This window comes from Ambystoma mexicanum, chromosome 5q (assembly GCF_040938575.1).
Source record: "Ambystoma mexicanum isolate Mex_15411 chromosome 5q, UKY_AmexF1_1, whole genome shotgun sequence".
Classification (NCBI taxonomy): domain Eukaryota; kingdom Metazoa; phylum Chordata; class Amphibia; order Caudata; family Ambystomatidae; genus Ambystoma; species Ambystoma mexicanum.
In genome coordinates, this window is record NC_090933.1 from 962,912,655 (window position 1) to 962,984,743 (window position 72,089).

A 72,089-nucleotide genomic window follows, 5' to 3' on the forward strand; every position below is an offset into this window, starting at 1 on the left:
CATGCATCCTGCTTAATCACCTGGATGATATTGTCATGTGCATAGTCTGTCGAATTTGCTTATATCCAAATTGCTTTGGTGAGACAAGATTCCTCCTGCAAATAGGTGAAGTATTTTGAGTCAATGAAAGGACTCTATGCTTGGAATAGTGCCACCTAATGATTCTACATGTAGCGAATTGTACTATGATGCATTGAGGCGACACTTTAAGATGTCAGCAGTTATATGTAATTAGTACTCCTATAGTGTGATAGCAGGTCTAAAAGAAGGCCCTGGTGCGTCATAGGTCCAGCCAATCGAATTTGAATAGATCAACATATCTCATATATATCCCAATTCCTATTACACTAGAGGATGTCATAATAGTGTCTAGATGTCATCATTATCTTCTGGACATATTTTTTGTATGTGGAAGAATAGTACCCCAAGTCATATGACCAATGTTAGCGAAGATGGATAGAGTAGTGTCTCACGGGGTAAGAAATGTTAAGGAAAGTAAGTCTCTTCAGATTGTCAAGATACCACCCACGTGTTTATCCTGTGGAGCATGCTCACACTCTAGTTGTTGTCTACAATACACGTTAATTGTTGTCATTTTGAATTTCATAAACAACCCTTCATTCATCCTCTTGGAGGTTCAAGTGTCCTAAGAAACATGCTCACACTTTAGATGTTACTTGCAATCCACATGTTGGTTATAGTTATTTTAATTTTCATTAAAAAGCACCCAGGTTGTACTCTTAATTCATCCCATCGGGGGCTAAACTGTTCAAAGTCTCCATCCAAAGGATTTCCCTTTGGTTCATACGTCTCGCACGGTTTCCCCCTCTCTGTGCTTTCTTGACTACCTCCAATATAAACACTTTCAGCTGTGCTATATTGTGTCTGTTTTGATTGAAGTGGCGAGCTACCGGTATTTGTATTTTGTATTTTATTTATTTATATAGCGCACCAGGCCCAGGGGCTACCGGGCGCATCACTTAGTTACAGCAAGATAAATACAAACAGACAGTACTTACAGAATGACAGGTATATTACAAAATATGCAAGCAAAAATAATAATAATAATAAGACGACAAGCAGGTATATACAAGGTAAGTCTGAGTACAAGTTAAGTAGTGAGTCCAGTGTTAGATGTCTTGGGAGGACAACCATGTTTTGGTAAGGTGTTTGAATCTCAGGAAGGAGGGTTCTGCTCTGAGCTCATTGGGGAGTGAGTTCCATAGTTTAGCTGCCATGACGGGGAAGCTGGTTCCACCTGATCTTTGGAGATTAAAATGAGGGATGACAAGGCAGTTGGCTCGGGCCATTCTGCGGGGTCTAGTGGAACTGTTGAGGGCAAATCTGTTGGCCAGGTAGCAAGGGGCTTGGTTGTGGATGCATTTATGGGTAAGAGTCAGGGATTTCAAAGAAATTCGGTGTGGGATTGAAAGCCAGTGGAGGTTGCGTCTAGTGTCAGCTATATGTTGGCGCCTGGGTATGTTAAGGGCCGCTCTGATCGCATTGTTTTGGACAATTTGTAGTTTGTTTAAGTTACAACGATTAGTGCCTAGGTACAGGGCGTTAAAGTAATCAACCTTAGATAGTACAAGGGTCCTAGCCAGGGTCACGCAGTTGGCTGTAGAGAGAAAAGGGCAGCAAGCTGTAATAAGCTTGCAGGTATAGGCCGCTGCAGACGAGACTGAATTGGTTTGTCTAGACAGGGATAAGGTCGAGTCAATGTAGATCCCAAGGGTTTTTGTGTCCTTAGCAGTAGGGATAGTATTCCCATCGATGGTAAAGGATTTGAACGCACGGTCAAGCTTGGTGAGTTTTTGAGGCAAGCCAAGGATGAGGAGCTCTGTCTTTTCGTCATTTAGACAGAGTCCGTGTTGAGCCATCCTCGCTTGGATGACCAGGTAGATGGCATTGATAGCGCGAAAGTCAGCAGTGTGGTCACCTGTTTTAGGGATTAGTATCTGGGTGTCGTCGGCGTAGTTGGTGTAAGTGACACCCAGATAGTCCAGAATATCGAATAAGGGTTTGGTGAACACGTTATATAACGTGGGTGAAACACACGATCCGTGTGGCACTCCACAGGAGACAGATGCTAGTAGGGCGGCTGCTAGTGGAGAGAACACGCGCATAGATCTGTTGTCTAGGAAGGACCTAATCCAGGTTGTAGCTTTGTCTGAGAAGTGAGCTGCAGATTTGAGGTGGTGGCAGAGAATTTCGTGGTTGACAAGATTAAAGGCTGCCGATAGGTCCAAAAGGAGTAATACTGCAAGTTTACCTTTGTCTTTTAGATCTTCGATATGTGTTTTTAAATAAATAAGGGCCGTTTCAGTACCGTGGCGTGGGCGAAACCCAGATTGCCTAAGTCCCAGAAGTTTGTTTGATTCAAGGTAATCTTGGATTTGTAGATAGGCAGCTCGGTCGAGGATTTTTAGAAGAAATGGGACAGTAGTGATTGGCCTGTAGTTTGTGGGTATGCTAGGGTCCAAGGTAGTTTTTTTCAGAAGAGGGATGGCCCACGCGTCCTTTAGGTTGTCAGGAACAATCCCAGAACTAAAGGAGGAGTTGATGAACGTGGTAATGAATGGTGCCAGGTCATGAGCTGCTTCCTTAATAATAGGCGCAGGACAAAGGTCGCCTCGACAGTTGGATGGTTTAAGGCTAGCGATGATCTTTTCCACATCAGAGATGGAAAGTGGGGAGAAGCTAAATGGAGTCAGAGAATCTGGGATGTGGTGATTTAGGGTGGGGATGAGGTTAGGTTGAGGGTTAGATTGTAGGCTGGTTTGTTTGTTGTTAATTTTGATTTGTAGAGTAGCAATCTTACCTAGGAGAGCCTCTTGGATTTTGGTGCACCAAGTGCTATCTTTGGTGCAGGTGTCTGGTGCATAGACCGGAGTTTCGAGTTCTTTTAGGATTTTGAACAATTCTTTAGTGTTAGAATTGGCTTGTTCGATTCGTTTGTTGTAAGTGTCCTTTTTGGCTTGGAGTATGGCTTCCTTGTAGTTGAGGGTAGCCAGGAATAGACACGATTTGTTGGCTGGAGACTGGTTACTTTTCCAATGTGATTCTGCAATTCGTTTTTTTTTGCGCAAGGTTCTAAGCTGGGGTGAGAACCAGGAGTTTAGGTGGGCTTGAGGTTTGGATTTTCTCAGTTTAGATGGGGCGATGATGTCTAAGGCTTTTTGCATAGCGCGGTTAAATGTGTCAATCAGCGCCGTAGGGTCAGAGCATGTGCGAACCTGGTCGTTAAGAACTGGGAGGAGGAGTGGGAGAAGTCTGTCGCATGTAATGTCACGTTTGTTGCGGGTGTCCGTAGCAGGTGAAATGCTAGGAGAGAGGCTGCTAGGTTTGGACTGGATATTGAACGTAATTAGGTTGTGGTCAGTCCAAGAACACTGATGGTTGGAGGTGATATTGATAGGACAGTTATGGGCGGCTAGCCAGTCAAGGGTTCTGCCCTTGGCTTGGGTAGGTTGGTTTATGAACTGTGTGAATCCTGCATTCGTGAGCATATTGACAATAGCCATGGCCGCAGTGTCGTTGGGGTCAGAGAGGCCTAAGTTGAAATCGCCCATTATCAAGGCTTGGGATTTGGATTTGGTGTTGTAGGTGATGATGTTAGAGAGGTGCTCAGCGAAGGTGGATAACGGCCCAGGAGGCCAGTAGAGTAGATGGAAGGTGATAGAGTGGTTAGGGGTAACGGCTAGTTTGGCTGTCAGTGCTTCCATCGCGGAAAAGTGATGCGCGGAGGAGATGTGGAAGTTTAAAGTATTTTTATGGATAATGGCAATGCCACCACCTTTGGACTGATTAGAATTACGGTCGTGTCTGATAATGTTATAACCTGGGGGGATGGCCAGGCAGAGTAGTGGGCCTGAGGCTACGTGAAGCCAAGTTTTGGTGATTGCTATGAAGTCAAGGTCAAGGTCGAGGATGAGGTCTGCCACTTCTAGAGCGTGTGCCGTGAGTGATCTGACGTTAATTAATGCACCCTTGATATTACTCGTGTTGGGGAGGTTAGAGCGGGGTGATGATGGGTTTGGAGAGGGTGAGGACGAGGAGGAGGTCAGTGGCTGTTTGTTAAGATGCACCGAGTGGTGGGAAGCGTGAGTGAGTCGCGACCCAAGTCTGGCATTTCTCAGGGCGATAGAGCAAGGTATGTTTGGTTGAGGTCTAGATGCAAAGTATTGGCATAGGTCTGGGTTGTTGAGATAAAGGTTGGTATGGTCCGCAAGGGATGGCGTGGTGATGGAGTGGTATGGAAGTGTGTAGTAGGGGGGGCAGTGTTGTGGTTGGGTGTGATCCCACCAGAGTGCCGTGTAAGCGAGAGGAGGCTGGGCAGTAATCTAACAAGTAGGATACTGAGAGTGTATTTGGGCGAATCTGTGGCTATTTGGCTTTTGGAGAGGGGCATGTTGGCCTGATACAGACTAGGAGTAGATGTCTATTGGAGCTATAGGGAGGACGTTGGGGTAGATATGCTGTTCTGGGCGATTACACACAGTAGCATGCACATAGTATTGATAAGCCCAAATGGACAGTGGCACGGTGGTCTCTAGGCGAACATGAGCACAGGACAATGGCACAGTAGTCTCTAGGCGACCATAAGGCACAACACAATGTCACAGTGGTCTTCTAGGCGACCATAATACAACACAATGGCACTGTGGTCTCTAGGCAACCATAAGGCACAACACAATGTCACAGTGGTCTCTAGGTGACCATGAGGCACAGCACAATGTCACAGAGGTCTCTAGGCGACCATGAGGCACAACATAATGTCACAGTGGTCTCAAGGCGACCATATGGCACAACACAATGTCACAGTGGTCTCTAGGCGACAATGAGGCACAACACAATGTCACAGAGATCTCTAGGTGACCATGAAGCACAACACAATGTCACAGTGGTCATTAGGCGACCATGAGGCACAATACAATGTTGCAGTGGTCTCTAGGCGACCCTAAGGCACAACGCAGTTGCATGGTAGACTCTGGCGACCTAGATTATAATATTGCAATTAGTCAGAGAGGCAGCTATATAAGCTGAATGGTGTGTGTCTATCGATATTGCGGTCAGTAAACCCGTGAATGAGCACAATAGCAGGAAGTGCGACAAAGTGTGGCGTTTTTGACTGTGTTGCTGTTGTCAGATGGAGGATGATTTATTTCAGGTATTGGCGGTCACGGATATACGTATAGGCAGTGCTGTTAAGTCAAAGAACGCTGCCAATTAAGTTTCATTTGCCAGGGACTTCATACAGTATGTGTGGGCTGATGGGCCACCTGGCCGACAGTGCAGGTGGTATTGGGCGTTTTAGTGCAAAGCGGGAGCAAGGTTTAGAACGGATGCAGTACGCATCAGCACGCTACAGGTGCAGGAGTGCAACATATATATCAACAGGCTTTTCAAATTGGGGGAGTCACAAAGTACTTACGAGGGGTGCAGCTCAATGCGGCCCGATGAGGGCAGGCCCTTTTCCACGGCCCTTCACCTTAGGTTGGCTTCAGCCTTCCGGTCTGTGGGCAGGCGGATGAGTAGGCGTGCCGCCAATCAGGTACTGCGTGGCGCCAAATTTAAGAAATTTTCGATGTCGGAGCTGAAATGCTCGTTGCGGCCAATGCCGTTAGGTGCAGGCAAATGCAGAGCTCGGGTGCCTGGATTGCTGCGGACTTCTAAGCTGTTAGCACTCGTCGGATGAAGCGGGTACATGGGCTCGAAGGTGATGGTGTGCAGCGGCACAACAGGGTGACGGAGAGGGGGCACAAGGTAGATTCGAGCCGGTGGTGGAGGAATGAAATTCTGCTAAGCACTAAAGTCCTGTGCAGAGGCATGTAATGATCGCCATGCGTCGCCCATCGGCGAACAGGGCCTTAGATGGCCTTCGGAAACAGGCGAATAAAAACACTGGTTGCTTAGCAACCACGAGGACGCTCTGCCTCGTTGTGGCGCCGCATCGTGCCTGACATTTTGTTTCTTTGATCTGATGTCGGCGCTGATGCAGGTATGCAACCCGGGCTGCCCAGAGTGAAATGAAGTCGCTGAAGGTGGCGATTCTGTAGAGGGGCCTGAATTAGGTGGATCAGGCAAACGGTTCTCCTCGATGGGGCGGATTGCACCGGACTGCAGGTGCAGGATCGGCGCGGCTCCTCTGGTGGGCCAGAAGAGCTTTGGTGGTGTTGAGGGTAGGTGGGGGCTCCGGTGATCTGATATTATTGGTTCTGATACTACTCTTATGCTCGTTCCACCTCTCCTTTGCTTTTCTTGTCATCTGCCACACGTAGTAAATACCACATGAGCAACGTAGTGCATAAATAATGGATTTGGTGTCACAGGTTGCATAATCAGTTAGTTTGATTTTGTTGCCATTTTTAGGATGTCTAATTTGACTGCATTACATTATTGCAGTTATTGCAATTCAGGCAAGGAAATGTGCCTGTCTTCTTTTTTTTAATGGTCTATTGTTTGTCCCTTGGTGGTCTTTCAGCCATCACTAGTTGGTCTTTAAAATTCTGTCCTCTTTTGTACGCAATAATTGGTAGTTTTGGGAACAATTGATGAATCTGTGGATCCAATTCTATAAGTCTCCATTTCCTCTTACTCAATCGCACAATATGATGACTTTGCCCTGAGTACCAGAGGGCATATAAGAATGGAATGTCTTTCAATTTAATTTTAGGGACTAGAATAAGATCTCTGTTTTCACTCTTCACGTCTTCACATTGTGTGAGCCCTTGTAGATATGCACTGCTATAAAAAATAAACAAGTAGCCTTTCATCATGTAATGAACCTATAAGAGAAACGTTGTGCTCCTTTACAGGTTCTAACGGGACGCTAAGATTATGCTGCCTGTTTTTGAAAAAAGAAAAAAAGAAAAAAATAAATATTTTTGGTCCGTCTTTGCTTGGCTGGATTCCGAAGGAGGGTAAGGAGGGGATCTAATCATATCATCAAGGCACACAACGTACACTAAATTAACAAGCAGATAGACAGGATAAGAGTTAGTGAACAATCACTGTGTTTTTCTGCCTCCCTTTCCATTCATTCCCTACCCTTTCCCGATGCCGCTTTCTTTCATGTAGAGGTGCAGTGAACAGTCAACACTGTCAAAATTGTCATTTTGGGACAGCACTACATCTGTGCTGTTAACCCTGAAGATATTGGTATACTTAACACACCACTGAAACTGGTAGGCCAGTTTCAGACCTCTTAAAAACAAAGGACAATTGGTGCTTTCCAGAGGTTGTCATCACTGAATAGTACAACTGTGTGAGAGAGATATAGGTTTGGGTAATTTTTCAACAATCATACTTGGACATTACATAACAGCATAAAAAAATTAATGGTATGTTTCAATTTTTTAAATCTGATTTTAGTAGCCTAAATAGGGAAAAAAAATTCATGTGTTTACTTCACCTGATAGGTTCACTGTACATACTTGGGCAATATGCCACAGGTTGTGCTTTCTAGTTGTGATAAAAAATAACAGTGATTATGCCCAGATAGGTATAGGGCAAGTCTTTTTTTCTATCCCCTAACCCTAGATAAGCAGCTCACCAGCATTATCTAGGGCGAGTCATCACACTAGGGAATAGATAGAATGTTGGAGTACAAGCAGTTATACGAAGGCTAACTTAAAACAGGTAAAGAAAAGAATCAGTGACTTGGCACTTTTTGTTTGAAAAGAAAATTAAAAAAACGCCTCATTGACCACATCTTTTCGCGCCATGGTTTGCCCGATACTATTGTCTCCAACAGGGGTACTCAGTACACCTCTCGCTACTGGCAACAGATTTGTACTATCCTCGACAACAAATGAGCCTTGAGTTCAGGATTTCACCCCCAGACTAATGGGCAAACGGAGCGTTTGAACCAGACTTTGGAAGGATATTTACACTGGTTTATATCTGCAGCTCAGGACAATTCATCTGAACTGTTTGAAGGGGCCCCCGAGGGACCCTTGGATGTGGAAACAAGGCACAGTCACCACACTCAAATAGATACGCCAGACACAAGGTTCCGTTCCCAGAATCTAGGGTTCATTGCAATACAAAGAAGTCCCAGTTGTCCAAATGGTCCCACGCCCCACGACGTGTGTCTTACAGACCTCGGGCGACACAAGAGAGAGTGAAACGTACATCAGTTACATATATACAAACCGAGCACCTTACAATCAGCAATGACACAGTATGACACATTTGATGCTGCCCCAATTAATTTCCCTTTGCCTATTTACCAGTATTTACCAGTATGACAAATATGACACCTTAGACCACCATATTTAGTAACGGTTTGCATTCTTCAATTTTACAGACACCATTCTTTATTTGCGAGAACACAGCGTTTCTGTTTTTCATGGGCAAGCTGCGCGTAGGAGACTGGCACATACGAGACCTCCTTATCTCTTAGTTTTGATTCTCGCTCTAGAGGTCAGCCCGCTCTGCAGGGCCTCACTGGGCTCAGAAAGGGGGGGGCGTAAAGAAGAGCATAATTCAACTGTTTAAATGCTAGTTTCGTACATTGCTATTCTTTCAGGAGACTCGCTGGCATTCGTGTACTGATTAAATGCCTTGCTCCCTGTCTTCAAGGATATGTGGGGGAGGGAATCGGGCATTTCTGTCTGGCTCTCCAGTGTAATGTTTCAACTTGTTTCTTAGCCCTGGACCATTGAAGCAAAATAATATCTACAGCAAAGCAGTTTTACATGAGGAAAAGTAGCAACGTTAGAGAGAGCAGAGAGAGAAAACAAAATGGCGATTCTAGTCACCTTAAAATGGCCTCACTCTAGTTGAACTAGTTGAACTAATAGCTACGTAATAACTAATGAATATATATTCTTAACACTGTAAATGAGGCGGTTGGTCTTCAGCCAACCAATTATCATTCATTTCTGGACCCTCAAGGGGTGTTTGGTTTTTCTGGACTGACAACCCTCCTCTTAGCCGTAAGCCAAACGTCTCATCCATACATTGCATCCTCCTCCGACCAAGTATTTGGATTAGATTTGGATTCTGATTCAAATTCTGACTCATGTACACTTGTTGTCTCCTCTTTCTTATTATCAATATCAATTTCCATGAATTCTTTAATGGTTTCAGATTCGTTACTATGGCAAGTGCTTGATTTAGTAATGTTTTTTTGTTTCATCATTTGTACACACTTCGCTTATTTCAGTACATACTATGGGGAGACAATGTATGCAACAACAACATGTCACAAATATTCCTAGGATTGCTACTAGGATTGCAAATAGCTTCCATCCCCAGGACCGCAACACTTCCCAGAATCAGGAGCTTATGTTCAATTCCCAGCCACCTTCACGGGGGTGGAGATCAGAGCTTAAAACATGCAATATTCTCATTGCCTCAAAAATCGTAGGGGAGGAGTCACTTACAAATACGCAACATGCTGATCCCACGATTTTGCAAACTCCCCCACGATCAACTAAGATTATATCAAGCGCCATTCTATTTTGCAGTGACATTAATCTAATTCCTTTTTCCTCGAGAGTCATATTATAAAATATGTCAGTTGTTCCATTTATTGTTTCTTCTAATATCCTAGACAGTCGTCTTATATTATAAGAGTTTATCGCCTGGCCCCAAAATGGTACAAATGATTTAGCTATGTCTTCTGCAATCAACCCGTCCCCACTATTCTGGCGAGGTTGTGACCTGGTCAGCTTGGCTATATCCGCTGTTTTTGAAAGGAACACCCCAGGAAACAGGAAACCTAAATAACACGTGCCTCCCCAGTTCCTAGGTAACCAAGGATATGCTTTTTCTCCACATATGAAATACACATTATCTCCCACATACATTGGTTCCACTTCTTTATCAAGGAATGCTATGTTCTTGCACCTTGTGAATGTCCCTACATGAAAGGAGCCCATCTTTTTTAAACAAAAAGGGACAGAACGTGGATTATAATTTGCTGTATAGGAAGGGAGCTCCTCATCCTTATTCCCCTGTGGGTTCATATGGAATGTGATCACAGATGATTTATAGGGTACGGACAATCTGTCCTGTGGCATTATTGCTGGTGTAATTAACCATCTTTTATGGAACATGGAGCAACCCACCGGTTTCATAATCACTTCCTCGAATTCATTCATATTTGTTTTATCTAGTTGACCAGTTTCACTTTCGTTCCATTCACCATAATATAGGGCACTCAGAGAGGCATAACATGCGGAAGTCAATGGCAGGGGCTGTACATACCATCCTATTCCTTTGCCACCATGTTGAGGCAAATGGGCACAAACCCAGAAATAGTTTTTTCTTAGGATTGAGTGTGTCATATTCATTATTAATAGCAATGTGTTGTTCCCATATCCTTCCTATGTCTTTCTTCCATTGGGGACAAGGTATAGGAAATCACATGAACTGGGCTTTCTGTTGTGGACATGTTCATAATGGGCAAAAGTACTTCAAAAGGGTGCATTTCCTCTAGGTACCATAATACTGATATGGTCAACATTGGGGCTATTATACTCATTATGCACATTACTATGGTTAGACCCAGCATACAATTATTTTTACCATGTCCTTTTTCCTTTCTATATGCTATGTTTAATTCTCTATCAGCATTGGTGCAGGAGGGGGCATTTGCTGGTTCCGACATTTCTTCTCTTCCTTCTTTTTCTGATGTGCTCGTTGTGAATATCTCTTGTTCATGTGCTTCCCAGGATGTTGACAGAGTTCAATCAATGTCTACAATCTTTTTATGCCAGTTTGCTATCTGCCTGGATTGCTTTTTCATTTGGCAAGGCCTTTGTGCATTTTCACATTGCCCTATAGTTTCAGAGCAGCTGCCTTTGTACCACGTGCGCCCCGCTTGTTCACTCGGGTTCCTGACACATGGATTTAGCACCGAGGAGGTGCGTTTTGTGAGATGTCTAATTTGCACAACTCTTACGCCACCCTCCTTTAGGCCTCGGTTCCCACTTCATCCGAAAATAAGAAATAGAGGCAATAAATTCACCAAGAGATGAAAATGTGATCACTCCTTCTTTCTGCTCCGCAGGTTGTACCGATTTGCTCCTGGTACCGTGTGATCAACAAATAGTGTGGGTGCACTTCCGGTCTCGAGCTTGGATTCAGCCTTTGGCACAATGGCAGTTGATGATGGGTGCCCAGGCGACAATGCAGGCTGTGGCGCAACAGAAGATGGTGGGCGCCACAGAGGTATGCGCTTGATGTCGGCCAGCAGAGATGCAGAATCTGCTGGACAACGTTGAGGCACTCTTTGCTCTTCCGTTTTTATGGCTGTGCTCGTAATGAATATCTCTTGTTCATGTGCTTCCCAGGATGTTGACAGAGTTCAATCAATGTCTACAATCTTTTTATACCAGGATGATATCTGCCTGGATTGCTTTTTCATTTGGCAATGCCTTCGTGCATTTTCACATTGCCCTACAGTTTCAGAGCAGCTGCCTTTGTACCACGTGCGCCCCGCTTGTTCACTCGGGTTCCTGGCACATGGATTTACCACCGAGGAGTTGCGTTTCATGAGCTGTCTAATTTGCACAACTCTTACGCCACCCTCCTCTAGGCCTCCGGTTCCCACTTCATCCGAAAATAGGAAACAGAGGCAATAAATTGACCAAGAGATGAAAATGTGATCACTCCTTCTTTCTGCTCCGCAGGTTGTACCGATTTGCTCCTGGTACAGTGTGATCAACAAATAGTGCGGGTGCACTTCCGGTCTCGAGCTTGGAGTCAGCCTGGGGCACAATGGCAGAAGATGATGGGTGCCCAGGCGACAATGCAGGCTGTGGCGCAACAGAATATGGTGGGCACCACAGAGGTATGCGCTTGATGTCGGCCAGCAGAGATGCAGAATCTGCTGGACAACGTTGAGGCATTCTGTGCTCTTCCGTTTTTATGGGAATCTCATCAGGCTCTGTTTCACAATCAGTCTACTTCTGTAGCAAAGGACTGGCAAAGACCTTTTTTGTTTCTGGAACCGCTGCTGTCTCCTTCTGGTCTTTGTCCCGATCAGTTGACGTGTCGAATGGCGATGGGACTTTCTTGGCATGCGTGGCATGAACCCACGCCTTGCGTCCATCCACGCGTATCGCTGTCTGCGTGGTCAGGAGTATTTGATACTGCCCACGCCACCTGGGTGCCAGTGATGTTTTCTGTTCGTAGTTTGTGACTAATACCCATGTTCCTGGCTCCAATGCATGTCCTGGGCCAGTAAACCGCACCGTTAATGCCTCCTGCACCTGCTGATGAATCAAACGCAGTTTTTTTACTAACAGATTACAATAAATGCTGAATACAGGGTATTCTACCTCTCTCATTCTCCTAGGCTAGGGTGTGCACCACACATTCGCCGGTCTCCCCATTATGATTTCATACGGGGAGAGCCCAGTTCTGGCCTGCACTGATGTTCGCATACACAGTAACGCTATTGGTAATGAATCTACTCAACTTAGTTTGCTGCCTGCACAGATCTTACTGATTTTGGACTTCAAGATTCCGTAATGCCGTTCAATAAAACCGGCCGAACTCGGATGTCTCGAACAATGGAATTGTTTATCGATCTGTAATCCTGCACAAATCTGCAGTATCACTGCCCCTACAAAGTGCGGACCATTGTCCGACCAAATGACACGGGGCAGACCAAAGCGAGAGAAATACTCTTTTAGCATTACTTTTGCCGTGCTCATGGCTGTGCAGTCTTTCAATGGATATGCTTCCACCCATTTGCTGAATACACATATGATCACCAAAACATACTTCAGATTTTGGCATTTCTCCAGTTCTATGAAGTCAAAGTAAATCACTTCGAATGGCATAGAGGGAGGTCCAAAACTTCCTGTTGGAGTCATCGTTCCCTTTCCCACATTATGCTGTAGGCATGTAATGCAGTTTTGTACCAGCCATTCGGCATTCTTTTTTATGAGTGGATTTTCCCAAACTGTGGCTAAATGTTGGACTATTTTCTTCCCACAGATGTGTGTCGGACTGTGAGCCATTGTAACCATTGCGTTTACATAAGCATTTGGAAACATCCAATTCCCGTTTTTCTTGTCCACCCAGCAACCCTCCAAATCCAATTCTGCAGAGCCCTTGGCCCATCCCTGTATTTCGTCGGCGGTAGCTTCCACCTGCATTTCTTTAACAGTCACAATTCCATTTTCTATCATGCAGGGCACTTCCTCCGATTGTACTGTCAACATTTTTGTATTCAAATCAGTGGCAGTCTGTTTCGCAATCTTGTCTGCAAATGCGTTTCCTTCTCCCACTTTACATGTCACCTTTTCATGTGCCTCGCATTTCACTATTGCCAGGTGCTTTGGACACGTAAGTGCAGACAGTAATCACACAATCAGAGGACCATGTTGAATTCTAGCCCCATGGGATGTTAAGAAACCTCTTTTGGCCCATAATCGGCCAAAGTTATGGACTACGCCAAAGGCGTACTGGTTATCAGTATAGATATTTACGCTCAAGTTCTCTGAAATTTCACAATTGTTAAGGCAATTATCTTTGCTGCCTGGGCAGAGTTATAAGGAATTCTTTTACTCTCCACAACGCTTTGTAATGTCATAATAGCACATGCAGCAGTTGATGTGCTGTCAGGTAGTTTAAAACAGGAGCTATCACAAAACAGTCCCCTTCTGGTTCTTTTAGTGGTGTGTCACTCAGATCAATTCTCCCTTTTGTTTCTTCCTCAGTAACCATTAGGCAATCATGGGGATTCAGTCCCACCACTGTTTTCCCTGGGCATTGGCATTAATTCTGCTGGATTCAAAGTGCTACACCTCATAATTTGGATGTGGGGTGCGAACAATACAATTTCATATCTAGTCAATCTAGCAGAGGTCAGGTGTTGCGTCTGCGTTCTATTGAGAAGAACGTCTATGGCATGTGGCACTATCAAAATTAAGGTGTGCCCCAAAACCATCCCTTCTGTTTGTTTCACTGACGCAGCAGCCGCTGCAACAGCTCGCAAACATTGTGGTAGTGCGCAGGCTACAGGGTCCAGCGCAGAAGAAAAATAGCCGCACAGCCTATTTCATACACCTTGTTCCTGTGTTAAGACAGACAACGCGCATCCTTCGTTCTCATGCACAAATAGACCCTTTCCATAATTCGGTGTGCCCAAACCTGGAGCAGAACTCAAAATGGTTTTTAGCAAATCAAATGCTTTCTGACATTCTTCATTCCACTGCAAAGGCATCACAGCATCCTTTTTTGTCAATTCCACCATTGGTTTCACAATTAAAGCGAAGTTTATAATCCATTTATGGCAATAAGAGGCCATCCCTATTATCGCTCTCACACCTTTCTGTGTTGTTGGAATAGGCATACCAAAAATACTCTTTATCCTCTCTGGCGTTAATCTTCTCCCTTTCTTTGAAAGTAGGTAACCCAAATAAGCTGCTTCTTTCTGACAGTACTGGAATTTCTTTAAGCTCGCTTTATGGCCATGCGTAGCTAGATGAGTCAATAATAGAACAGTACCCTCTTTACATATCTCCTGCGTGTCAACAGCAATTAGTAAATCGTCAATGTATTGTAGCAGCACACAGTCTGCAGATAATTCTAACATGTCTGGCTGTTCTTTCAATGCTCTACTGTATATACTCGGACTTTCAGTATAGCCTTGTGGAATGCGTGTAAATGTGAATGATCGTCCTCCTACAGTGAAAGCGAATAAATACCTGCTTTCTTTGTGTACTGGAATGCTGAAGAAAGCATTTTTTAAATCGATAACACGAAAGTATTCTGCTGACGCACGGATCATTGTCAAAATCGTAGTGACATCTGGCACTAACCGGAATTGGTGGTCTACTACTATGTTCAGTGCACGGAGATCAATTATGAAACGGTACAGTACCTCATTACCCCCTTTCTTGTACACGGGAAGAATGGGACTGTTACATACACTACCTGTAATTTCTTCAATCAATCCCAATTTCAACAAATCAGAAACAATGCTTTTCAATCCCTTTTCTCCTTCTACTGAAATTTTATACTGCAGAATACGGGGTAGCGTCATTCCTTCTTTTAATGTAATTTTTACTGGCTCTATTTTCAAGCATAAAAAACAAAGAAGTTCCCTGACCGGGAACTTACGTCCCCTGCACACTATCCTTTGACTGGAAAACCAGACCAACAATTAGAGGTGTTCAAACATATCAATCAATATATATATATTTCAAGTAATAGCATATACTTGAAAGAAAATTTCTCAAACAGAACATTTTAGGTCACAAGAAACTATCTTCTTTTTATTCATGATGTCAAAGTCAGGAGGGGCCCAACGCGTTTCGAGTGCTTCACACACTTCATCAGGGGCAATAAATGGTTTCTAAAGAAAAATTATAATTTGAGCTTACATTAATGATTTGACATAATTTTTGTGAACAATTTTGACAATATATGTTCAAAACATTAGTACCATATAACTGCCTTTGTATCATCTTGGTAATCGTGGTAATCATTGTTCACATATTTAGGTATTTAGCATAACCATTTAGTATTTCTAGTAATGGAAATCTCAAAATTCATACTGATTTTAAGAAGGTAAATCCAAAAAATAACAATTGCAAAAAGTAGGTGCATAGTCATTCCTAACTATGATGGTAACAGTGACTAACGCCAAGAAGTTATGGTGTACAGCGAACTAGGCTGAAAGGATGATGATTTAAGAGAGAGCTTCTAACCTTGTGTTTTCAATCTCTACGGAGTGGTGCCAGCAAATTGACGCTGGGAAAGTCCCGAGTTAGTCTGCTAAGTGCGGCAGAGGGCTTTATGGGCTTCTGCTTTCCGTTAATATCTGTTAAACAAGGCCAGTGAGGGATTGGTTAACAATTTTGAGACTAAAGACTCAATGGAGATAACTACTCCTTAGTAATTTAAAAGGACTTACATATAAGTTAGAACATCCACTTCCTGTGTAACAGTGGCAGGTAACACCTGCGGGTCAGACTCTCAGGTCTCCATGGGTTCCGTCCGGGTCTAAAAAAATAATGAGGGCTTTAGTTAAACTATTGTGGGCATCCAGGAGATGGAGTCCACAAGAGGGAGGTTAAATCTCAATGGAAGGGCTGGGTTCATCCTTCTCCTCTGCACCTTTAAACACATCTTCAGATATACTTATTTCTAGTACATTTCAATCATACAAAATGTATCTTTACATAGGGTGTGCTTGTGGTGTCAGTAGTTCTTCTCACGTTTTTCTACCCCGGAAGGGGTTGACACCTTCCAAGGACACTAGCACCCTGGGATTTTGAAATGTAATTTTCTAAAATAAATACCCTAACAGACAAATCTGCTACAACCTTAGAATTCACAGATGAAGAAGCCGAGAGCATCCTAGGACAAATCAAGGATACTAGTGCAGAAGCGACTAACAGAGAAAGCCCGGACATCCTGATACAAAAACTGGAACGGCTCATACGGAGAGAAATTTCGCAGAAATTGCACGCAACCACTCTCATTCAATATTACAAATACAAAAGAATCCCCAGAGGACTCAGAGTATATTTACGGCCAACGCTGTGCAAAGACAATAAAGAATTTGTCAAGAGGTGGGTGCACATACTAAATAAATGTTTGTTGGACTTGATATTATTGACCACAGAGGAATTAGCAAAATCACTACACTCTATCAATCAGGAAATTGAAGAAGTCTCTACCCAACTTACAAAACTTAAATCAGCTGCAGAATTGCATCAAATACTAGAGCATACTAATTCCAAACTAGACAACTACAAACGAGAGATTGAACAAAGAAAAATGCGGAAATTTTGAAGGGACACACTCGATTACGCGAAAGAAATTGTATACACGTGGCATGAATATTACGGTAACTATAGACCAAAACCCTACGCACCTACAGGACCCAGAAAACCATCCTCAAATAACAACACTGATAGTAGTGAAGTTACCAGTGGAGAACAGGAGGAGCGACCAAGTACAAGTGCCACAAACACTGTACTTACAGGCCCGGTACTGATACCACCAAGAGCATCAGAAGTAACAGTTCCACCAACCGTCCCACCACCTTTTTTAGGCGAAGGCAGACCCAAAGAGGGAAAAAGAAAACCTCAGCAAAAGAACAAGTGAATTCAACACTGATCACCAATATCTCCTCGAAACATCTATCTAAAGCACAGATGGATACACTGAGCCTGGGTACTTCCTTTATACCAACTAACTCCACAACCCTGTTTGAAGAAGAAATCAACCTATTCAAATTAATCCGCAAGATGGAGTTGAAGATTTTCTTTGACAATCTCGGACAAACCTCGACACCTAAAGACCATGAATACCTAGAAATGAAAAATAAGAGTTCTTTTCATCCGCAGATTAACAACCCTTTGGTGAATCTATTTGAGACAAAGTCAAGAGAGGGGAGAAATAGTCAGCAATACCCCATCTGGTGTACAATGAATAACTGTGCTTAGATTTTTCAATAGATTCAATCCTAAAAGATTTTCCCCACAATGCTCTGTTAAAAGAAATGGACAATGTTCAGTAAAAGGCCCTATTGTCACTGCTACTGATTTGGACTCGGGGTTTATCACTGGGGTACCTGCGAACCCTACTGAAATATACTGTTGCCCTGACAGAGATATGTCTGGAACCAAGTGATGATCTATCGAGCACTTTTGTGCCCCCGTGTCTACGAGGAATCTATGCTCTTCATTCCCGATTTTCATCGCTACGTAGGGTCCTTTCTGATTCACAGGAATTGACACTGGTTCCGACCCCTGTCCTGGGCTGTCCTTTTGGGGTAACAACATATCATCCGATGTGTAGTCTCCACTGTTGTTATAGTATGCACCTGTCTGGTTATCAAAAATGTTCCCCCCTCTCCCTCTACTTCCCATTTGTACACCCTGCTGATTTTGACTTTGAGTAGTTTGATTGGGAGCCTGGCCTTGATTCTGTGCACCATTCCCATAATTATTTTGGTGCTGCTGCAAAGGATTTCTGCTGTGACCATTTGTTCCAATGTGCCCTCTGTGAGGGCTTCTCTGACTATATCCACCTCTATTTTGCAACTGCGGACATTGTGCCCGCCAGTGTCCTTCCTCTCTGCAGTATGCACATTGGTTTAATCCCAAAGGCTCTCCATGAATATTCGAATTTCCCCTACTCTGTGCATTTCCCCTTCCCCTGTTGTGACCTGCTACCTGCTGGAGTAACACTCCTACTATCATCTGCAGAGCGTCTATTCTTATTTGCAAAGGGTACTCATTACATATCTCATTTATCTCCCCTACCGAAGTCCTAGGGCTTGACATCCATCTCATCGTTTCCGGCACACACACCTGCAATCTTTGTCTATAACCTATCTGTCCCAGTGGCGGCAAAGATTTCTGCATATACAGTCCTGACGTTTTCTTCCTGCCTCTCTCAATATTCTTTCTCCTTTTTCCCAGTGTGGCGAGTACTTCAGAATACTCTTCATCCAATTCATTCTTTATTTCAAACAATCACTTCACATGCTCTCCTATTTCTTCATCTCTCCCTCTACAACGTGCTAATGCATTCAAATCCAACAATCGTTTTGGTGGTAACTTCCCAATTAACTTTTTCCATTGTCCCGACAAATATTCCCTCATGCATTCCAACAATACCTGTCTTTCGGTGTTCCTTCTGAAGTCTATATACATTTCCGCCTTTTCTTGCAGCTCACGCTTTCTCTCCTTACTGATCACGCTGCGAGTTACTCTCGTACATTCACTCAGCTCAATTCCACTCATGGAGGGGCGGTCGGATCAGTGGTACCCTCTTGATCGGGAGGTGCGGAAAGGGCATTGAGAGTGGGATACGTCTGCTGGGGCTGTGGTAATTGCGAAACACTCGGGGCTGGCTGGTTAGTGGGCAGTGCAGTGTCTGATGCAACCTGTGGCTGTGCTGGGATTGGGAGTGGCTTAGCAACGCGAGGAGGTTGAGCGGCAGCTACTGACGTAGTATGTTTAGTTTCACTCCTCGGGCCCTGTTTTGTTTCAGTTAAAATTTTGTTTATTAATTCGTCCGATGAGTGTAGCTCTCTTTGTGGATATAATTTTTCTATGTTTAATTCATTGCACCGGCTTGTCTTTCTCAAGCTATTACTATACTCCTCCTCCTTCTCCTTAGCTTTCTCCGCCTTTGACTTATGCCTTTGCGCATGTTTCTCTCTACTTCTAAATCGGAGCATTGCTTCCCTCCTCCAGTCCCTAAGGATATCAAGATCCCCAGGGCGTGCTCTCTTACTTATCAACACCTTTTCGAGGTTATCTATACGTTCCATCTTAAAACTCCCATCCCTCGGCCACTGAAGATTTTCCTGTTTTCTGGTTTGCTTATGCCAAGTTTCACAAAATATTATCGCTCCCATACCATACTTTATGTACATATCATAAGCCGCCGTTCCTCCGGGTGGTGCTTCCTGGCCAGTTTCCAAGATTGTTTGCCACAGCGGAAAAATCCTGCTATGGTGGACAATACCCCATGCATGTTTTAACCTTTCCCTTGGCTAATCAAACTTACTCTGGGTGTTTGATTTTGTAAAATCAACTCACAACCAATATCAGGATCACTTAGAATCGAGGCACGACTCACCTGATTAGTCAATTTGTCTTTTCAAGACACAATTCGTCAGTATACTGACGCAACCAATGATGCCGTGTCTGCGTATCTCGGCTCTGCCTCGTTTCGGGACTCTCGCCTCCTTGTTTGCTGGCCAGGGACGTTGATCAGGGATCAGCCGTGTGCAGATCTGCAAAGGAGTCTCTCATCGCTTTTCGCAGGGGTGCCCGTACACATCTTGATCACAGCTCGATCGCTCCCGTCCTCGCCGTTCTTACTGCCTTCCTTATTTTACAACGTACACGATGGAACAAGTGGAGGATGGTCCCTATTTGGGCGCCATCTTGAAGGGGCCCCTGAGGGACCCTCGGATGTGGAAACAAGGCACAGTCACCACACTGAAATAGATACGCCAGACGTGAGGTTCCGTTCCCAAAATCTAGGGTTTATTGCAATACAAAGAAGTCCCAGTTAGCCAAATGGCCGCACGCCCCGCGACATGTGTCTAACAGACCTCGCGGGACGCAAGAGAGAGTGAAACGTACATCAGTTACATATATACAAACCGAGCACCTTACCATCAGCAATGACACAGTATGACACATTTGATGCCGCCCCCAATTAATTTCCCTTTGAATTAGAGGTTATGATTGACCAGTATGACAAATATGACACCTTAGACCACCATATTTAGTAACGGTTTGCAATCTTCAATTTTACAGACACCATTATTTATTTGTGAGAACACAGCGTTTCTGTTTTTCATGGGCAAGCTGTGCGTAGGAGACTGGCACATACCAGACCTCCCTATCTCTTAGTTTCGATTCTCGCTCTAGAGGTCAGCCCGCTCTCCGGGGCCTCACTGGGCTCAGAAAGGGGGGCCGTAAAGAAGAGCTTAATTCAACTCCAGTTGTCTGGCAATGTTTCATACATTGCTATTCTTTCAGGAGACTCGCTGGCATTCGTGTACTGATTAAATGCCTTGCTCCCTGTCTTCAAGGATATGTGGGGGAGGGAATCGGGCATTTCTGTCTGGCTCTCCAGTATAATGTTTCAACATGTTTCTTAGCCGTGGACCATTGAAGCGAAATAATATCTACAGCAAAGCAGTTTTACATGAGGCAAAGTGGCAACGTTAGAGAGAGCAGAGAGAGAAAACAAAATGGCGATTCTGGTCATCTTAAAATGGCCTCACTCTAGTTGAACTAGTTGAACTAATAGCTACGTAATAACTAATGAATATATATTCTTAACACTGTAAATGAGGCGGTTGGTCTTCGGCCAACCAATTATCATACATTTCCAGACCCTCAATGGATGTTTGGTTTTTCTGGACTGACATGTTGTCATTAGCGGAATTTGCATACAACATTGCTACTCATGCTGCCTTGAAGAACAGCCCCTTCTTTTGCACTTATGCTTATCACCCTGCTGTTTATCCAACTGCTGCTCCTGCGGCCACCTGATTTCCTGACATTGACAATTTGATACATGATATCCAGGAAGGTCACAAGAAGGCCCACTTAGCTTTACAAGTAACTCAGGACCGTGGAAAGCATTTCATGGATCGTCACTGCACCCGTCCCCTGTGTTTAACCCGTGGGATAAAGTGTAGCTGGCATCACGGTTCCTCCCCGGTGACTGGTGTCCTTCAAGCTGTCTCCAAGGTACTTTGGTCTCTTCACGATTCTCCAGACTATGGGCGCCACAGTGGTCCGCTTCCAGCAACCCGCATCTGGTCCTGTATACATTCTGCGTTCCATCGGTCCCAGCTTAAGCCAGATATTCCTGACCGCCTTGGTCGAGTGGCTTCTGCTAAGCCTCCACCAGTACTCATGGACCTGGGCCAAGAGTTTGAAGTCCCCATCATCTGTGTCTCTCGATACTGTAGGGGACGGCTCCAATATTTAGTAGACTGGAACAGCTACTCTGCGGCTGATCACTCCTGGGAGCCTGCCTCGGCCGTGCATGTTGATCAGCCGGTTTGCTGTTTTCACAGTCTCCATCCAGTGAAGTCAGGGGGATTACCCCTTCGGAGAGGGCATACTGTCATGTTTCCAAGGACTCACTGGTCGCTATGGCATCAGTGGAAGTGCATTGGTCTACTTGCTACTGGTTCTCCCCAATGGTGCCCCGGAACATAGGTGGCCATTCAGTCTCTCTGTGTCCTTTAGCTCTGGCCCCATCCGCAACTGGAAAGGAGAATCGTTATCAGGATCTGCAGCCCGGGGTGCTGTGCGTCGCTTCTCCTGAAAGAAAGCGCTTCGTAGGTTTGTTTCTCTCAAATAGAGTACCTGAAAAGCTGCAGGACACTTGTGTGACACTGTCTTCTGTCTCTCACAGTTACAGCCCTCTCCAGTGTAATCTTTCCCCCCAAGAATCACCACGAGCCCTTCCACATTCTCTACAGACGCCGGTTGGTTACTTAGCAATGGTCAGTGCCATTGAGATGAGCAGCTTTCTTCTCCGCTGCTATCATTCCCTTTCTAACCAGATCTTCATTGTTAATAGCCAGTGGAAATGGATGGCAAAAGGAGGCACAGTGGCCTGGCAGGGATTGCTGGTGTGGGTAGTCCAGGAGGAGTGGGGAGATGCAGGTGCACTGGGGCTACCAGAGTGGCAAATGATGATGGCAGAGTGATGACTCGGTGCAAGCAAAGGAGGTTGGGGGCATCAGTTACAATATGGTGGTCCCAAGAGGTTGGGCTTGTGAATTGGTGGGATGCACATAAATGAGAGGTTGGGGCAGCAGATGTATTAAGGGACAGCATGGCAGGACAGGAACGGGTCAGCAGGACAGAAAATCAGTAAAGGGGACAAGAAAGAGCAAGTGGCAGATATTTAATAAGTGGGAACAAGACACAGGGCCTCATTACACAGATGGCGGTAAGGGTTTACCGGTACCGGTAAGGGTACCAGTGCCGGTAAACCCTTACCGCCTTACTACGAGGTCCCTTTGTGGGACCCTACCTTAACGGCTGGTTTTACCAGCGTTAAGGACGGGACCCGCAAAGGGACCTCGGAGGTAATTACGGTACCGCAATTTGCGGTACCATAATTACCACATCCCTATTCCCATTGAGCCCTATGGGGCAAATATGGGAATGGGGAAGGGCCATGGTGAATGGGGAATTGCCGCCCCCACACACCTTGGAATAGGGCGGTAATTACGCCATTCACCATGGCGGACTCGGTAAAATACTGACGGCAACCATGGCACTAATAGCGCCATGGTTACCACCATCTGTGTGTAATGAGGCCCACAGTCACAGGGCAGAACAGTTGTAATGGGGTCAGGAAACAGAGGACAGTAAGGCAGTAAGGGTAGCCAATAAACATTTATGCGGGAATTAAGACAGTTGATGCGGTCAAGAAAGAGTCAGTGGGCAGTATGGCAGTGCTGAGGGCCAAGAAAGAGTCATGGTTACAATCCAGCAGATACAGGGGACAAGAAACAGTCAGTGGGCATTAAGTGAGGCAGGAAGCAGTCATGTTAGTTTTAAGGCATCTGGGGGTCAAGAATCATGGGGAAGTAAGGCAGTAAGGCAGTTTTGTGGCCAGGAAACAGTCAGGGGCAATAAGAGTGGTCAGGAAAAAGGTAGCAGCAAGGTGGTAAGGGATCAAGAAACAAAGAAACAGTCTGGGGCAGTAAGGCACTAAGGGGAATAAAGAAACAGTCAGGGGAAAATAAGGGGTGGAGAAGGGCTATGCAGAGTAATGGGGGCAGGGGTGGGTTGTAGGTGGCTGTGGGCACCAGGCAGATAAAGGGCCTGTAATTCAATGTCTGCTTTTTTAACTACAACATACTGAAATGAGGCTTTTTTGCTAATGTCCAACCTGCTTTAATATGCTTAGTGGAAACATCCATAATTTTCTCATCCTTGCAGTTTATTTGTTCTACTTCTTCAGGAATCTCATTCAGATGGCCATCCAATTTCTTTGCATGCAGATAAGGTTTTCTCAATGGGTACCTTGGCCGTACTGTTTCATTTGGACTGCTCAGCACTATGGAACACATCACATTCTGAAGAACGCTGGTTGTGCTTGGCAAGTGGATTGCACAGACTAGAGACTTCCGCTTAGTGTGCATTGTCGTTAGGTGCCCTTGTTCCGGCCGGATAGCTGGCTACCAGGAACTAGAGACTTAGCCTGAACACGGATTAGGTGTCTGCATGCCGTCGGGGTTAGCCTTTCTGCCTACTTGCTGCACACTGGCTTGGAACTGAAATCATCATTCAAGTTTCCTTGGCATCATTAGTGGTAAGAACTCATATATAGTGCCTTAGTGTTCTAGTAATATGCCTTTTCTAATTACTCCCACGTAACTTGTTCTGTATATTTTGGTGTTTACGTTTGGGTTTCCAAATTAAGAAGGTTGACTGAAGAAAGTTTATTCATCTTGCAACAAACACTATTCCTAGACAGGTTAGCACACTACTTTGTTTTCTCTTTTGAAACCAATCTCTGTTTATCATACAATCTGTTGACAGCGCTCTTGTTTCCTTGCAGTTTTCCGGAAGTTTTGTGTTGTGTTTTATCTTCCAGTTTATAGATTCCTCTGCATGTTTAACCCATTCAGCGGATACATTGATAGGAAGAACTCTTCCGCCACTCTACGAGTTCAACATTCTAAGGGCCTCATTACAAGTATGGAGGTAGCCATGGTGCTATTAGCGCCATGGCTACCTCCATACCGCATACCGGGTCTGGGTTCCTTCAATGAGGAATTACCAGGTCATTCCAACCTTGGAGGACCCGGTAATTCCTCATTGCAGGAACCCATCCCCATTCGAGCCCCCATCGGGCTCAATGGGAATGGGGAGGGAGCAAATAACGGGCCAGTTAATAGCTCCCTAGTCCCCGCAAAGGACGCCTGGTCTGACCAGATGAACTGAGCGGGTCCAGCTAGGGAACCTCGTAATAGGGCAGGAAGGGGTTAACTGCACCAGCACCCTTACCAGTGCCGTTAACCCCTTACCGCCGACCTCGGAATGAGGTCCTAAGACTCTGATATTGAGCCATTGAAAGGGTGCAGGGGACGGGCATTCCCTAACTGGGAACTTTGTCTTGTTCCAGACCTGCCAATGACATGTTACAGACCTGCCAATGATAAGAACTATAAATGAGAATGCAGGGCAAACCCAAAAACCGATGGATAAAAAATCACAAAAGGGTCAGTAATGAGTGCATATTTTGCAACGAAAAACAAATTTCTATTCATTGCAAATACGGCTGGCAGTGTCAGTCAGTCCCATAGAACTGAAAAATGAAATCATGCTCGACATTCACATTCTAAGGTACATCTTCTACAGCTGAAAAACTGCAATTTATCGCACGCAAAACATATCAGATACAATGTAATCCCATGTTCCCTATTGGCTAACACCTATATAAGAATCTAAACATCCCCTATAGTTCATTTCCCCATTGCTTATCCATATCCAAATACAACCCCGTACAAGAATACCTAATTATGCCATCAGCAGTAAATACTGTCATGATTGTTTCATTATACGCAGGTTAATTGTTGCAATAATGTACTCTTAGGATGGAATCAGAGAGCTAGCGTAAACAATGAGGTCAAACCTGCACAGTGATATGATGGCTTCTTCATGGGACCAGACAATGTGGCACTCCTGAATGGCTCATTTGAGCTTGCAGCTGTGCTCCTTGATATCACCCACCTCTTGTGACTTCCGTCTGAAAACATGCTGCACCCCCAATACAGTCCCTACTCTATCTCCCTTGGGAACCAGGTGCGTATAAAAAAAAAACACAGTGGAGGCACTGCTCTTGGGAATGAATTGCGTGTATTTGTTTGCTCTAGTTAAAAAAGTTAATAAAGCAGTTCAAATGGTCCAGTCGCTTTTCACTAGGGGCACTATTACTCCAAACCTAGCTTTACCATTTGGCAGTGCCCTCAACCAGGCCCTGTTCTCACGAAACTCATCCTTCACAGATGCATCATTAATCTAATCAGCTAAAAGCAACATTCCATTCCCTGATCCTCCACACTGCTCAGCTTGACACAATTAATTTGATATGCATGCTGCTTGTCTCCCTTCATCCCTCTTCCTTGGCTGTTTGATCGCTCACTGGGAGAAGGATGCATACATTCTAATTAAAATGAACAGAAGCAAAAGCTCTGACGACCATCCTAATTCTCTAGCTACTGGAAATACATATTCTAGTGAGGTCTAATCCAAAATGGCAGGACTCTTGCTACTGAGGCACACAGCCCCTGTGTTACTAAAGCAACACCTTTTACCCTATCTTGCTTTAAAACACTTCAACTGTCTCCTACCAGAGGCCAAAAAGTTGCCCTATATCCCTAATCCAACCAAAACACAATATGATCATTACTGCTAGCTACAAGCTTTTAAACACTGCTCGGGCTCAAAACCCTAAAAGTAATGAGCATCATTATTATGCTGTTACTCCTTTGTCTTCGTGTAAGGCTTTATGATACTTTCTAATGTGTGTCAAAGTTAATCTACAAATAACATGTGTTCAGGACTGACAATCCAAAGGGTCACTAAATGATCAACTCTCGTTGTTAATACAATTTGCGTAGCCTAAACCTCTTTCCATGGTTGGGGTACTACACCTGTATCCCAACAAGAACAAACATTCAATAGAAAGAACATTGAGCATAAGGACGCAACGAGGAGTTAAAGGAGGAAATCAGAAACATATAAAGGTCTTAAACAAACAAAGGTTAAGACAGATTTCTGAACTCTGACCTGGTGGGCAGAGGTTCAGAAGACCAGCCTAGTTTCTTGGAACAGGGTAAACTTCTGGACAAGCCAGACCAATCAAGGTAACGTGGCGGCAGTCAAGACTAGGTCTCAAGAGGGGTGAGGGCGACTGAAAGACCTCAATTAGCACAGCGAGTAGAGGACACTTACAAATCACTCCCAGTCAGGTGTATATATATCAAAAATGCAAATACATTTATTCCAAGGCCTTTGCAATTCAATACACAGTAAGAAAATCACAGCAATACTATTAAACCAATACAATCCTATCTATACACATATGTACAAGACCAATGGGGTTAATGGTTTAATGGGTTAATGGGTTAATGCACGAAATGGGTACACAACCTAAAACAGGGAAGGAAGAAGGCAGTGCAAATAGTCAATAGTCCCTTCTGCGTCAAACACAATCCTAACTGAAAGGCAGTCCAATCCCTAAGTAGAGTGGAGCCTATTGCTCAAGTGTACTTGCAATGCTGGCGCATGCGGCAATGCAGATGGGCAAAATGGAGTTTCTTCAAGGGTCTGTAGCAGCTCAGGAAGGTGGGTGAGGTGATGACGAATGAGTTCCCACTCTTTGTGGAGGGTCTCCGCAACAGCGCATAGCAGGTTCCATAGTTCGGGAATAGTTCGCTAGTTCACACTAGCACTGGAAAGGAGAGGGGCCCTCAGGAGCCACTCATGCGTAAAAAGGGATGGATGGGCTAGGGGCCACTGGTAAGGGTTGCAATTACTCACTGACCCCGGCGCACTCCGGACCAAACTTCGGCAGTCGTGTCCACTTCGGTTGCAGGTTCAAATGCTGCAAACTCGGGGCTCTGTGGCTTTCAGCGACGAAGATACTTCTTTGATTCCCAAAGGGGACAGTGGTGATTTCTCCGCTCCTGGTGGATGGATCAGGCCAGTCCCACTGTAGCAGGCTTCAGGGCACAGAGGACCAGAGCTGCAATGAACTTACAAAGTTTGTCACCACGGCTGGACGACACAGTGACCGTGTATACTCCGGTTCGGGTGCACTCACTTTACTCCAGACCTGGGAACACCAAGTATACGAAATTCAGTGTGAGAGTGCCGCGATCAAAGAGCATGCGATGTACCAAGTTTCAAGGGCCTCCTCAAAACAGCAGCGGTATCAGGGCAAAACTTGTGCGCAAGCTGGTCAGCCCACTGGTTGGTCCAGGGATGCTTCTGAAAAAGACTTACTTGCAGGTTTTGATGAAGGTGCCGAGAATAGGTGGTCCCACTATTCCAATTATTCAAAGCATCTTTGCAGACCTTCTAGGATGACCAGATGCAGAGGGGACCCATGGGACGACAGCGGGCTCAGGGTGCCAAACCTTCCAGCAGGTCACCAGCCGTTCCTCGACTCAGCTTCTTAGTTTCAGAATAGTTGGATCCTATCCTTCGTTCAGTGAGAACTCCAGAGATCGACATGGTATGGGTGTCTGGACCCTTCTCTTATCCAAAATCTACTTTGCGACAATACAAAGAGGACCCAATGGGAGATCTGCTCACATACAGGCATACCATACATGGACCAATCATGGACCACGGTGGTCCCAGGTATTCACAGCACACCAGACTCTCTGGCACCCAGTATGTGTATTGGAACTAGACAGTCCAGACCACATCCTGGGGGCATGCACACAAGGCATGCAGATGCCCGCGAAAGCTTTTCGCTTTGCAGGAAAATGCATGCCCAAATAAGGACTGACCAGGGTCGGCTCGACCTGGGGAAGGTGAAGGGGCAAGATTGCCAAAGGACAGGACAAAGAACCTCGTGGCATGGCCATTTTGGAGCCAGGCCACCTAACCGTGCCCGACGCGGTAATTGGGTTTTATCTGGCAAGAAAGGGTTAAAAATATACCAAATGATAAGCTGCCACTAGCCCTGTCCAAGGCACATCGGCACTTCTAAAAAATCCTTCAAGAGTAACTAGGGCCTTTAGAAATGACAGGAAGACCCAGGTCCACTGTACTGTAAGGAACTTTGTGCACTTGCAACATGTTGCAGAAAAGTTGCAACATTGACAAGGACTAAGGGTAACACAATCTCCCAGTACTGACTGTCTTTAAGGGCATGTCAGTTTCCCCAAAAGCCCAGATGTGCAGCAGAAGGCTGTGCTCCCCTGGTAAAGTCAGATTATTGTGTTTAAACAAAGCAAAAAGTTGGGGGGTAAACACCTGGAGGGAAAATTAAACATTAAATGGAAATCCTTCCTAACAATGAAAAAGAACATGAGGATGAGAGAGCAAGACACTTTATTGGAATGGAGACATCACTATTCCTATAGCATGGTATTACCCAATTTGATCATTTATAATCGACAGAAAGGTACATTTGACGAAATTCGTCCAGTACCCTCTTATCTATTATAAGAAAATACTGAACATGTGGAGCGGGGGGTCGCAGGGGTGTCCCCCGTTCCACATGTTTGGTATTTTAGGACTTGGGGTGTTGCAGGGGTATCCCCTGCTTCCTCAACATTGGAGGCGGTGGACCGAAAAAAAAATGAAAAAAATGAAAATGGGACCAAGCTGCGTTAGTTCCAACCTGTGTTAGAGGGACAGATCTGATGCCGGAGGGGTGCAGGGGAAGTGGAGGCGAGCAAGCAGGTAAGTAGGGGGGATGTGGGGGTGGTGGGACTTTTGGGTTTATTTGGCAGAAGTGAAAAGCAATTTGCAGTGAAATTGACCACTGTCAATTCCGCCATGAATATCTACACTTCGGTCAAACAACCCAAATCCTATAGCATCACTTCTATAAGTAGTTAACATTCAAACATTTAAGAACATGAGTATTTTATAAATACCCTGAGATGCAAATCACGAAGAACTCTGAATGCTATGAAGATGATGTATGATGGAATACTGCCCACACAAAAGGACATTCAGTCTATTGAGACAACCTATAACAAAATAACCAATAGGTTGAAGGCATCAAAGGCGATAGGCAGGGAAGAAGAAGATGTAAACAAAGACATGGTTCATGTAACTGAACAAATGAACAAGCTACCGACAACCCTGGAACTGCAAATAATGTCTGGCTGTTGGACTGTAGGAAGGGGGAGGTGAAGACTGATAGACTTTTTTGAAAATTCATATTGAAATCATGAAAATAGAATTCAACCTACCCCTTAAAATACAAAGAGGTTTGAACTATTGTACCCCTATGCTACCTTTCTCCCACTCAGTGTAATACTGACAGGCAAAAAAGCTCCTCCATGAAAAAAAAACAAATGAAATCGCAAACTGAAGACAACACTGTCTATGCATCACCTGAGTGCTTGGTACAAACAGCCAAAGGGAGAAACACATACCTAGTCCTCTGAACTGCTGTAAGTAAATGGGACTAACTAAAATATCTGCTAGAACCAGCACATCCTGGTCACGGAAGACAAAAAGTCAGGGAATTCCTGTTACCATAATATCAGCCTTCCCAGAAGAAACAACAGATAGATAGATCCCTGCCTGGCCTAGACCCTAAGAAGACAAGGTAAAGAAGAAGACTACATTTTCAGAGATTCAGGGTACAATCCTACATCAATTCATTAAAGGAAAGACTTCAAGGGGCTCATTACGAGTTTGGTGGTATCTCGCCAGTAAATCTGCCGAGATACCACCAAACTGTAATATCGTTATTACCACTTGGTCTGGCTGTATTAACACTGTATTTCAAGTGGTGGTGGAGGCATTAGTCCCCACTTAATTGGAGTCCATAGGACTCCATAGGGGATTTCAGCAAATTACTGTGGTGGTAATTCCGCTGGCAGTAACTCTGAGCTGGATGTGAAGCCTCCAACTTTCTGCCGAACTCATAGTTGGGCGGTGCGGTAATGCAGCGGTAACAGTATTACTGCTGCAGTTTTTCCGCACCTTCCAACTCGTAGTGAGGTCCCAGACTGCAGGACCTAACACAACCTGATCTTGATATTTTTAGGATTGGTCATGAGCAAAAAGAATGCCTTTTCATTGATATAATTTGTCATGTATCAGTTAAATAGAGAAACATAATTTTCTTTCTTTTTTTTCTGCCTGCTGCATTTTTCATATAATATCCCTTGAGCATATTGTCTGGCTGCTCTTTTTTGGAAAGGTAGCGCAATCATCCGTCAGTTGTGTTTTATGCCCCTTGTATCATATTGTGATCATTTACATTTTAAAAATATAATGCATTTTTAACCACAAAGTTTTTTTTTATGCTTATACTAATTGTCATGCTCAACCTGTTCAAAGGCGAACAAATACTTTTTGGAAGGTTTAGTCATTTCAAAGGTATCTGCTACGCTGCAATTCAATGGAACTAACATATTTAATGACCATAAAGAAAGAAAACACCCTATCCAGGGTCGAAAACAAAAACGATTCAGTCAGAACATTGTTTTGTTCCATCAAATATAAGCTATTTTTCTCCTGTATTTGCATTGCTAGAAGTATGCTCCTGCCGCTAATAAATGTCATGATAAGTGCTTTAGTTCATGACCAACACGTGGCAATAGCATGAAATCACTATTAAAGAGCAAAACGAAGGCGCGGCCACAATGCAATGACCCTTACTTGTGGATGACTATCTAAAGCAAAGATTTCAGGAAAAAAAATAGAAGCTTATCTTCTTTAAAAAAAAAAAAGACTTTTGTGACTTTGCCATAGATGCTTTGCAGTATTACAGAAGTTGCCCGAATGCATGGGTTAATATGCCTCGCGCCCTCATTTGGCAAGCACCAGTGGCGCCTGCAGGTCCTGGCCTTTCAGCGGGTTTATAAGTACCTAAGAAGAACATGCCAACATTCATTTGTCACCTCAAGGTAAGCTGTCAGCATTCATTTCTTACCGAAAAAAACAAAAACGTTTGTCTTTTAAAAGGTTTACATTAGGCTCCGTATTAACGCTAAATACATGCTGATGAAAATCAGCGTGGAGATGTGATGCATTTCTACAGCCCATTAGCACCTCAATGAGTATTTTATGTTGCGTCCCTTAACCACCTGGTAAACTAGCCAGCCTCTTCCTCTAAGTGCTGGATTCGGTATCCCAGCAGCCAGCATCCGCATCGCCCCATGGGGCCGGAAAGAAGACGGAGAGATGCATAGTCGATACCGGTGACCGGTATAGCTAATATTCCGTCACCTATTCTATACACAGATAATCTTTCTGCCAACAAAAGGAGAGATTACATTTTGTTTAAAAAGCAACATGTTCTACTTCTGCATTTGACAGTGCTCGTAGATTTCTGGACATAGTCTGTCATCGATTTCTCAACACAAATATTACATCTATTTTGCTTAGAAAATGTTCAGCAGGGGTGATGATAACAATGTCATATGTTTCGAATGTGAACAAACTGACTGCATTGGCTTACTCAATGAGGCAAGCAGGAAAACCATGGAAACCAAATCAGGTCTGTTTCACTAGCAGGCAATATCTAATGTAGGAGGCAAAGGTGTAGTCAAGCTACCACCAGTGACAAGGAATCTGTGGTGCTGGGCCCGACACCTGTGTTCAGCAGGCAGGTCCGGACAGCTCATACTGCCATGCCTTCGTGCCCATGTGACTGTGTATGTGGCTAAGAGACCCCAGGAGGTTAGGTCAATGTACCACAACCCAAGGCCTAGGGTTTTCATACTGCACCTGACTCACAAGTGATCACATGGGTTGCAATAACTGGGAATGGTGTTAGACCCCTTTCCTTCCATCGACAACAAAAATAACAAACTATGGGGTGAACGAAAAAAAGAAAACTGCTTCCCAAGACCTGCAACAGACAAGACACTCATTCAAATGATCTAACACTGCAAACTGTCAAAAGAAACCTGGACCTCACACATTGCTAAAGCTTCAGACTCTATTTTTATTTTATTTTATTTTATTGTGTTTTGGCTATGAATTTAGCCTTTCACAAATGTTATCACATCTCAGATTGTCATGGCCATTTAAAACATTATTTGTAAACGTCAGACTCCTCGTGACTTGTGAAAAAGGTTCCTAATAGCAGGAGGTTTGACTTGAGATGCAAGAAACACTGGAGGAATTCTAAAATTGACAGACAACCAAATATAAAGTGGATGATAATTACCAATGTACTTAATCTCAAAAGACCTATAATAACAGGGGTAAATAGTTACTGGAAAATAATGAATTGGAAGAAACCACGAAAATAACTAAAATGTTGTCTTTCACTATATATTTTATTGATAGATGTCTATTAGCACCAGCACTCCCATTTTGAAGCTCCCTTTGAAAATGTTTTAAGCAACCAACATATGGGCCCGCAATACTTTGTGGATGATAGAATGAGTAACAGGTACCATCTGACAAAACACTGAAATTGTGTTAGTAGAGGCAAGGAAAGAAGGGCTTTGAGGTTAGTGTCAAGATCCAATAATTCATAAAAAGACCATGGGCACAAGTCACCCAGAGCAGATCCACAGGGGCAACAACCCTGTGAAATAAACCCCTGTGGCATGAACCACTGCCATTCACACCATAGCCAAATAGTTCTGCCTCCATACACCCAGAGCACAGGTGGGATGTTACAGCTGAACTGATCAGGTGCTGCATTCAAATGATGTAAATGCTGCTTTATGTTCTAGCATTGGACAGGACTACATTTCCCTGTAAGCTTCGGTTTATTGGGCATCTTGGGTGGAGCCGATTTACAAGAATCTGTCCCACCTGCTCTAGAATGCTAGGATCAGGTCTCGAGCAGACGTTTGTTAAATTGTATTCCCAGAATCCAGCAACAAGTTTTAGTGAAGCTATTTGTATTTCTGTAGGACTTCCTGAACATACTCTCCAGCTCCTGATATATCACAGGGTGTCTTGTTTATGTTTCCAGCACCCTTGAGACCAAAGTTAAGTGCCAAAGTTCTCCAAATAACTTTACAGTCTAACATTTTGAAGAAGGGCTTCACTCCTCAAGCTAACTAGTAGGGATAGTTGCTAACGCGAATCCTACTATAGAAATACGCATTAGATGAATATTTTGTTATGAAATCTAATGTATGGTATACTTTGATATGGTATGGTAAAGTTTGGTATGGTATGCCAAAGACATTTGAAAACGTCACGTTCACCTGAAAGTCACTGAATAACATGACACTATAAATCAGAATGAATGTAACATCATCTAGTCAGTTCTAAAGAAAGACCAAGATTGGGCTTTTTTCCTAAAAGGCAGGAGGTCCAGGCAGGCACCTATAATCAAGGTGCAAGTACTTATGAAGATGGCCTCCAATCTTAAATCTTTTGAGGGGCAATACCGGCAGGCCAGGGAAATGCTGGAAGAAATTTATAGATAGTTTCTGAAAATAATGGAAACCCGCTCTGCTTAGCCTTATGCACCATACAGACGTAGTAGTATAGGAGGTACCTTTTCTATCAATGTAAATTTGGACAGGTGGTTCTGCCCCCAATTTCTGGTCTTAGACATGGCCCTTTTCCCATGCCCCGCCCCTTTGATAGCAAGTGGATATAAATGTTATATCAAATTGATAAGAGCCCAAACATTTTTGATTGCCCCAACATTTTTCAAACATTGTAATATAACAATCTTACATAAACTGTAATATACATGTTTATATTAAATGTATATACAAATGAATTTAACATGTTTATATATGTTTAATATAACATTCACATAAAAATTCTTATACATTTTTAATCACATTTTTATATAAATGTCATGACATTTTTCTGCTGCAAGTACTGCAAGATCACAACGTTGTCACCTTTTTCTACCTCATCTCTACCTTCTCCACTAACTTTCATTGTTATGCAGATAGCACAGAGCTTTCACTCAAGCTCCTCTCAGCCTCCTCTGCTCTCCTGCTCATTCCTGACTGTCTATCCGCAATTCAGGATTGGTGCACCTCCAGCGATCTCTGCCTTAATGCCAGTAAGATGGAGATCCTTCTCATTGGGACCCCTGCCCCTGCTTTCCCTCTCTCAATCTGGCTGCCCCACCTAAGACCCTCATCCTTTGCCGTCCATTGAGGCAAAAAACCTTGGTGTCATCTTTGACTCCACTCTCTCTTTCCCGCCTCACATCTCAGACATCATTAAGAAGTCCCACTACCAGCTGCACCTCCTCAAAGGGAGTCTTCCCTTTCTCACTTCTCCCCAGAAGCTCACTGTCTCCAGGGCCCTGATTCTCTTTAAACTGGACTACTGCAACAGCCTCTTTCACAATCTGCCTTCCTCTACTCTCTGCTCTCTGCAACTGATCCAGAATGGGACTGCAAGACTTATCCTTCGCCTCAAGCCCAGGGACTGCATCTCTCCAGCCCTGAAATCTCTCCACTGGCTCCTGGTGGCTGTAAGGATCAAGTTCAAGTCCCTTTGCATTGTCCCCAATGCTTTCTGGGGCCGGGGCCCACACTACATCCAACGCTCTCTTCCAAAACTCCTTCCATCTCAATCCCTTCTTTCAGCTACCTCCAACTCTCTAAGGGTTAGACACTTCTCCAGGCAGAGAGTGGGGGTAGATCTATCTCCTCTGCAGGTGCCTCCATCTGGAATGGCCTCCCTGCCCATCATAAACTTGAGTCGGACCACCTGAAGTTCTGGAAGCAGTTCAAAACGTTCCTCTTCTCTGCTTAATCCCTCTCCCTCCCCTGCTGACCTACCTGACCTACCTGTCTGTTGTACTGACTGGTTGCTTGGCTACCCTCGGAGTCTCGCTGGGTACCAATCTCTTTCTTGATCAGTCACCCTTGCACTGCTTCCGGGCCTACCAAGCACTTAGGGGCTGTAAATGTAACGCTACAGTCCCTTGTTCTCCTTGCACTACCCAGAGACGTGCTGCCCTGGCTGCACTTACTCAGAGCATTGCTGCCCTGTTTTCCCCTCCCCTCTCCCTTGCACCCCCCTCCCTTTCCCCCTTGCACTTCTCATTCTCACATTTGCACAATTTGAATGACATAAGGCCTAGTACGATCATTTGTCTTGTCCTCCCTCTGTCGTCCCTCCCTTGTCTTGTCACACATGGAAACACTTATGTACAGGTGCGTTATAAATGACTTATCATATAATATTTCAATTTCACAATGTATATTATTCCGGTTAAGCATGATGCAGTTCACTGCTCACATTCTTTTATTATCCATGAATTGGATGGAGCTAAAGGCATGCTACAGATGTCAATGTTGCTTCAATGTCTGCAGTTGTAGGCCACACAAAAATATGCAAAGAACATTGTTTTGTAACAGAGTGAGAATTTAATTCAGAAGACTGCAGATCGTGGGTCATGGGAACACTTAGCAAACCATGCCACACCTATAAGCCTGCATGTACAGGCATCTAGTACAGCAGATTCTCATTGACATGCATTTGGAGTATCACCAGATTCCAGTGGCCTTTAGCGAATCGCAAAACTCTCAGCTCCGACGCATGCCCTCTGCCTCTGATGCTTGCCAGGTCACCCAACCCACATACAGAGTATCTGCTGGTTGCATGTGTCCATTGTTAGAGTTCATGGTGTGTTTAAAATACAAAGATAATATAGAATAAGAATAGGGCATTTTTTTACACAGCACCAATCACCACATTGTGATATATAGCTACATTTTTAAAATACGTTTTATTTTCAAACATTAGCAAATACTGTGTTATGGTTCACCTTGCCCAATGGTAAACACTATAAAAAAATAAACATTTAAAGCAGTTTGAGTGAAAAAATCCTAACTACACTGCATACCCAAAAGTGTGATCGCTGTATATCTGCTTCAACCATATTGCTTTAAAGGCTGTATAAAACTCCCCATCCAGTGTGTATCACAGACGACATACCCATAAATGCTGCAATTAATCATTTACATATGGCAGCACTATCCATGGCCCCTGCAAGACACTGCTTCACACTTAAAAACTGTTGTGTCTACCATCACACCCTGTAGCGCCAGTTTGGGGGTGTCAATGTCACTATAGCATTCCATGATTGTCACCTTGATAGCAGTGGTTCCCCAGATGCATGGCCCCTTGTAATTACAAAACAGTGGGTTTCATCGCAGTTCCTTGGGCTCGTGGATAGTTAGCTGCTGCCCTGTGGACCCCTTCTTTCCGCCCTCACTTGTTGTGACCCTTTCCCTCTCCAGTGACATTTGTGAGGGACCTGGGAGTGAAGCTGTCTTCCTCTCTCTCGATAGAAGCCCAAATTGGCATAATTTGTCAGTAAGGACACCTACAGCAAAAAATACTTTGGAAAGTCCTTCCCTTCCTCCCGAGACACCTTCATGTACTGGTGGTAGCCTTCTTGGTAATGAGTCGCCTGGATTACTGTAACTTTCTGTATCTGGCGCAGTCTCTGTATCTGATCAAGCGCCTTTCCGCGACTTCAGAACCTAGTGGCTCGGGTGGCTGCTGGCTCACCTTACAGTACACATACTACACCTATCCTATGTAACCTTTATTGGCTCCCGATGGCAAAAGGCATCATCATATTATAAATCTCTCTTTGTCGTTCTTGTTGCCACATATGGACTGGGAGCTGAATACCTTCAGTTAACTTCCAGATTTATGTTCTGACCCACGCTCTCAGTTATCTGGATGGTTATTTTATGGTGATTCCACACTACAACATGGTTAGAACTGGCAAACGTGCATTTTCAGTAGGGGCGGCCAAGCTGTGGAATGCACTGCCACAAGACGTCCAAGCTATAGAGAATCATGTGAAGTTTAGGCGCACCTTAGAAACTCTTTTATTTAAGAAATACATCTACATCACCTTCTTGGATTGAACTTTTTGCACCAGGCTGCCTTTGGCAAATGCGTGCACATAACAACATGTAAAAACAAAAGGGGGGGTTTCCTCCCTCCCCCTGCTAAGGGTATGATCTGTGTGATGGAGGGGTCTTTCACTAGTCACCGAATTGTTTAAATGGGTTCACTACATTGACCATAATTCCTAGAGACTGCAACTGCATTTATGTTGGTTTAACCTGAATTGAATAGCAACTCAGCCTCCCTGATGATTTTTACAGATACGAAAGCGCTTGGAGGAGTACAACAGTGCGAGAACAGAATCAACCCAGTGAACTGTTGGGCAGAAAATTTGAGATTTAACCCTCTGAATTATTTGGACACTTGGAGGAGCACAACAGTGCAAAAAGGGAATCAACCGTGTGATTGGGATTTAACCCTGTGATTGTTTTTGGACACGTGTTCAGGTAATATATTGGCCAGGAATTGGAGTGCGCGCCTCGCCCTTGCTTTTTTGAACATTTAACATGTGGAGATCCGGACTCCAGAGGCTGCAGCACCAGGGTTATTTTGCCCTACACTGGAGAGCCATAATCATGGTTTTCCCCCCCTCCCCCTGCTAAGGGTATGATGTGTGTGTTGGAGGGGAGTCTTTCACTGGTCACCTGAATTGTTTAAATGGGTACACTACATTGACCATAATTCCTAGAGACTGCAACTGCATTTATATTGGTTTCACCTGAACTGAATGGCAACTCAGCCTCCCTGATGAGTATTGCAGATACGAAAGCGCTTAGAGGAATACAACAGTGCAAGAAGGCAATCAACCCTGTGAACTATTGGGCAGCAAATTGGGATTTAACCCTGTGAATTCTTTGGACACTTGGAGGAGCACAACAGTGCAAAAAGGCAATCAACCCTGTGATTGGGATTTAACCCTGTGATTTTTTTTGGACACTTGTACAGGTAATATATTGGCCAGGAATTGGAGTGCACGCCTCACCCCTGCTTTTTTGAACATATAACATAACAACACATAACATAGTTGCGGCATCCATGAGCCCCGCCTATTCCCAAGGTACCTGTCGCTGTGGGCCATTAAAGAATAAAAAAGAAATCTTCATTACCAAGGTGCCTATCAAAGCACCCTTGTTGGCACACCACAACACAGTTGCGCTTGTTGGCACACCAAAACAGTCAACGATTGTTGGCACCGCAAAAATAGTTGGCACTTGTTGGCCCCCAAAAAACAGCCAGGGCATGTTGAATCAGATTTACAAATCTCCACAATCCATCGGCTGGCAGGTTCCACCGTCTATATTCAGAGTATATGCAGATTGTGCGATCCCACAGTTGGAATACGTGTCTCTAAATAAATACAAAACAAATATAGCATCAGAATATGCCATCTTTTACACATCGCCAATCCCCTCTTTTCAAACATTCAGATACAATTTTCCATTTGCAGCAATACATAACGTACTGCGGGGTAAGCACCCATACAATAAGTCCAATGTAGCAACATAGCACTTGACCCATTAAAACATTTCAACAATACAATCAGTTTGCGTGAAAGAATCTTGGCTACATCGCTTCATCAACATGTGTGATCTTTGACACATACATAAATCCCACTGTGCATGGCCTGTCAAAATTGGTAGCTGGCAAAGCCCCATAGCTTGGGGCTTGTCAGTATTGTGCGAGACATGGCTGAAGTTAAAACTGTAATTTAAAAGATCTAGCAAGAGATATCTCACTTCTATCTCACAATTAACAAATAAAGCGCTGTGTGCGTTAGCAACCCAGTTGAAGCTCACACATGTGAAGGATGAACCCTAAACATCTCTGATTGCCTTGCACACATAAAATAGACACCAAAAGCTTTTAAGAGGTTTGCACGTCCCGAACAAAAAATGTAAATTGTCCTGCTTTGCGAACACAAAAAATGAACTTGTAACGCTTACATGAAAATACAAAATGAATCCAATAGACCCATTAGACATGAGCTAAAACATTAATTAGTACATTCATTGGAACTTGAACGAATCTGGCTTTTACACACTGTCAATCACCTCTTGGAAATATTCAAAAACAATATTCCAGCCGCCGCAATACACAACATAGCCCACCACAGTTTAGGTCCAATGTAACACCTGAGCACTTGACGCATTAAAACATTTCAATAATAATTCAGTCATTTTGTGTGAAAGAATCTCAGGTATACTGCTTCATCAAACTGTTTAATCTTTGTCAAAAATGGATTATTTTAGATTAATTAAATGTTTTACAATCAGTAGCACCACACAAGCCAGAAGCAGCATATATTCAACTACATATTGTGTGTGTACATGTGTGTGTTCCTGCTTGTGTGTGGACCCCTGTAAATATTACATTTTGCTCTAAAATGTAATCTCTACCAGGGTGCAGAGTTATAGGTTTGTTAGGCCTAAATTTGCAAAGAATTCTCATTATTTGACATAAGACCACCCCATTTTTTACAGTTAAATCCGTCTAGGCTTAAATGATTGCACAAGATCACACACCTTGGTTGAACCATGATGCCCAGATTGTAACCCGCTGTAGAATGTTGACCCCATACTTTCCTTCTTCTTACCACCCTTTTCGTTCTTGAAACTGCAGTTCAATTTCTTAGAGTGCCTCTTTCCGTGTACATACCCCCATGGGTTTGTCTAAAATCCCCCTTTGCCAACACCATATCAGTTAATTTGGCGATGGCAGCCACAATCAAGAAGATGATTCAAGCAATTGTATTGTTTAATTGACAAAATTCATCAGTGTAAAACAGACTTCAGTCCTCAATAACCAATACTTGGCTTCTCAATCCATAACAATATCACACTCCATGCACAGGGTTGCAATGCCATCGCAGGCTTTATCACGGCATCAGCGAGTGCAACGCTGAAATACTGCGCACACTGCAACCGCTTTAAAGAAAACACCCCACATATTTGTTCTTAAGTGTGCTCTATTCCATCACAAATAAATCGGTGAGACACTCGTCAATGTTTTCGCCCCCAGCGTGGCTTAGCATTGGTATTAGTAACAACATTTGTCTGTAGATAAAACACCTGCATTGATGATTATAATGACCAAATTGAATCGAGGAGCCTGTGCCAGGTAGGCCGGGAAGAATATCACTGGCACTGTCTCTGAAAGGTGCTCGTTGGTTGTCACTTTAGTTTCAAATTACATGGAACAATGGATAAACATAAGTGACCACACCTATGTTTATCCAATGTTCCATATTGTACCATCTAATTTGAAACTAAGGTGACAACCAACGAGCACCTTTCAGAGACAGTGCTGGGTATCTCAAGGAAAAGAGAAATAGGGAATTTCAGAAAGGATATACCCAACCATTATGCATGTGGGATATGTGAATTCCCTTAGTCATTCACCATTCACTTGATCATATTAATTGTCTCCCTTGGCATACGGTTCTGTAAGACACTGCTCTGAACAGGTAGTCCCAATATTGAGCGGAACTTCTACTATAATGGACACAAGAATATGAACACTTCATGACAGAATATTGTACTCCAAATATGAACTAACCCAGTTTGAATGAAATAATATGTGATGTATATCCCTTTTTTATACATAGGAAATGTTTTATCTGTGTGAAATAATGTTTTGGAAATTTTGTGTATAAGCAACGAAAGATATGTTGATATTATGATTAGAATATGTTAATGTTAATGTTAAAGGACATTTGTACCGTGCACTATCACCACCGGAGTGGTCCCCTGGCGCTCTGGCGGCTCTGAAAGAGGAGGGGAGGTTGAGTTAGTGGGAGGAAGCAGGAAAAGTGCAAGAGAGCAGTGATGTGCTGTTGGCAGCCTCAGCCATTTGGGTCTGTTGGCTGGGCCTGGGGTGTTTGTCGTCGTGTACTGTTGTGCAAGACTATGTGTGTTTTTGTTTTGTTGTTGCCATGTAGTGAAGTTTGTGCGGTTTGTTATGCTGTAGGTTTTGGTTGTCTTTGGTTAGGAGTTTGAGAGGTGTATGCAGAAAGGGAAATTGTTAGTAGGGTTGGTTAGTTTGCGTCTCTAGCCTGAATTGAGGCGCTCGGCTTGCGTAGTCTCCCCTGATGCTGCTCTGTCCTGATCTGGGTCCGACTGGTATACAAGGTTCCTTACTCCTCTGGCCCCCACCTAAGGGGGTCAGGAAACTTGTCAATATGTCAACATGTTACAAGTAAAGTGGTCTATGAGAGTCTACATAGTCAATTAAGCTTTTGGTGTCATATATGGATTGATAAGTAGCAGTAAAACTAACTACAAGAGCAGGAGGAATTTTGTGGTTAATTTTGCTTTTCTCAATGCAAGTACCTTTTTATACCACTTACCCCTCGTAAATCAAAAAGCCATGAGGTACGACCTATTTGCACAAACATTTATATTACATACACAATTTATATTACATTTTATATACATTTTATATTAAAGATATATACAAATGCATATTGTTATTTATATAATATACATTTTATATAAAACTATATTACATTTTTTTACAAAAATTGCATATTAAAATGTCTATCCATTTTATATGAAAATGATATACAAAATGTTGGGGGGCAATCAAACATTTTGGGATTCTTATCAATTATCATTTTTATCCACTTTATATCCACTTGAAAAGGGGAAGGGCTAAAACCGGAAATGGGGGGCAGGCAACTTGTGAAAATGTAACATTGAAAGAAAATGTACCCTCCTAGTACTACTTACAGATTTCATTGAGTTCAATCCGTTTGGCAATCAGAAGCCAATGAAGAGCCTGGAGATGAGATGGCATATGCTCCCTTTTTCCTGCACCCTCCATCAGTCAGACGGCACCATTCAGTGTCCACCTATGGCAATGTAAACATTTTTAAGCAAGCATGGATATAGTGTCATTCCACTATCCAGTGTCCTTCCATGGCACAATCATACTAAGGTTGTGACTACTGTTCTACTCCTTTCTGTAGAGAGAAGTAGGTAGGTAATTTGCACAGTGCACTGATGAGGAAAATGAAAATATGACAGCTCAAACCGGGTGCTTTGAATGTAATTCTGATTCACTCAAGAAGTCAAAGATTGGCATAATGCTATTATGAACCGACCAAGGTTTTGAAGAGGGAAAATGGGATGATCCCTTCTCCCAATTGTCATCCAGACCATGGCCTAGGACGTCACGATCCAAGCACCAACCGCGAAAGGAATTCGCTCACTGCTGCCCCAGATGTCAAGATCCACTGTGGCCACGCCCCACACACCCAAGGAAGCTGCCTGTCAATCAAACTACGTGCTGGAACCTCAGGTGGAGCTGACATCGACCATTTGGATCAACTCGATTAGACAGCACCCACAAATACTGCCATTGTTAGAGATGCCATGACGACATAGCCAGCGGACAAGAACACACGTGCCACCAAGCACATTGGTCATACACACACCAATCGACACGAAGAACATACTCAGTGCTATGACGTAGAGGACCACTTACACACACACATGCATCGTTGTTATTTTTCACATAGGCCAACTACAGCACTGCAGAAACGCAAGCCGCCAGAAGAGCTTGTGTACATGCTTGCAGATGCTTCCTCACCACTAAAACCATGAAGATGTAACCCTGTACATGGACTGATGCATAGGAATCTCTGTTGCCCATCGCAAACCCCATATTATGGACTATGTACCGCCACCCATAAGTCATGCCAAGGTAGGCCGCAAAGCCAGAGTCCCCAGGCTGGAGCAGCTCAGACAAAGCTGCAAAGTGCAGATCACGCAACACGAGCCCTGACGAGAGCCCCACAGCAAAGGCCGCAATGTTGCAATCTACACGCCACGTTCCCCGCGCCAAGGTTACACCTGCCACTGCTAAACGCTCCTCAGAGCCGAAATACAAATCAAATGCTCATAATTCTGCCCCAGCCACGGTCTCACAACATGTGACCAGGCTGACCTGATACGATGCCAAGCCCCAAGGACCGGAGAGGCGCTGGGGTCTCATGTCGGGGACACAGACTGCAACAATGAAGTGACAAATTGGACACCGACAGCGATGGGAAAGGCACGCACACCAGCTAATAGTCAGACCTGTCCATTGTCCGCCACTGACACACAGGACCTCATTATGAGTTTGGAGGCAGCCATGGAGCTATTAGCTCTATGGCTGCCTCCAAACCGGGCTCCATTACCGGGTTCCTGCAATGAGGAATAACCGGGTCATTCCGACATAGGAGGACCTGGTAATTCCTCCTTGCAGGAATCATTCCCCATTCCCATTTGAGCCCCATAGGGCTCAATGGGAATGGGGATGAAGGTAACAACGGGCACATTACAAGTGTCCTGTTGTTACCTCCCTCTTCCCCTCGCGGGACCCGGACAATATTTCTGGTTTTACCAGACGTCTGATCCGGGTCCCGCAAAGGGAACATCGTAATCGGCCCTGATGGAATGAAGGGGGTCGGTCCCGTACCGGCCCCCTTCATTCCGTCAGCGCCAGGGTCATAATGAGGCCATTAGTCATACTTTGTTGCCAGCTCCAGGTACACCGCGAGCTGGGAACAGTGATGGTCCCAGGCTTGGGGGTTCACGGGTGGACCAATCAGAATACGAGTGGCTCACCATTGACGCCACTATAGTTTAGCCAATCACTAATTGTCCCCTCGTAACAATTCTGTTGTAGCAATTATTAGGGACGGCCCAAGCGTCCCACCTGAACCTTCCTCCACCACTAACAGTTTCCTCTATATGTGCCTATACTGACCCTACCACTCGGGTTGCCAACCCGAGATGGCGTTAGGTTTTAGAACTAGTTTTCCCAGGTGACGCACGTAGTTGCATCATACATTTAGAAAAAGGGCCTGTGAGCCCACCACGAACGAGATGTCTCCAGGATGCCTATGACCTGAGAGCTCATCCCTGTCTGTTTTGTGCAATAAACAGCAGTAACTCTTTGCTCTTGTATGTGCCTCATACTCCTTTGGGACGCGGGAGGAGTTGGGGACTCCCCAATCCGGAGGTCTGCAGACGGCCCTGCCGACCCAGGGAAATTACCCCGACAGTTTCATAATGCTCAACTATAACTGCAGATCCAAAGATCGAACTGTCCTCCCACTATCATGAATACCATTATCAGTGTGAGATTTAAACAGCTGGCATGCACCCATCTATTGATAACATTCATATAAACCACAAGATACATCAGGGTTGCCACGCAACCAAGTGAGAATCTATGCATTGTATGCAAATGTGTAGAAACCATAAAAACACATAATACTAAATAGACAAGCTAAAGGTCAACTTTAAATGTTAAATAAGGGAGGTGAAAGAGAAGAGGCTTGTGGAACAGAAAAGCAGACAGTTTATGGTGCAAGTCAAAGCTGGCTGCAAGTCTTGATGATCGTGTTCATCTGGAAACTTGTATATCTCAACAGAGAGACTAATCTGATTCAACCGCTAATCCTGCAAGACACCACTAGGCAACCATAGGATCTACCAGACACTGGGCCTCATTAGGAGTTTGGAGGTAGCCATGCCGTTTTTAGCGGCATGGCTACCCCCAAACCGGGTACCGGGTCCCAAAAATAGGGAATTACAGGGCCATGCCGACTTTAGCGGGCCCGGTAATTCCCATTCTCGGGACCTGGACCCGGTGCATCCCCTTTCCCATTTGAGTCCCCATAGGGCTCCATGGGAATGGGGAGGATGCTAACAATGGGCCCGTTAATGATGGGCCCATTGTTAGCATCCTGGTCTGCTAGCGGGCCACGCTCTGCATGTCTGGTCTGACCAGGCGTGCAGAGCGGGGCCCGCTGCAGACCTCGTAATGTGGAGACCCGGAATGAACGGTGCCGATCCTTTACGGGCCCTGTTCATTCCATGGCCGCCTATCTCATAATGAGGCCCACTGTGTACAGCCGGAGGATTTAGTGCATGTGAATGGCCACCAGAGAAAAGTGCCCATTATTTAAACATCTAAGGCTAAACACGGGCAAACAGACATCAACCCAAACTTTGAAATGTATTGCAAACCATGTCCAGCACTTATCTATCTTGGACAATCGTCAAGAAAAATATTTCAGCTGGAAAGATATGGGCCTTTTGTAGGGTCGGGGGCGGGAGGGTCGTTAGCATTCCAGCCAAGGTTGTGAAGCATCCCATTTTAGAAAAAAATATTCACTCTGTGGTAATGCTCAAACATCACTCAGAGATAGTGAACACATTAAAACATAATCAATTGAATACCATTTTTCTGTAGTTATATCTAACGGTGGAAGGAGCCTGGCTCAAGGTGATGAGCAGATGTGAGATAAGAGGGTCTTATGTCATAGTGTTTCTCTAGCACACAAACTAGGGCTGAACATAAAGCAGTAAACATGTAGAGAATTAATCAATTATTTATCATCAAATGTAATATAAACTAGCAAGTAAGCTTTAAGTGAAAGCAGTTTGGCTATTTGACGTTGATGCCTGTGGGACCCGAACTTGAACATGTTTTCATTGTTAATTGCTTTGGACACTCCTACTTTGTTGCAGAGCTTATTTATTCCATCCCTTGCGCATTTGTTCAATGCAAGTGAGCTTAAAGTGAAAGTGGTTTGGGGTTTCGGTGGCTGAGCAGCAGGGGCAGGTACGACTATTTCAATTGATTGTTGGAAGCGGCCAGTGTAGGCTATAGGCTGGTGTGGCTTGACAATATGTGTGCTGCTATATGAGCAATATGAGTGTGAGCTGGTTAAACGTATGGGACACTGCAAGGCCCTCTCCTCTAGCCTGTGTTCCAGCGGTGTTGATCGGAATGGTGCCCGATACATAAAGGTCGACTCTCTGTGAACAGATGTTCCATTGGTATTCGTTTGGGGGCAGTGCAGAGAGCACTGTGGGCTGTTACCTGCGGGATTCTTGCATATCTGTATGACACAGAGGACAAGGAAAAAACACCTGGAAAAGAGTCCTAGGAGAGCAGAGACCTGTGGGCGCCGGGAGCTTCTGGTTGTAAGGTGGAAGGGGCTTAAGTGGTGGTGACAGGATTGTTCTTTTACACATACCGTGGCCTTAGTTCCCACCAAACTCCCTGGCGCCCATCCTTTTGTGCATAGTGACTGTGGGACCCGCCCTACTTTGGGGAGGTCTCTTGCAGTAGTATTCTTGGGCACTATCGGAGTGCGCAAGAGCAGCTTGGTGTTCGGGGTCTGGGGATCTTCTGTCATCATCTCTTTTGTGGCTGAGCAGGCTGTTGAGGACCGGCTGGGATCATTGGGACACGTTTCCCGTCCCGGGTGCCCTACGTGTATGGACTTATACTGCTAATTTATACCATGTTAAATTCCTGCGGTATTATCTCAATACACAACAACTTTTTGGTTTTTACTTTATTCACGTGTATGAAAAACATTTGCCAGCGGAGAGTCGGCCTGCATAACGGAACACTAATGGCAGACAAATGTATACGAAGCCCAACGAAACATCCAGATGGGACAAATGATATACCACGTTCAAAAAAAGATAAAAAGATAAAAAAGGCAAAAAGGTTATCCCAGATACTACATTATTTTGTTTTGTTTATGTTGTAACCGCTACATCTTTGGCGGTAGAAAAAAATCTGAACTATTTCTGCCTGCCGAACCTCCTGGTGACTTTCATAAATGTATTTCTTGTTTGTAACCTAACCTTGCTAATACCGGCTCTCTGCTTAACCTATGCCTTAACTTGAAGCGGAACTCATTGGGGCTGACTATGACAACATTGGCACAAATTTGTCAGGCAGCCCCAATTGGAAAGCTTTGGTCTCCAGTTTGGAATCCTCAGGGAAAGAAAGTGACTGTGAGGCTGCCGTATTAATATCAACCAAGAATATTTCTTTTTTAGACAACGCGTCTACAGTCTCTCTAATCAACACTATTTTATCGAAAATAGACGCCTTATTCAATCTCTGCACCAAAATGGCTGCAGAACAACACACATTAAGGACTATCACAGCAAAGGTGGTAGATATCATTTTAGCCTGCAATTCAGACAAAAAAATGCACCCAATGGTAGATCTTGAGGAACGGAAGGTGGAGTGAAATCTGAAGTCTGATCCAATTTGTGCTTTACACAGCGCACAGGCAAACGCAAGTTCTACAGACTGTATTATCCATGTGCCAGTCACACAGGATCAAGGATTGGTTTCCCCGGGTCTCTTTGCTCCTTTACAAGAGTCACTAAGCATTGCTGCATGTACCGAAGAAGATGTATTGGAAGCCTTAGGCAATGAAATCTCCTTGATGAACAGTTCACCAACTTTATGTAATAAAAGGCGCAGTAAACGTCAGTCCACAAATCCTCCAAATTCACTATGTGAGTGGCATTTACAGACAAGATCACTAGTCCATCAGCTGTACGCCAATCAGACCATGAAGTTTCTTCATCTAAATCTCAGCTGACTACATTTACTAAAGATCAGAGTAACAGCTCAGTGAGACAAGTGACGTTGAGAGGGCCGCTATATAAATGCATACACTCAATTACCATGAATCTACAGAACAAGGACCATGATCCAGCTAAAGGTGAACTTTATTCTTCCAACTCTGTTGCTAAGCGCATTGGGTTTGCATCAAATTTTTAGAGTAGACTTGACACCCGTAAAAGTCTGAAGTCTCAAATCCAAGAGCATTGGGAACAGCTGCCCCCTGTTTTCTGAATCCCTCGCAATATGGGGAATATATATTGAGAGATGATAATACTGTGAATGTGTTTGATGATAGGCCTTTTTTCTCGAATCCTGTATTGCCGGGGGACCAAGCAGTAAGAGACTGTAACTTAAGTTGTGTGTATACCCCAGAATTGATGTTGGGTAATTTGGTAAAGATAGAAGAGCTATACCCTACAGATGAAAGCCCATTTCTTAATCGTTCATTTTTAATAGCTATGTGGAAAAACATTCCCTGGCTGGATTAGTAGTAAGTAGCTTTTACACTGAGAACTCCCTAAATGGGATAGCTATACAAACTGGGTCTTGATCAAGTTGACCTTCCGTGCCGTGGCATCCCTGCTTTGCACATGTGCAGGAATACTGTTGAAACTGGGTTATAAGCTCACAGTTTGTTTTAAGGAGCCTGGTAAGGCAGTCAAGGCTAAGCCACATCCCCACACTTTTAATTTTGTGAATTAGGTCCATTTGTGGCACACAGAAATGAGTATCCGTCCCAGTATACAGCAATTTAGTGCTTACCTGACAACCTCATGAGTGACAGTGAGACTACACAGTGGGCATTTAGAACCCATGACTTAGGACATTTGTCTGGTAATAATGAATGTATAGTATTGCAAGCTGGAATTCTAGGGGGTATATACACTTTCTGGATAGTAAGGGCTCTATGCCCCTGCTTAACAAGTATGATGTGTTCTTGCTACAAGAAACCTTGCTAGATTTGGTGGTATACTTGATGGTTATCACCTGGATCAAGTAATGTAGGTAAAGGTCCACATGGTAGACCATATGTGTGGGGAAGTTGACCAGCCAGAGATTTTTTGAATTTTTATAATTAAAATAAATGATGGGAGAACAACCTTAGAAAATGTGTGGGGATAATCTGCACACATTGTCTATGCTTGCCGCACAACAAACCAATAGTCAAGTGTACTTGGGGGGGGAGGGGCACAGCCTACAGGTGCAGTCCTCCCTGTCACATTTAGCATCTCTGAACGGGAAATGCAACACCTTCCTCCGGCCATAGCCAGCCTAATTAAAATATCAAAGGCTCCATGGATCCACCCCCTGCTCTACTGTCGAAGTTCTGTGTGGTGGCAGCACATACTGATGAGAGTTAAATATAAACAGGCTTGTGAAGAGGCCTGGTCACAGAACTAACACAAGGGAATGGAAGCACTTACATCTCTTTGATATGCCATGTGTCAGCTTGAAGCTAGCTCCCCAGCCAGTGAATATCATGTCTGGGACAACTGTTTACAGTAGGCAACCCCTGCAGGGAACTCCATTTCAGAGGTAAGAAGTATGTAATAAAGTCTGTTCTTGCCACAAACTTTAAGGGAGAGCTGCACTTTGATCAGCAGTCATAGAGAGCTCAATTAACCAGACACTTTGATCCACAACAGACAGGAAGATGGTAGGGACTTAGTAGTACATGTTGTCACCCCTTATCTTTCCTGTTGCAGAGCACTCTGGTTATGACCTTACGCATAACTGAAGATTGTTGGTGGGGACCCAGGATTGGTTCAATAAGGTAGGCTTAGACTGCACCAATCACTGAGGCCCATTTGGCTTTAGAAAAGGGTTGAGCCCCCCTTTTGGCAGATCATCCGATGACTTTAAAATGAGTAAGAAGAAGGACTCATTTGGACCCTGGCTGAAAGTACAGTTTGTCTTACAGCTTCTGCCAGTGAAGAAAGGCCAGGATTTCCAAGAGGGAAGCAAGATCCTTCCCCTAAACATCACCCAGGGAACAGAGGGAGATACCAGACTCAGAGGACCCATCCAGCAGCTCCAGAACTGGTAACGAGCCAGCACACAGCTTGCCCTGCTAGATTCTGCCATGTAGCTTCCTAGATGTGAAGTTCCAGAGAGTCTCTGAACAAAGGACAAAGATGTTGCTTGCAAACATTCTCCTCAGCATTTGGATCTCTGCCTTAATGGACGACACAAGCCCTGCGAAGAATGTAAGAGGAGTGCCACAACAAGCATCAACCAGTGTCCATCTTTGAATTACATTTTTGAGACAGTCAAGCCCTCTAACTGTGATTGGCTGTACCACTGACCGTTGTTATGCTGCAGTCACTAAAGCCGCCCGAGAGGCCTCGAACAGTGTTCCAGATCAGCCAACCAGCACAGAAACAATGATTCTTGACCCTGTGCCGCTGTGTAGGCCAGCCAGCAGCCATCTGTCCAGCCTCGCTTGCTGAACTGCCTCCTGCCTGATACCCACAGATTTCTCCCCTTGAACTCTGTCGCAGGAGCTGCAAAGCATCCTGGAACTGACTTGACGCTCTCAAGCATCAAGATCATCTCAAGCACCAGGTACATTGTGGTTCTGTCCCCCTAGTCCTTCTCCGAAGGCCCTTAGAGACATTCACAACCCCTCGCTCTTAGTGCTGAAACCAAATAACCTTGAACAGTTAAGACTGTTAGCTTTTCTGACTACCCTCCTGTCAGTATCCAGAGTGCATCCCTTTTCTTTGTAAAACTGCCTGTCCTTTGTGTTCCTTTACAGGGTGGGTTGTACTTTGTAGTGTGTTAAAACTGTCTGTTGTAATAATAATAAAGTCGATATTTTTATACAACCTTGACTGGAGAGTCCCTTTCATCATTGGTTAATAATTGTATTTTCGCTTTGTTGCAACTAACTAATGATTCCCAACCTTGTGGAGATAAACCTGCCATTCCATCCACGTTACCAAAATTGGACTAGTAGGTTTATAATTTACTTGTGTTTCCAATCTGTTCGGATCCCTTCTGGTGTGTTAGAGCTGTGGGGCTGATTGATGGTTTAGAAACCGATATTCATCCCTGGATCACTGGTGCCCCGGAAGTTGATTTGTCACAATATGGGGGCCTCATCATTGGGGTCAGCCAAAAGCTGGAATCACACAGTTTTGCTGTGTCTACTACCAGTAAAAATGTCTTACCAGTAGAGTTAATATTAGATGAGAAGATGGAGAAATGTAACATGCTAATAGTGAATGTCTGTGCCCCCCCCGGATATACCATGCTTTGAAACTATGCACGAATGATTAGTGGAGTTTGCGGAATGGGTCGGTATGCCTCATAATGGCATCCTTTTGCTGGGTGACAACCTTAATGCTGCTGCATAGATGAGGAAAAGTATACCCCCTTCTGGAATACTGATGAGAAAAGTGTTCTTTTACAAACAAAAGGTAATAGTAAAGGGAGGCAGTGGGCCTCATTACGAGTATCCCGGTAACAGTGTGTTCAATACCGGCATGCCGGAACATGCGAGTCCGTGCCCGTATGAACCCGCTAACAGCTGGTGATTACGAGTGCGCGAGAACGCGCATTCCCCCAATGCCGGTATTGGCAAAACCGCCATGCCGGTAACGGGCCACCAACCCCCCTTTACCGGCATTGCGGGTGCCACACATTCCGTAACCGCATCATAACAACCACTAAATACCGGCACGGTAATACCGGCACGGTATTACCGTGTTCGCAAAAAAAGGAACCGGAAATTACGTCATTGCGCAGGAACGGGAAATGGGCCGGCGGCCATCTTTAAAAACTCAATCCATTGCCATCCTCCATAACCACCACTTCTCTCGTGTTGTTGTGTGCCACAACAGAAGCAGGATGTCGAAGGCCACCAGGAAATCCTCCCAAAGGAAGAGAAAGCAGAGTTTTTCTGACGCAGAACTCACCATGCTTGCCAACACCCTTGAACAGCATGCAGATACAATCAGGAGCACAGACCTCAGGCATGCGACCCAAACTAAAAAAAAAGAGGTCTGGCAGGAGGTCGCACAGAGGGTGTCGGCAGTGGGGAGCACCCCACGGAATGTGCGTGACTGCTGGAAGCGCTGGGACAACCTCCGCCTTCGGGTGAGGAAGATCCTGGCGGAGAACAGGAGGGCCGCAATGGCGACAGGCGGTGGCCTACACTCCCCTGTGAAGTTGACGGCATGGGAGGAGACCGCAAGTGCATTCATTGACCCGGAATCAATTGAGGGAATAGGAGACCAGGAGGTTGGCGCTGCATCTACCACAGAGGAAGGTGAGTGAACCATCACATCCACGTATATTAAACCATGATGTGCCACAAGTGATGTGGAAGTGAGACTAGGCAAGGTAATGCATGTCCCAAGGCTACATCAACATATCCATTGAAGAATGAGTGCCACACCCTGCCCCACACGCATGCTGAGTGACAATCCCAATCCCAACAGAGGGCAACATGACCCAACCATGCCCATGGAACCCACCACACAGACACCAAACCAATGCTATGCCACCAGCCATGCATTGATTGGCCACATGTCCCCTCAGGACACCAAATGCCACACCCCAGAAATGAAATGATGCCTGAATGTATGAACATATCACCTGAAATACATCATAGCTGCCATTTGACAACATCACTGATGACCTGCATCTCTTCTATCCCCCAGCCACCGATGAGGAAGGTGGAACACAGGACAGGGGTGCAAGTACATCCAGTGCACGCAAAGGGACCAGGGCCACCGCCACCCCCCAGCCGAAGAAAATGCCTGCAGCAACAGCCAGTGTGCCACGCAAGGCAGTAACACTGCAGGGGACACCTGCAGCCACAGAACAGCAGCAGGCACCCACAACAGTGGGAGCCGTTCCGCCACCCACCACGGACGTTGTGTCCACAGTGGTGGATGATGAGGCTGGAATCATGTCTGGCACACCCACCCCAAGCCCCATTGCCAGTCACCCCCCCCCCCTTGTGGAGTCTGAGAGCCTGGACGATCCGTGCCTCCATGATTCGGACCTAGGAGAATCAGACATTGCCATCTTTGAGGAGGACAGTGCCCTGGACGAGGGCCCCACGCAGGTGCCTTCCACCACCCTTCCAGCCACCACCCTACCAGCCACCACCCTTCCAGCCACCACCCTTCCAGACACCACCCTTCCAGCCACCACCCTGCCAGCCATCACCCTGCCAGCCACCAGTACACCTGCGGCCGACAACTCTTTCGAGGCTCGCCTGGCAAGGGTAGAGGGCCGCCAAGAGTCCATGCTGCAACTCATGCCGCAACAGGTTGACGCTGGGAATGAGGCCATGAGGGCCATTGCCACGGCCATTGCAGCCAATACTGCTGCTGTGGAGGCATCTACGTTTGCCTTCAGGGAGTGCATGGGGTCACTCACACAGGCCCTTCTTGCAAATCTCCCGCAAATGCAGCGGCCACACCTTGGGCCAGCCATCGGACTGACAATTGACGCCTCCACTACAACGACCCCTTCCACCTCGGCACAATCGAGCCCTGTGCGGTTCACGCGGAGGAGCGCACGGCGCTCGGCCATGGCACCCCCAGACCCAAAAATTGCCAAGAAATAACAGTACAGGCAATGACTTTTAGAAGAACTACTTTGGTGAAGGGAACACTGTTTGTTGCACATATGGGGAGATTTGGGATCTGTGGGGTGGGTGAGGGAGTTTAGAGGGGTATGTTCTGGGGTTTGTAGGGTGGGTGAGGGAGTTTAGAGGGGTATGTTCTGGGGTTTGTGGGGTGGGTGAGGGAGTTTACTGGGTGTTGTGAGGGGATTATGTTCACCATATCACGTCTGCTGAAAATACACCATTGTGTGCTAGCAAATCATTGGTTGGACATTGTTCATTTTGTACATGTTCATTTATTGTGTGTTGGTGTACAGCGGGGCAATTCTAAACAAAAAAGTGTGTATGTCCACATTCAGCCAGTGTGTTGTAGACACATTACTCACATTTTGTCCATGCATTTCAAAAGTATTCGTCAATTAGTGCTTGGCTAACAGCATGGCCATCCCGTGCATCACGTACTGGCAGGGAGGCTCCTACGCCTCCGTCTCCATCCCCTTCGTCTTCACCCGGCCCATGTATGTCAATGTCACGTGGCAGTGGTACATTCCTTCGGACGCACATGTTGTGCAGCATGACACAGGCCATGCTGATCTTTGCAACCTTCTCAGGCCTATATAGGAGTGCCCCACCAGACCTGCTTAGGCAGCAGAACCGCACCTTCAGCAGGCCAAAGGCCTGCTCAATGACAACACATGTGCGAGTGTGCACACGATTGTACTCCTCTTCATGGCTGTTCTGCGGGTTCCGCACAGGGGTAAGTAGCCAAGGCCTCAAGGGATATCCTCCATCACCTGCAAGAAGAAACAAATTGGTGTGTGTCACTCTGAACTGCCACCTTCAGGGAGCAAAGTCATGGCAGCAGCTACTTGGTGTGGGCATGCACATGTCCCTGTACGTGTAGAAATAATCACCTAGATGCAATGTATACTGTAATGAGGTGTGGTACACTGGATGGGATTAACTAGATGATGCAGGGTGTATTCCTACATGCTGAGGCAGATGTGCTGTGGTATTGCGACAATGTTTAGTCTCTAATTCATGCAGGATATTGTTTGCTATGTATGGTCACACTAGCCGCATTGGCACAGTTGCCATCATATTCAGTCATGCATTTCTTGCCAACAGCATGGTGCCCTGGTTGTGCCTCTTACTTATTATCATCCATATGCATTATTTGTGATATGTGGCCCAGTGATGTGTCCTGTTCCGTTTGGCTGGTTCAGGTGAGGAGTGTTTAGCTCTGCATGCATTCTCCACTCACTGGCTATTGGCGCCCTGGTGACCTTTTAGCCCCCCCTTTCCCACCCTGGTGCAGTAAGCCACCCCCCTTCTGCATCCGCACACATCTGTACCCCACAGCATGGCCATGGGCCTGTTGTGCAACTCACCGAGTAGCCATGCACGTGGTCCAGCATGTAGCTCCATGTGACGGGGTAGCATGGAGTTGCACAGTACCATGCCATCATGTGTGGATCCAGGAAATCGGGCGCAGCAATGGGTGATGATCTTGCTGGAATCACATACCATTTGCACATTGATGGAGTGGTAATGCTTGCGATTGCGGTACACCGCCTATGGCATGGGGGACTACCAATTCTACATGGGTGCAGTCGATGGCACCAACACAATTGGTCATGCCTGCCAGTGCATGGAAGCCTACTTTGGTTTCGGCTATCTCCTGGTCAGTCCGTGGTAGGGATATATAGGTGCTTGCGTGCTTCAGGAGGGCATCCAGCACTTGGTTCAGCATGCGTGAAAATAGTGGTTGTGAAATGCCATGCAGCTGGCCCACTGTGTGTTGGTAGGTGCCTTTGGCCAGGAAGTGTAGCACGGACACCACCTTTAGTAGTGGGGGGATGGCAGTGCGTATTTCTATGTGGCTGGCAATGTCGTTCTGTATCATGTCCACTATGGTGGTGATGGTGTCACGGTCCAGCCGGTACAGGGTGTGGATCTGCTCAGGGGTTAGATTGAATGGGCTGGGTCTGGTGTGAGGGATTGGTGGCTGCCTGCAAGGAAGTGGTGGCTGCCCTGGTGGTAATTGCTGGGCCTGTCTCACCCTCCTTCTCCTCCTGCGTCTCCTCTGTGCTGCCTGTTGTTGCTGCTGTAGTTGTTGTTGTTGCTGCTGTAGTTGTTGTTTTAGCTGTTGTTGCTGTAGTTGTAGCAGTATAGACATGTCCTCCAGTGCCATGATTGCAACTGCTAGTGTTAGCATTTTGGTGTAGGAAGGGATGTGTAGGTGTGCTCCTTTTGTACTGGGCCACTCTACATTGCCTACACCTGTGGGGGGGGGGGGTTATGGTGTGTGGGTGTGCTCAGTTTATACTGGCACAGCCTCCATTGACTTCACCTGTGGGGATTGTATGCACCTGCGGCAGCTGCCTTGTATCCTGCTTGCTGTTTGCAGGTGGTCTGAGATACCTGTATGGCCGGCATCGTGCAGGCCGTGATTACCGGCTTTGCGATGCCGGTATTTGCATGTATGCGTGGGTTGGAATTACCCCCTATTACTGGCATGCCGGTATTTGCTCCCTGAAGGGGCGCGTGTACGCGCCTATGCCGCTATTAGCAGCACCGTTGTTTAGTGTGCCGCTAATACTGGTTTTGAGGGTCGGAATGCAACGGGACGGTAAACGATGCTGGTATTACCACACCAGCATCGTTTTTGCCTTACCGGCATACCTCGTAATGAGGCCCAGTGGGTCCAATTCCTCAAGGATTATGATCTTATATTACTTAATGGGAGAAGAAAGGGAGACTGCCCAGCTCAATTCACATGGGGTATGGGCAGCAGGGTAGCCACAATGAATTACGATTTTTGCAAAAATGCTTGGATGGAGAATGTTACCAAGTTTGAAGTACCCCTGAATACCTTTAGTGACCCTGCTATTTTAACACTGACCATACGAGGGCTTAGCCCTTGTACTAAGCCCCAAGTTTGCAGCAGTATTGATACAAACCATACGGGTGACTGTATATGCTGGACTATTAACCACATCCAAAAAGCTATCTCTCTTCTTTCGCAATTTGCTGATGATGATAGGTTCTATTTGGCAGCTTTAAGTGCAAATGAAATAGAGGAGTGGGTAAAAAACTTTGCCTCCAAAATGGGGTCTAGTAAAAAATACGTTACTGGTGGTGGGGGAGGATAAAAACATTAATAAGTTTGATATCGCTATTTGTGATGCCAAACGATTAATGAGAAAGAAATTAAGAGTGATTAATAATAACAACTGGTTAAAACATTGGAGATTATCAGTTAAGAATGTCCATTGGCAATAGATGGTAGGTGTGCTGCATAGCCATGAGACCCACAGCATTTGGCAGAATTTGGCATCTGCTAAAGGTGAGAGGACAAAGAAAATTGTGAACCCTATTAAAGAGAAATCCTGCATAAGATATTTAAGGGAGAAAGAAAATCGTTGTTTGAATCCATCTGGGGTGGGACACTGTCAATATGGCTTGCCAAGACTGGCGACTCTGGATGATATTGAATTTACCATCTCGAAATTAAAGAGTTCCAGGGTGCCGGGCCGGGCGTTGCAATAGGCTACACAGAAAGACTACATTGGAGAATTCTGTTCCCAATTTCTTTTAACTCGAGCAAGTAAGCTACTCTTTGATGCAGCTAAAAGCCTAAATTTTAACTGAGCACTTTTAGTTTAATTGATTTCAGTAAGGCTATACTTACAAAGTCTTTATTACATTAGTAAGAACAAATTGTTCCTTTCTTATTATTATTTTGATTATTTCTATAATGATTAGTACATAATACCCCTTTCATTTAAAGCAATAAATCATGAGTTATATTAGAATTACAAGTTTGGACTTTTAGTGTAAGAGAGACATGTTTGTCATTTACCTTATACAGTGTACAAGTTTTTTCATATAAGGAAGCAAGACCTTGAGCCACTGGACTCAAATTGTATTACCACATGCCTTTGGAAAAATGTTAAGATGAATTTATGTATGAACAAAATATGTATTGAAATATGCAATTAATATTGGAATATATATTTTTTTCTTTCATAGAAATTGTTGTAAGAAAAAGAATGTTTGCCCCTGATGAAGAGTACAAGTAAACTCGAAACACGTTGGGCCAGTCATACTGAAAGTGTTTTTAATATGAATAAATACTTGTTTTAGATCAAATTTGAATTGTCAAATACTAATTGTGCTGTCTCTGAAAATCACCTTGGTGTAATAAGGTCAAAAATATTTAAGAATTGTTAAAGACATTTTCTACAAACAAAGAGGAAAGGTCTGGTCTTCAACTCCCTGTGTGGAATCTAGTACAACAGACCTAGCCTCTGATACCCAAAAATATGTATAGGCTTTTTGCCTTACAGATCATGTGCAGGGGATGCGCGTTTCCTAAATTAGGAAACCAATTTCCCTTTGTTATATTGCCAGCTTAGGTAACAAGGCTTAGTACTTCTCCCCTGCACCTCAAATCACATTTACCTAACATCTTAATGTTTTACGGAATATCTTTAATCAACTGAACCAACTTCTGAGTAGGTGTGCTTTGCGTTTCTTAGCTTTTTCTACTTAGAGTAAAGCTGCCTGAATGTCATTCTTATCGCCTGACCAGCGGTTCATTGGGATAAAGGGTATACGTATGATCTAAGAAGCAGAAGCAGTGGGTCAGAGGAAAGAGTAAAATCACTTGCACTCGTATCGCCAACCAAAGAAACAACTCGTCCGGGATGCTAGCCACCGTGACTCCTCAGGGGGTTCTTGATGGGACCATTCAACTGATTGGGAAGTTACCCGTCCCCAAGTTGGTAGGAAACACAATTGAAGACGTGAGTATGGACGCCTCAGGGGCTGAAACACATCCCCCGAAACGTAATCTCCTGAAACGCTGTCCCCTCTCCTGAATGTGAACTTTGAATTAGCGCATCCCTCCACAAGGCAGAGTTCAGCCGTTTTAAAGAAAGTTACTCAAATGGATAAGGTCCATTTGAAGAAGCTAAATATATTAGGGAGGGTCTCAACTTCAAAAACGAATACTTCAAGACCATGAAAATCCCCAAAGGAGTCTACAAATATGTCACCAGGTACAGATAGGGCTATACCAGCATTGGGAAACACAATTCTTCAAACTAATGCTCAAGTTCATTTAGCATGACCAACAATAACAACTACTGCAATCTGCCAGGCCGGTAAACAGTCTGCCGTGCATTGACAATTTGAGTACTTTTTTCTAATCTTGGGATCAAGCTCAACTTGAAGAATGGACAATTACCCGAAAGATCATCTGGTGCTCAGATTGGCTATTACTGATACAAGTCTCTTGGAGGCACTTTCCGTGGTGGAAGTGGAGACAGCACATGCGCCTAGTCCCAGTGCCATCGAAATTGAATCCCCAGAGGAGGTCCATAAGAACATTGCAGATGATTATGTATCTATCCTAATGGAACATTTGTCACTTCTCCAGATGTGGAAATATGCCCTAGATAGCATGAGTATTTAAAGAAGTGGATGACAGGGTACACTTAACCTCTCCCTCAATATCTGCTTTGAAAGTAGTCTTAAATTCTTTCATGAGTTTGTATGAGAACATAAAGGCAATTATCTCTGCCAATGTACTACAAGCCAAGGTAAAGAAACTAGTTCTCGTCATGTTCAAAGATCCGCTGGAGAAACTGGGAAGTGATATTATCACACTACAAAGAAAAACATCTTCATCCCTGGATGATCTAAACCAAAAAATGTCAGATATAGCTATGACCCTTGAAACTCATCATAGATTAATTTTAAACAGAATTCCACCTGATGTGAACAACGAAGATCAAGAAGTAAAGGTGGTCAGGCTGATTAACAGGGCCCAAGTTGGCAGGCTGGAAACTGGAGAGCTGCTTTCATTATCCACTTGGCAAGGCCTTGAGCCCCCCTCTAAAGGAGTCAGTAGCAATTGACCCTATAATTTTATCAGCTGAAGAGTTGAATGATGGTCTCTCAAGTGAAATAGTCATAGGATCTGCTGTCATTCAGAGCCTATCAGTGTGCTGTAAAGAATAATTGAATTGCAAAGCAAAGTAAAACAAGAAGAAAAGAAACAGGCAAAAAAGCTCTAGAAAGTTTCTGAGATTTCTAAATTTGTCTAAAGACGTAAAGACCAGTGGGTATCAAGTCGATTGTAATGAGGGAATGGCATCTAAGAAAACAACTGAAGAGAGGGACATAATGATAGTTTGTCCTAGCAAGATTGACACTGGTATTCAAACATCCATGTGGCATACAACCCAGACAACTGGGACCTCGACAGGGTCACAGATTGCTGGACCTCTTGTGGCCGTTGATTCAAATATATCTGTTCATTCGATTGATCTACAATCTACAGAGGCCATGAATGAGGGCAACATATTCACAATGAAAGATACTGAACAACAGATAGTGGAAAGGTCGCTTGAGGGAAAAAAAAACATGAAGAAGCCTTACTCTATTGCTCAAACCCAAGTGGATTTGTGACAGTTTAATCCATTATGAGTAATAGTAACATGAAACCCCTCACATAGAATGCTCCTCCAGAGCGATGGGCTCCAGTAGTTTACTTCGGGAAAAACAAACACAACATGCTTTCAGCATCAAATGATTCATCATCAGCTCATGGCTTGACCACAGAAAATCTGTCACAGGAAATAAGATCCACATGTATAGCAACCCAGGTAGAGGTTACTCAATTACTAAATGTACAAACCCCATTTCAAGACTTTATACCATTTAGACAAGTAGAACAAGAAAACAAAATATCAGCTGCAAATTCTGATGATGATGCCGAGACCTTGAGCTCCTTTTTTGCTTGCCCGCACGTTTGGCTGGAACATTTGGCAGAAACAAAAAAACAATTTGTTTTGATTAGACAAACAATTTTGAGGACTGTGAAAGATATTACTGATCTATATTTGCTGTCTACTCTTGTTTTAGATTATATTCACTTTTCCTATGAAGATTGCACTAGGATAGTCGAAATTGGTCTACCGTCCCGGTTTGCGTCAAATGCATTATTAGCTGCACATAAAGCCTTTTCAAATTTGTGTTTCAAAATCTCAACCAACAAACCAGAGGAGAGAAGGAAAGGCCTAAGAGATAACAGTTAAACTGGGCAGGAGAGTCATATGAATTCTATTCCAGCTTGTGAGTCAGATAGGCCTATGTCAAATGAAAATGCAGGAACGCTTGATGTCAAGACCAATGTTTGGTCTTTGCTGCTGGGTATTCTCATGCAAGTATTCCAGAAATTGGAAGAAAATGGTTTTCTTTAGTAAATCGTGAAATTGATGTATTAAGCTGGAACACAAAGGGTCACAGGAGCTTCATGAATGAGTTAACAAGCAGATAAATGTTTGGTACGTTTGATTTGATTTTGTTGCAGGAAACTTGGTTACAGTCTGAATTAAGAATTGATGGTTTCACCATATTAGACCAGTTGGCCTCCCATTCTACAGGTGACCGTCCCTCGTGAGGACTAGTAATAGACTCAAGTTATGCAAAAATAATAAAAGTGACAAAATTGGTTAGTAATTATTTTGATATTCTTGCAAGCAAATTATCTTATCCCTCAGACTATTTATTGAAAAGCTTGACTATGCTGTACCTCTATTACGTCATGGATGCCCATAGACCCACCTCCCACAACAACCCACAAGCCCCGCCATACCTACAAGAAATAAAAAAAATCACAGCTGAAAAGCTAGTACCACTCATCCTCCCTACCCTAAACTCTCTTGCTGACCCTAAGGACCCTGGTGACCCCTTTAACCCACTCAATGAATACAACAAAATAATGACCTCAGCACTTGACACTATTGCACCCCTGAAACTTAGGAAAAGTAAACCTAAAAAACACCTGAACACTGGGTTCACGCCACACCTTAAATCCCTCAGACTCGAGAAACGCAAGAGTGAACACATTTGGAAAATATCCTCCATTTATAAGAAAGAAATAATTCAGGCCAAACAAGACTCATACAACCAAAGAATAGCCAATTCACACTCCAACATTAAAGAACTATTTACTATCCCTATCCTCGACACCTGTGTCAAGGACAAACCCTGGTGCACCAGTGTACAACATGCACTCACTGACAAGGTGGCCACCCTACAGGACAAAATTGCTAACAAAAAAGAAAACTTACCCACCATTACCAACTCCACCGTCATACCTAAGGCCACTCCCAAACCTCCCCAACGCTTCAGCTTCTCTAAAGTTACCACACTCGAGGTCGAAAAAGTTATTCTCACCTTGAAACCATCCAACTGAAAGGGAGATCCCTATCCCTCACAAATTAAAACAGACGCAGCCAGAGATCTCTCACCCTTTATTAACAAACTCATTATCTCCTCCTTCTCCAAAAGCCTCATTCCCAACAACCTCAAAGAGTCCTGGGTTCTCCCATTACTGAAAAAATAAACCCTAGACCCCTCCATACCCACTAATTACAGACCCATCACCACCGTCCCATTCCTGCTCAAAATATTGGACAAGGTAGCCTACCTTCAAATACAGCAATACCTGGAACAAAACCACCTCCTGGGAGTCTGTCAGTCCGGCTTCAGACCCCAACATGGAACCGAGACAGTCTTGATTGATCTGAAGGCACAAATTGATACCCTCAGAGACAATAGCCAGACAGCCCTACTCCTCCATCTGGACTTATCAGTGGCGTTTGATTTAATTGATCATACCATTCTCTGTACTCACCTTAACACTGCAGCCCACTTCTCTCAGGAAGCTACAGGCTGGATTCAATTATTCCTCAGTAACAGGACTATGACCGTTTTTTCAACATCCACAGCGGCCAACACCATCACAATCACCTGCCCCAGGTATCCTGTGTCTCACCCACCTTTTACAATATTTTCACAAAGCCCCTTTTCGATGATCTCGATGATCTGGGTGTCACATATACTAATTATGCAGGCGACACCCAGATCCTCATACCGCTGGCAGGAGATTATGATAAGGATTTGGCCTTGGTGAACAGGGTGTACCTCATCATTCAGGCATGGATGGCCTCACATGGCCTAAGCCTGAATGATGACAAGACTGAGCTCATCATCCTAGGCACAACCCCCAACATCAACAAATTAGGGCACAACTACTCAAGTTTCACCATCGACGGAAACACTATCAAAGCTGCCAAGGAAGTAAAAACGCTAAAAACAGGTAATTTCCATGGCCTCCTCCACAGCCTACACGTGCAAACTCATCAGAGCAGCCAAACCCTTGCTCTCCCCTCACAGTTGCATGACCCTGGCCAGAGCCCTTATTCTATCAAAATCAGATTACTGCAACACCCTCTACATAGGAACCAACAAATACATCACAAATAAAATCTAAATCCTTCAAAACAATGCTCTCAGAGCGGCATTGAGCATCTGAAAAAAAGAGCACATCACAGACATTAGAAGAGCTCACAATTGGCTCTCGACCAAAGACAAAATTGCCCTGAAAATAGCATCACTTACTCACAAATGCCTTAATAACGCTGCTCCAAGTTACCTCACCGACAGATTCACCAGATACTCCTCCAACTGCCCCACCGGAACTTCCAACTCCAATACCCTCATTGTGCCTACATACAAACGCTCCAAAACCAGAGGCACCAGCTTTCAGGTTAAAGCAGCACAACATTGGAACTCCCTCCCTCCGGCCCTAAGAGTTACCCAAACGTATCCACACTTCAGGCGCAACTACATCCGGTGGATCAAAGAAAATGACCTCTAACTCACTCATTACACTGCACCAATCCCACATGCACCTCACCCATCCGATTACACCCCACTACCGATGACACTCGACACAACGTCCTCATGAGTATATATGTATACATTACCTGCATCATCCATAAATATAATTAGCTTTATTTGTAGATATAATTTGTATCCTGTATATAGTTGTCCTTCTATTTTGTATGTTCTTTTGTATATTACTGTACAGCAATGTAACCAAGCTGAAAATATCCTTATTGCCCTTCTGCGCCCTGATACCCTCGGGTCCGGCGCGCAATACAAATATTAAAATAAACAAACAACCCATCGTGTTCTAGCTTGGAGAAGTTTATGGAATGCATTTCTGTAGTTTTGTCTGAGGCTCTCTTTAAGGGAGAAGCCTCCAGTATAATAATGGCAGGTGATTTGAATTTGTTTTGTCTCCTCTCAGCAGTATTGCAGAATGGTAATTCCTTGGCTGTTTAAAATGGCAACAAATGTATGTATTTCCACAATGAGTGTGACTTGGTTCTTTGTAATGGTAGTGTTGAGAGGGACTTAATTCCTGCTCGGACATGGAAAAACGGCAAATTTAAATCCATCATAGACTATATTATTCTGTCCAGAGACATTTTGATTGCTGTGTTAAAATGGTGATTAAGTCGATGGTTAAAAGTGATCAAAATATGCTAACTCCTAAATTAGCTTGTGGGAAAAACTTGGCACAAAGGGGTCAACGGACAGAACTATCAGTGAATCAGGGGTGTAACAGACAAGCAAGATTTTGTGGCGAAGTCCAAAAATTAAATAAGAATTTAAGAGTGTCCACATTGTCAATTTGAGCAACTAACTTCTATTTGTTCACCAGAACACTTCAAATATTTCATTTGGGAGTGAAAAAGATGTTATTCAATCATAAGCATAGATTTGGTCAGAGGACATGGTTACGTGAAAGAGAACTCTGAAAAAATCTTAGAGATCTCAATAAATTCAACATGTTGAGATCTGAGATGCTGGCGAACAAAAAAAGACTGGTGTCAGGTTTACCAGAATTGGAACAGAACTAACAGATAATTAAAATTAAAATACAAAGGGAACTGAAGTCAGATACTTTAATATAAAAGAAACACTTGTAATTTTTGTTCATTCATATATAACGGGAAAGCGTTTCAGCCACACCGCCAAAGTAATTGTGTGGCAGAGGATACTTCAGACATTTTAGGAATCTCTTCTGTACACCATCTGAGGATGTGGACATTGAGGGGCCGATTCATGGAACAAACGTGCGCCGAAAATCTTCGCGCAAGCATGCGCAAGCGGAAAAAAACAGGCGCACGCGCACGCGTGCGATTCATGGAAGTCCCTGCGCGTGTTCACCGCGGGATGTGCGCCAAACCCGTGCATGGCGCACAAGTCACTGCAACATCGCGAAAGGCGTGCGCGACGCGCACAGTGAAAGCGCACAACCTCAGCGCACACACCAGAAAGTGGGCGGGACATGGGGCGTAACGCGCGGAATGGGGAACAACACGCGAAAATAAGGGCGTAACTGGGGATGTACTGCAGGGAAGCAGACGGAACGCCCACAAGCACTCGAACCACACGTATTCATGGAATCGAATAGGGCAAAGCCACGCACAGCCAAAGACACGCACAAGCTGAAACACGGCCGCCACACGAAGGCAGGCGGTAGAGTCCCAGCGCATCAAAAAAGTGGCGCGCGGGAAGTTAAATACGCGATTGAGCGGGGTACGTGGATTTCAGGGGTGCGCGAGAAATTCTACACGCGATTGGCCTGGGTACGTGTATTACAGGGGTGCGCGAGAAAATCTACACGCGATTGGTCTGGGTACGTGGATTTCAGGGGTGCGCGAGAAATGCTACACGCGATTGGCCTGGGTACGTGTATTACAGGGGTGCGCGAGAAAATCTACACGCGATTGGGCTGGGTACGTGGATTTCAGGGGTGCGCGAGAAATGCTACACGCGATTGGCCTGGGTACGTGTATTACAGGGGTGCGCGAGAAAATCTACACGCGATTGGGTTGGGTACGTGGATTTCAGGGGTGCGCGAGAAAATCTACACGCGATTGGGCTGGGTACGTGGATTTCAGGGGTACGCGAGAAATGCTACACGCGATTGGCCTGGGTACGTGTATTACAGAGGTGCGCGAGAAAATCTACACGCGATTGGGCTGGGTACGTGGATTTCAGGGGTGCGCGAGAAAATCTACACGCGATTGGGCTGGGTACGTGGATTTCAGGGGTGCGCGAGAAATGCTACATGCGATTGGCCTGGGTACGTGTATTATAGGGGTGCGCGAGAAAATCTACACGCGATTGGGCTGGGTACGTGGATTTCAGGGGTGCGCGAGAAATGCTACACGCGATTGGCCTAGGTACGTGTATTCCGGGGGTGCGCGAGAAATTCTACACGCGATTGGCCTGGGTACGTGTATTACAGGGGTGCGTGAGAAATCCTACACGCGATTGGGCCTGTGCGAGTGGGGCAGTGTATTACGTGGGTGTGCGGGAAGTTGAAGAGGTGAATTGCCAGTGTGGGTCCTCCCAGGTCTCCCCTCTACCCCCTCCACGACCTCTGCAGGCAGCCCACACCACAGGGGACTACCCTGCACCCCTGGTCATGTCCCGCAGGCAGCCCATCCACCATGGGCATGCCCCCCAGCCAAGCCACATGTCCCCTTGCACCCCCACCCCCCAGCAGGCCCCCACTCATGTCCCCTTGCACCCCCACCCCCCAGCAGGCCCCCACTCATGTCCCCCTGCACCCCCACCCCCCAGCACTGTGGGGCACCTGCCAGCAGGCCCCAGCCATGTCCCCTTGCACCCCCACCCTCCAGCAGGCCCCCACTCATGTCCCCCTGCACCCCCACCCCCCAGCACTGTGGGGCACCTACCAGCAGGCCCCCAACCATGTCCCCTTGCACCCCCACCCCCCAGCAGGCCCCCACTCATGTCCCCCTACACCCCCACCCCCCAGCACTGTGGGGCGCCTGCCAGCAGGCCCCCAACCATGTCCCCTTGCACCCCCACCCCCCAGCAGGCCCCCACTCATGTCCCCCTGCACCCCCACCCCCCAGCACTGTGGGGCACCTGCCAGCAGGCCCCCAACCATGTCCCCTTGCACCCCCACCCCCCAGCAGGCCCCCACTCATGTCCCCTTGCACCCCCACCCCCCATCAGGCCCCCACTCATGTCCCCCTGCCCCCAGGTCCTGACGAAACACAATCATGGCAGTAATGGGCAGCATAACCAGCACAAATACCCAGCCAAGGATTGCATCCACCCACATAGTAGATGCAATTACATGATACAACCCCAATGGCAAGTATGTAAATGAACACATGTCCGTCACACACACATACACAATGGGTGCAAGTGAATGTCAAAACCCATATCATGACATGCATTAAACCAATGAGAAAATACCACAAATGTAAGTAATAAATATATGTATTAAAGATGAAAATGAAGTAAAGAAATAAAACACGCAACAATGGGGATGACAAAAGAAATGGTCCATGTCCGAGAACTAATAGAAAAAATCAAAAAACAAAGGAATCCAAAAACTAATGTAGTCCAAAGCAAAATAATGGGGGGAAAAAATAAGGAAAAACCATTGCCTCATGGTGAACACAAATATAAATCCAACAAATGTTTTCCAAACATCAAACTATGTACAAGAATATCCCAGGGTCCATGAGCCCAACACCATAAATGAAACCTACTACTAACTAATAAAAAAAATATATACAGAAAAGAGGCCATTGTCCGAGCGGTCCAAAAAAAACTTAAAAAATAAAGGAAACCTAACACTAACTAACTAAAGAACTATATACAATGGCAGCGGGCAAGTCCTGCGGCTCACTCTGTGATGTTGCCGGCCAGGGCATCATCGAACTCCATGTCGATGTCCCGGAGGCGGGACTCTGTCCTGGCCCCGAGGTCTCGCAGGGACAACCCCGTGTCCACCTCAAACTCCCTGCGAGCTTCCTCAAGGCACTCAGCCCGCCTCAACGCCCGACGCATGGAGAACTCCGCCCTGACCATGGTGAGCCGCTCCTCTTCCGCCCGCTGCCACTCCGCACCTATCCGCTGGACCAACTGCTCCCACACGGAAGACACTGCCATCCCAGGGTTCTCCTGCCCTCCGGCCGATGCCTGCCCCTCTGATCTTGATGGCCCCGAGCCATGATGCCTCCCACGTCGAGCCTGCTGCTGCCTCCGACGCCACTGCCTCTGCCAGCACGACGGCATCCAGGCTGATGGAATCCACCGATGCCGTCGTGCACGTGCCCTGCCAGATGATGCCGGCACATCCTCCATCTGCAGGGGGACAGTTGCTGGTGTGTCCACCCCTGCTGGACCTTCGACTCCCGACTGTGGCAGGGATGGGGTCCCCACCGAGCTGGCTGCGTTGGTCGGGGCAGGTCCACAGGGGGCCCTGGTGGCATCTGGGCCGGAAGACGGCATGGAGCACGACTGGCGCATAGCCTCCACAGAGGAGGAGAGGGTCACCAGAAGGCCACACACATGTAGGAAACCCCCGACCATGGCGGTTCCCAAATGGTTCACGTACGCACGGTGCTCTTCGTGATGATGTGCATGCTCCTCCCGGGAAGCATGCACCTCATCACGAATGCCAGCCGTGCGCAACGCGACACCAATCAGGACCCTCTCCACACGGCCAGGGGTCCCCTCGTCCGCAGGTAGAGGAGTGTCAGATGACATGGACATCTCCCCTACCTGCGGACGGGCCTGGGATGGGGCATCCCTGCTGGTGCATGGTGGTGCAGTCACAGTGTCAGGGACAGTGACATGCACAGGCACCTCCACGGCGACCTGTGCTGCCTCCTGCCCCTGGACTGCACCACTTGCATCAGCGGGGATGCCCCCACCAGGCCCCATGTGTGGCTCAGTAGCGGCCTCCTCCCCCTCTGTGGAAACCACCAACCTGGATGTCTCCACGCCGTCTTCCGCCGGTGCAAGCCCCTGTGGGGGCTCACCCACCCCTTCCGCTGCAGCCGTGGCGGCATCCCCGCCGCTCTGCTCCACAGCGCCTTCTCCGCCCTCTTCTTCACTTGCCACTGTGTAGAGGGAGACATAGAACACAAGCATCAGGGTACTGTACAATGGTCCCCTAGACAGGAAGCAACAGCAGATGAGTGGCACTGTCATACATCACTTCCATCATGTCACTCCACAACACATGGGTCAGTGCAGGCAAAACACATACAGTAACAGGCATGGCGCATGCCATGGACATTGGCATACATGACCAAGGGACTCATGATTCATACAATGTTGGTTTTAAACTCACATGCATCATGGGTCTTGCCATCACATGCACACACCTCACCGTAGTTCCATCCATCTGGCCTCGTACACCACAGACGCAGTGGATACAAGGATGACTAGGCTGCATCAGTGAATCTGAACATTGTCACAGACATGTGTCATGCATCCATGGCATTTACAAGTCACAGACACGCAGGTCAGACACACACACATGGACACCATACGTGTACATGGGACCAGCACCCATCCCTCACCCCCACCCATGTCCAGGAACAGAGACTGCCATGCTTCCATGTGTCCATTCCGCACAGAGCCCCCCATGTTGCAATAGAACACATGCACCAACCATGTGGTTCACACATCACTGTACTCACATGCCTGACCATGATGTCCCTGCACACACACATACGTACATGGCCTATGTCACACATACAGGCAGGTATCAGACAACCAGCACACTGCAACATGCCCTGTCTCACACAGCAATGCTTGGCCACTTACTGGCCAACTCCAGATGGGTCTGCCTCCGAAGGATCTGGGCGTGGAGCGCTGGGTCTACGCGTTCCTGGACCCTCATCTGGATGTCACTCAGGCATGCCCGGCCCCCCTCCGCGAGCCGCCGGGCCTTATTGAGGGTCCTGGACCTCAAGTCCTCCCAGCGCTTCTTGATGTGCTTGATGTCGCGGGTTGCCACCCCCTCCGCGTTGATGGCAACCACTACATCGTCCCAGATCCTCTCCCGTCCTTCCTTGTTGGCGCGTGGTCTTCAGGACATGCTCCACCAGGACACCAACTTCCTTCTGACTGAAGCTGGTGGCCCTCTGCCTCTCTGGCTGGGGGTCGCCACTGGTCTCAGATGGTGCTTGCCCCGACATGGCGACCCCCGAGGCAGGCGTGGGTGGGCAACTGGGTCCTGGGGCTGGGCTGTGGAGCGATGGTATCCCAGTCGGGAGTCTACTGTTCCAGCAGGGGTGGACACAGCAACTGGACCCCTGCAGATGGCTGATGTGCAGGCACCAAATGGCAGGGCACGGTGGCAGCAGGCAGGCAGGCAGGCAGCAGCAGATGGCATGTGGGAGGCTGCTCGGGGCACTGGGGGGCAGTGATTCGGCCTTCTGGGCAGGAGCGTGGTCTTCCGTGTGTATTCGCGTGGCCAGCTTGATACGGAGTGATTTGGCACGTGAAAAATCTGCACGTCAGCGTGTAATTCGAGGAAAGGCCCTTAGCGCGTAAGCGCGTCTGCACGCATACGCATTTTCATTGGACCAAAGGCCCTCAGCGCGTGAGCGCGTCTGTGACGTGACGTTCGAGGGTGTATCCCTCATTGCACGTGATGACAGAACACACGTGGATTTCAACCAATCGCGTGTGAAAGTTCACGGCACCCCGGAACACACGTACCCAGGCTAATCGCGTGTGGAACTACCCGCGCACCCGGAAACACACGTACCCAGCCCAATCGCGTGTAGATTTTCTCGCGCACCCCTGTAATACACGTACCCAGGCCAATCGCGTGTAGATTTTCTCGCGCACCCCTGAAATACACGCGCCCAGGCTATTCGCGTGTGGAACTTCCCGCGCACGCCTGAAATACACGCGCCCAGCCTATTCGCGTGTGGAACTTCCCGCGCACCCCTGAAATACACGCGCCCAGGCCAATCGCGTGTAGAATTTCTCGCGCACCCCTGTAATACACGTACCCAGGCCAATCGAGTGTAGAATTTCTCGCGCACCCCTGAAATCCACGTACCCAGGCCAATCGCGTGTAGAATTTCTCGCGCACCCCTGAAATACACGTACCCTGCTGAAATCGCGTGTAAAACTTCCCGCGCACCCCTGAAATACACGCGCCCAGGCTATTCGCGTGTGGAACTTCCCGCGCACCCCTGAAATACACGCGCCCAGGCTATTCGCGTGTGGAACTTCCCGCGCACCCCTGAAATACACGCGCCCAGGCTATTCGCGTGTGGAACTTCCCGCGCACCCCTGAAATACACGCGCCCAGGCTATTCGCGTGTGGAACTTCACGCGCACCCCTGAAATACACGCGCCCAGGCTATTCGCGTGTGGAACTTCACGCGAACCCCTGAAATACACATAGCCCGCTCCCCCAGGCCCGATCGCGTGAGAAACTTCACGCGAACCCCTGAAATACACGTTGCCCGCTCCCCCAGGCCCGATCGCGTGAATAAGTTCACGCGAACCCCTGAAATACACGTAGCCCGCTCCCCCAGGCCCGATCGCGTGAAAAAGTTCACGCGAACCCCTGAAATACACATAGCCCGCTCCCCCAGGCCCGATCGCGTGAAAAAGTTCACGCGAACCCCTGAAATACACGTAGCACGCTCCCCCAGGCCCGATCGCGTGAAAAAGTTCACGCGATCCCCTGAAATACACGTAGCCCACTTGCCTTGCTGGTACAGGGTTAGCGCAGCCCTTTGCACTGGATTGGGGATTTTGATGGCTTTTCCCTGCGCGGAAGGCGTTCTTGGGGGCGTAACTGGCGCTGCTGCAAGGTCGCTGCGCCACTATGCGCCACGGCTGGTTTTGGTGGCTGGAATCCATGAATACGCTGTGCGCGGAAATGGGTTTTGGCGCACGCAGCTGGCGCAGGGATTCGCACGCGCACACTGTGCGCCAGCCGCGTGCGCCACTTGTGCGCTGAATTCTATGAATTACCCCCTGAGTCTTTCAATGCCTCGTGGTGATTCTTTATCTCTGGAGGTGGTTGAAAATGTGATTAAAAAGTCTTCTACCACGAGAGCAGTGGGATCAAACGGTCTGACTAACTCAATCTTCAAATCAGACTTGGTATCCTGTGCAAAGAGCGTCTTTTTCCTTTTCAAAAACATTATCACACAGAAACGATGCCTGGAGAGCTGGAAAATGGCAATAATAATACCAATTTACAAGAAGGGAGATCGGACTGATCCTACCAACTATCGTCCAATATTTACAGGGGCAATTCTTATGGAGCTGGAAGGCTAGGCTGAAATCAATGGCATTCTAGACAAATCACAAATAGTTTTCAGAAGAGGCATGTCGACTACCTTACATGGTTTAATTGTAAATATGTTGCAGCACAATTCCTGGAAGGCAAGTCCCCTTTGTATGCCGCCATGATAGATCTATCAAAGACTTTTGACACCATAAACAGAGGTCACTTGTGGGTAAAATTAAGAACCTGGGGCATCCCACCCAGCCTTCTAGCAATATTCATCTATCTGCAGCAAAATACAACCATCCACATCGGTCTAGAAACTCCAGGTCATCTCTCCAGGCCGATAAACAGAGAGGGAGGAGTGAGTCAGGGTTGCATTCTTGCACCCTGCCTCTTATATCTTGCTGATTGAAATGAGGCTTTGCATGAGCATGCCCTAGCTAGCCCCAGGATCGGATCTCCCAAAATCAGTTGGATTGCATATGCAGATGATATCTTGCGCTTAGATTAGATTTTACAATTTGTGGCATTGCATGCTTACAAACTGTGATAAGTCGATATGTGGATAGAAATGGGTTTCTGATTAACCCTGCTTAGTGTAATGTTATGAGATTTTGCAATACGACAAAAATGGCGTAGCACTAGGTCTCTTAATAAACAGTCTATCCAACTGGTAACGGAAACTAATTAACTTTACACCTAAACGTGACTTTGGTGGAAAGGAGGCTAAAAACTAAAAAATATCTAGCCAAACGAAGAGCCTTAATGGCACCTATTGTAGGTTTTCTATAATTCCTTTAATAATTTAATAAACTTCTACAACGGTAAAGCCATACCTACACTGATCTATGGTATGGATGTGGAATCGTAAGCTTGGAATCTAAACTGGGATCGGTTAGACGGAAGGGTTTGGCTTCCTATAATATTGCTTCGGTAGGAGTTGTGTTTGAATTCGCTGAGAGCTAGCCTGGATTGGAGGTTATTACATCTACATCGATCTATCAAGGCTCCACAGAGTAACGCCTTATATACTGAGGTGATCTTGGAGGAATTAAGGTTGAGTAAT